Below are 55,250 nucleotides of genomic sequence, written 5' to 3'. Positions count from 1 at the left end.
GTGTCACAGGAACTCTGATAAATCACCCACCATCACCAGACTTTGTCTGCATGCACACCAGCGTTGTACAGAGAAACTGCTGTACGCCACAAAGGAAAATACTATTTTGATTATATTGATATTAATATACAGTTTTTTTTTTCTTTTTCATTTACCTTATATTCAATCAAAATATTTAATAATATATTTGAAGCAAGTCAGCCCAACCTGGCAAAGGAAAATACAACTTTTTTTTCTTTTTCTGAGGTATTTGAGAAGACTTTGCTGGCATCCTTTTACACACTTGTCATCAGCCAGATTCCATTGGAAGGGAATTATTGATGCCCATTTCGTCAGCATCAATAACACTTAATAGTGATGTCTTTCATCACGCTCCTCTCAGGATCTCAGCCCACTATCTTCACTATACCCAGCGCCCTTCACCAACACCTGAACTCTCAGAGAGTCTGTGTAAGATAAAAGGAAGGCTAAAACACCACATCAAAGTCTTCAGACTGCGGTTGTATCTGTGTGCCGCCCCCCCCCCCCCCCCCCCTTCCCTCCTCTGATCGGAACGATCGCGGTGAGTGAGGATGCGAGGATGCAGTGCTCAGTTGTACTGTATAAAACAGAAGGTCCTGATCAGATATCTGTCCTCATTACACTACACACTGTGTCTGTCTCTGAGTCTATTTTTAAACTGTGTACTGTTTCAGGGTCCGCTGCTGTCCTTGCAAATATTTATATGAAGTGTTCATTTCAGGCCAAAGGGAGATGAATCGCTATTTCTATTGACCTCGCCGGTGTGAAGTCTAAATCAACATTGTATAATGTGCGTGTGGGTGTGTGTGTGTGTGTGCACACGCTTGTGTAAATGACTTCAGCTATATGTCCGTGAGTTATTTGGTTCCGTCGTCCAGTCTGGATGGGAGCATGAAGAGGAACCTCCTGAGACCTGCTGCCTGTCGTATCCATCAGGCAGGTTATCACTCTGAGACACCTTAGAAACCACTGACTTATGCTCTCTGTGACAGTTTGGGTCAGAGAGCCAGGATGGTAACATGGAGACTGTAAAGTTCTTATCAACCTGTCTGTCAGCTTGTGGGAGGGCTGAGTCAGAGTGGAATAGAGCATATTTCAAAACATCTCGTAAACCCTGCTGAGGTATATTGCCTACAGTTTGAAAGCTTTAAGATTCTAGATCTATTTTATGGAATATACACCTTAACTGTCTCTACTTTGCCGACTGCTACTACACTGCCTCTACCTACCCTGTGTACTGCCTCCACACTGCCTATATCTACCCTGCATATTGCCTCTACCTACACTGTTTCCTGCCTCCACACTGCCTCTACCTACCCTGTGTACTGCCTCTACCTACACTGGTTCCTGCCTCCACACTGCCTCTACCTACCCTGTGTACTGCCTCTACCTACACTGGTTCCTGCCTCCACACTGCCTCTACCTACCCTGTGTACTGCCTCTACCTACACTGGTTCCTGCCTCCACACTGCCTCTACCTACCATGTGTACTGCCTCTACCTACACTGGTTCCTGCCTCCATGCTTCCTCTCTACTCCCTAGGGATGGGCCTTTTTTCTCTCAGGTTTAAATCAGTCCTTAAAGTGACTGTGACAGTGGAGACAGTGTTTTAGTTTGACTCTCCTCAGGGATACAGCCTTTAAACAAACATGGAAGAAAGAAGCATGTCTCTCTCTCTCTCTCTCTCTCTCTCTCTCTCTCTCTCTCTCTCTCTCTCTCTCTCTCTCTCTCTCTCTCTCTCTCTCTCTCTCCTCCCTGAACAGCTCTGCCCTTGGATGAGTCCAACCCTTACTCTAGACTGTTTATTCAGATATCCCAATCACGCCATCGGGTGGCCAAAGGGGACTGGGTCCAATTCTTTTTACATAGGATGATGGTTAGGATCGGTAGCCAGACAAATCAAGTGTTAATCCTGAGCCACCTTTTGTGCCTGTGCAATGTGACAATTCACTCAGTATGCAGTGCCCAAATTGAGCCAGTCCCTTGATGAATTACATAAACAAGAATTTAGGAAGTGCTGCTTTGAGGATCCTATTAGAAAGAGACGATTGAACAGATGACTTAGATATCTGCTTGGAAGAAAGGACTGATTCTTGTTCTGGGGAAGTTTATTCATCTCTTCAAAGCTTGATATGAAGTGAACTATGAGGACTTCAGAGGAGTATTTGCATGATAACCATTTAATCAAGGATGTAACTGAGATTAAAACAATTTCAAGACTCCAACTCTTGGGGGGTCTTGGCCGTGACAAGATGATATTATTAGTCTTATTTCACCTTTCCATGCTGCTATAGCATTTCGGACATGACCTTGTTTTCAGTCTTGTCCCGGAAAGAACTTTTCTGGATTTTTTCCCGCTTGTTTCAAGCTGTCTACATCCCTGACCTCCTGTCTGTCGGTTGGTCTCATCTTCCGACAGGAGAACCCCATTTTCAGATGGTTTGCAGGAGAGAAGGTTGACACTCTGAACCGAGCTGTTCCAGGTGAGAGCTGGGAAAGGAAAGGCTGATCGACTGTCACGATCCTGCGTCCTTCTCACATCAGATGCCCTCTGCTTCAGTCGCATCGCATTCAGGAAGGAGCTTGTCTCTGTGCTGTGAAATAGTATGCCGGTCAAAGTTTGTGTTGCTTTCACAAAGAATGAGTAAACTCATGTCAAGTAGTTGCATCCTATGTACTTAGATACAGGAGTGCTCAATTAGTGTTCAGTAATATATCCTTCCTCAACATGATTCATGTATTAGACAATTGGCACCACAAGCAACTGATGAAGATAGCTGACTTTTTTTTAATAAATGGGAAAGGCATGACTGTAGTATCATTAGAGGACAAGCTCACTATTAACAGTCCTACTCTGCGTCAGACGCAACGTTAATATGATTCAGCCAGCGTCTTCTCCCATTAAGCATGCGTATTTATGTGTCTTGCGAATGTTAAGTAGTTATATCTTATCCGAGCTTCCAGATGGAGTCTATCCAGCGCTCACGCAGTCTGTCTCTCTGTATGTCCTAACTGTGAAGATGACTTCTGGTTCCTAAAACAAACCAAGGTTAAACACCCTCTCTCCCTCTCTGCCTCTCTCTCAAACACACACACACACACACACAGACCTCCCTAAACATTCTTCTGCAGAGAAACACAGCTACGAGGGAAACCTTTTCTTATTTTTTTTATTTTTTTCCATTCGTTATTGTATAGTACATTTCCAGATAGACAGGATAGGAAGGGGAGAGAGAGAGGGGAAGACGTGCAGCAAGGAGCCTAGGCTGGAAACAAACCCAGGTCAAGGGAGTCAGGTGGCTGAGCGGTTATGGAATCGGGCTAGTAATCCGAAGGTTGCCAGTTCGATTCCCGGCCGTGCCAAATGACGTTGTGTCCTTGGGCAAGGCACTTCACCCTACTTGCCTCGGGGGGAATGTCCCTGTACTTACTGTAAGTCGCTCTGGATAAGAGCGTCTGCTAAAAGACTAAAATGTAAATGTAATGTAAATGTCTCTGTGGTACGACCTCAGCCTTTGGTGGCTTTCCTACGAGCCACCAAGAGGGAAACACACTCTACTGCAGAATCTCATCATCATAGCCAGGTGTTTATAAAACACTCACCAGCAGATCTATTCGACTTCAGGTCCTGATGTCCACCGTTGGTGGAGGTCTTTGTAGGTGGCATGAGGTATCTGAGACGAGGTGATTCGTTTGGCCTGGAGGCTTATGTGAGATCACAGTCCCTTCTGCTCATGGCTGAAGTACTCTACTGATGTCCTGGGCTCCTGTGAAACTCCCATCTCTCTAAACATTGGCTCCTAAAGCCACATTACATTCATCAAAGGGAGTTTCTTCCTCCAGGATTCTGTACAGTCTTGGTCTCCCGTATACTGGGACAAGGATAAACAGTGTTTAATGTAATATCAACGTTGTATCACACAGTGTAAATACGCCTGGCCAGAACTGTGTTGGTCGCTTAACATTACTGAGATAAGATAGGCATTCGTACACACTCAGACACACGCATATACACACACACTCGCGTAGAGACACACATATACACACGGACAAGAACACACACTTCCGACTTGTGCATTCGACTCAGGTGCAGCTATCAGGTAGATGGGGCTGTCGAGACTTCCTCAAACCAAGGTTGTGTCCTGTTAGTCCTCCACTTGTCAACCTGAGAACTCACATCTACACTAGGCAGACATTAGCATCGGGTCGGCCTGTATTTTTGGGCCCTGTTTAGAGTGTAATGTATGCTAAATAATCCTACAGCGTCAGCATTGTATTGTGTCGTGTCTCTCTAGTGAACATGAACAAGAGTGACTTCTGCTTAGATTATTTCCTTTTGGATCAATGAAGGGAAAGGAATTGAAAATGTCCTCACGATGTGACTGATAAACATGATCGACCTTCACCTAACCCTCCCCTGAGGGGTGTGGTGTGATGTGTGTGACCTTGTAAGAGAATGTTCATGATATATAGGTTCTAAAGCCCCGCCTTTCATTCTTTATGCATGTCTGGAGTCACATTTGTTTTAGTTTTTACTATTAAAAGTAACATTTTTCTAATTGTGCTCATCTCACAAGCGTTTGCGTGGAGAACATGATTGCTATTTTATCTAATTAGTTAAGGCTTAATTCATGGATCATTAGAAGATTACTTAAGATGTACCAAGAATACATACGTTGAATTATTGCATGTAGATAATGTACCCCTTAAAAAGCCCCCAAAAAGACGAAGAAAAATAAATTAATAAAAAAGGACATTTTTAAGATTGTTCCTCCATATCTGTCATTGGTAATAACTCATGAAGAAGCAGCCATGCCTGGTGTGCACACTCGTTGGTACTTGAATAGCAGGAAGCTATCAGAGCTTCCCACCTTTTTCTGTGGCAGGTCTAATAAGACCTCGCCCACCTTGTCGTTATCAGGCTACTCTCATCAGGATACCACCGCCCAGCGGAGCCTTCGCTTTAATAAAGGTATTTCAGTCTGGGAATGGTTCCACGAATGATGATTATATTTTATGGGTTGATAGCAGGTTCATGTTTTTTTCCTTCTCTCTTCAGCATGAAGACTTCTTTAATGAGCTTTCATAAAGTCTTGTTCCTCTGCCTGACCAGACTCAGCTATGTGGGGCAGGCAACACAGTAGGTCTATATAAGGCATGAACACACTCACAGGGATGGGAAGAGAAAATGCGCTTCTTCCGTTCCACAGCTGTTATCCAGTGGAGAAAGGGTAGCTGTTTGAGGTGAGCTTGATAAAGGCTATGGAGGGAGAGCTCACCGATGTTTATAAATATTATCTGGGAGAAATGGGAAATCATTTGTTCCAAGTTCCCCCGGGAGCTGTTTGGCATGATGATCTATTGGACGGTGTAAAGTTTGGTCTATGTTAACGAGAGTGGATGTGGAAACAATTGTTTCGCTTAGGCCTGCTGCCATCAGGCTAACTTTAAACCATGGCTATAGTATGAATAATGTACATAAATCTCTCTCTCTCTCTCTCTCTCTCTCTCTCTCTCTCTCTCTCTCCATCTCTCTCTCTTTTTTATTTATCTCTTTCTCTCTCTCTCTCTCTCTCTCTCTCTCTCTCTCTCTCTCTCTCTCTCTCTCTCTCTCTCTCTCTCTCTCTCTCTCTCTCTCTCTCTCTGTCTCTCTCTCTCTTTGTCTCTCTCTCTCTCTCTCTCTCTCTCTCTCTTTGTCTCTCTCTCTCTCTCTCTCTCTCTCTCTCTCTCTCTCTCTCTCAGACACCATGAACCAGTCAGAGAAGGAATGACACACACCAGTGGACACTGAAAGGCCCTCCACGGAAAGGTGACTTCCAGACTCTTCTCCTCCCCCAAACATTTGGTGAGTAAGTACAGAAAACTGCATATTTAGTGGGCCTCAGACTGTGAACACAGCCTGACATGATGAATGCTTTAGTGTCTGTTATTGGCGGCCAGGCATCAACCCAATTCCCTCTGAACACCATTTTCCTTAAACGGTAATGATCAGACACCTAGAAAAAAAGATATTTCTTAATTTAGAGCCCATCTTTATTAAAGGATGCAGCATTCAACAGTGTTGTAACTGAATAAGTACACGCACAGTATAAATAAGAGTATTTTGATTGGTGATTAAATGAACTAATGAGTATTTCTTTTTCCTCTCACTGTCGATAACTGTGTGTGTGTGTGTGGGCATTTGATCGATTGACATGATGAAGAGTGGATAGTCCTCTATGGATGTTGTTACTCAGCACGTGGGAAATCCCATGTATTGAGTGGCTGACATGGTTCATGATGTTTACATTCAATTCCAAGGGTTCAATGCCCATTTCGACTCTCCACCACAACATCCATCTGACTGTGTTTTATATAGAACTATCTTCTTCAGATAGATTATAGCCATTATTGGATTAATGCGTGCCTTGCTGCAGTTTAGCAAAGCATTTGGGTCTTCTATGATTTGTAGAAATTGTCTCTTATTCCAGGTGATTAAACCTCCTCAGACCGTGCCTTAATAACACTCTTACCACTCGTGACAAATTCATTCATTTGTTAATCAACCTTGACTTGAATCAAATTCAGGCCCTTGATTGTTAATTACGTCGGCCTGAGAAGTGACACCCTTCACACATTCATTATCAGTGGCTCTGTCTGAGCATCATAGTCTGTGCTCGTCTAAATAAATGAATAGTCCTCAAAGAATCATTATATGTTAGTGTGTAATGTGTTCTGTTTCATAGTTAGGATTCGATTTTTGCTGGAGGGGTCCTGAGCTAGTTTCACTATTGGAGGCAACGTTCTTCTCATAAACAAGATTGACATAATGATTGATAGACCAACGTCCTACCTCGGAACAAAGTCATTTTAAAAATACTGTGGTTTGAGGCAAAAACAAAACAATTCCAAAGTTTGCTTAGTCTATCAAGAGCAAGGCTCTTTTACACTGTAAATAGATTTTTGTTTTTGATTCACAGTTACGTCAGCCCCAAGTTTATTGGGATAGACTAAAATCTCTTGTCAGAGAAGAAAAATTGTTTCCGCTTTTTGGGTGTTCTAAGGTCCAACTGTTTTCGATGATTTGTGAGCTTTTGAAGTAGCTGAAAGTGATGAGCTTTGAATCTTTTTTGCTATCTCTGAAATTCTGTTGGCTTATCCGGACCAAGGCCTGTGATCTGGCTCTGTGTTATTATATTTATCTTAAGTTTGCATTTATGATTTGGGTTCTTATAAAACACAAGTCGAGCTTACTTTTACCGCACACACCGCACTGCAATATTTGTAATGTAAAGTGACTGTAGTGACAGCTCTATCATATAGTGCATTCCTCCCATTGTATCAGCTCTACCTCTATAGTTACATTCACAGCCCAGTCTGTCCTTTTATAAGGAAATCCGTAGGAGACTCTCTTTCTCTAGACAATTAGTCCATTAATTAGCACCTCCAACCTAAGTTTGACAACGGAGGTGTAGAGATGAAAGGTGAGGAGGAGGATAAGAACCTGAGTCACATGACCAGATACTGACAGGGCGGTGAGTGCCTGTGACGACTCTTTAACCCCTTGTGTTATCTTCGGGTCATTCTGACCCATCAGTCATTGTGACCCACCGTCGTATTGCGACAACTTCAACCGCATACAAAAACAAAGTGAAGCATTTTCTTTTAACCGTTGGGCTGTCTCAGACCCCCCACATTGCAAAGGTTAAAAGAAAATTATTTTTATTTGTTTTTGCATTAGGTAAAATTGGGTAAACACAACGATGGTTCGTTATGAACCTTTGGGTCATGTGACCCGAAGGCAGCACAAGGGTTAATTACCTGGTTGTAAACACCTCTGGTCCCCCCGTCGACCAGACAAAATGGTGAGACGTAATGCTGTGTTGTGTTGCAGGGGAAAAAGAGGTCGTAACACAGGAGATCTGACAGGATTGGGACGGGCGTAACCTATAGCGACTGCAGATGTTTACTATATGTTGATAGAGCTGCGTTGAGTGTTCTGTCTAGAATTCTAGAGGAGCTTATCTCTCTAGTTCTCCACTCCAATGTTATGTACAAGCCGTCACTTCCATGACTGGTAGCCAGATGAATGATGAAACAGGACACACACCCTGACAGACCAGCGCACCAGAGAGCAGGAGACAAAGGACCATGGGAAAACGACACACAAAACGGCGGGGCCGTAACAAATGGGCCTGATTATGAAAATACGTTTAGTATTCACATACTGTGAGCCTTATTCACTTCAATAAATTACAGGACAGGAAATACATTTCACATCAGTCATTTCAGCCTGTCCAGACTTCTGAAATGTGAACTTTCTACAGCGTTTTGCTTTCTGTGTTCTGTCTGAGGGACCCTGTCCGAAAATATATATTTTTTCTTATGATGTCTCTGCAAGAACGCACAGTTCCATTCTAGCTGCGTTAAAGAGTCCTAACTTATCTGTCTGCAACTTCTCTACGGTAATGGACTTTCTTTTCCTGCGGTTCTTTTAAATTCATAAACCTCTTGAACCAGTCAGCAGTGGCAGGGGCGAGGGACGCTTCAGTGGGAATGGCATTGTAGAGTGGCCTCTCTTCATGACTGAAATATTCAGATGTCTCCAGCAACTCCTCAGCAAGAACATTTCCCTAGAATTTCAATACAGACTCAAACTTTACAGTCTCAAACCATTCGCTGAATAGTAATCAGTGTTTTTACATTATGTCCTCTGTATTGTTTCCCTGTTTGAAGTCAGATTATCCCATGAACAGTCAAACAATGTGCAAGCACAGTTTCTTGCTTAGTCTTAGAAAACATGTTTGAGGGGCTTTCATGCTCTGATAATGCAGTCTTGTATTCACACAATACACATGAAGCTAGAATTCCTAAAACATGTCAGTACTTCATCTCTTTACAATAACTATAAAATCAATAAAACAATAAAATCATACAAATTCATGGGGGTACAAAAATGATTAATTCAGTATTCGTTTCAAAACTCCCACACAGATCCCAGGACCTAAGTTTACACTTGTCTTGGAAAGGATATAATAACTACATGAGGAAACTGTATACTTACATTTTTGTCCCCAACTGACTAAATACAATATATTTACTTGTTTTCTTTCCCTTGTGCTTGTCGGTAGATCTTCAAATCCCATGTCATTGTTGGCTTTGTGTCAGTACATGTACGTGTGTGTGTTTGTGTGTATGTTTGCGCTTGTGTGCGCTTTAGTGCATGATTAAGGATTACAGCTGTGCAGTGGGATCTAGTATGCATGGCACATGCATTATGCATCCCTGAGAACAATTCAAAACTGCATTAAGAACGACATTTGTAAGGTTATTACAAGAGGATCAGGAGAAGTTCATGAAAACAATCTCAACACAGGTTTCTACGGTATCACACGCTGAAAATTGGGTGCACGGGACATGTCACCAGTAGACAGGATGAAGGCAGCAATTTTTACTTTGAAGAAAATGAGACGGTAGGCTGGAAGATGCCTCTAAGCTTTTATGTAGACTCACACAGCATCAGGCTACAGGAGGTCACGTCTTTCTCAGAGGAGAACACAAGATAACATAAATGAGACCATTTCTGAAGAGCCCTCATGCACCACGCACGCACACACACACACACACACACACACACACACATGCACAATACACACACACTGTATATACTCCTGGATCATTCTTTGAGGAACAGACTTGAAATGCCTACATGCCTGTCACATTCCTGTTGGCCTCTGTCCTACTTGTGAGGATTGGTTTACTCAAAACCCCCTTTGAAACATTTCTCTCCGTCAAAGCTCAGAGCTTTATCAACATGACTGTGAGGTGAATTCCTTACGTCCAGATTATGACATTGGACTCATAACAAAATGTAATGACTGCTGGGTCAGACAACAAGGAAGGGAACATGCCTGGTCAAATAAAACACACTCACTATAAAAAACACACTCACTAATGTACAGTTAATATTGTTGATTTTAATACTCATTATTTCTGTTTATTGTAGAACAATACAGTAAGTACAGGAATATTGGATCACTTTCACTTTGCATTAGTCTGTTGTCTGATCTGAAATATAGCAGGCACAGTGCCAAACCTTAAGAGAATTGCCTTCATTCTATCTTTCCCTCGATATTTTCCTCTCTTTCTTTGTTGACTTCCCCATACACACCCCTGCTAACCCTTGCCAACCCTTGCCATCTATTATGTAAGGGGTGTCAGAAAGACAAAGGCCAACAACAGGCGTGATCCATAGTTTGTGATGTAGCTCGCTGATAGAACATGAAGGGGCAGGGGGTGCACAGTCAACTGCTGCTTTACTGTACTGAAAGACATGTTTATTTCCTTATGTTTCTGTTCCTGTATAACAACCTAGCCGGAGGAGTAGTATCATCATTTGTCCTCGTTTTCTGTTTCGCTAAATCATCTGTTGCCATCCAACCACCCTCTGATGCTAACTGATGCTACGTGTTTGACTTTGCAGTGTCTCAGATCAAGTGGATCTTCCATTTCAGGGGCCAGGTCTGAAGATTTGAATTGATGATTCTGGCTTTAATTAGTATAGCCTGTTTCAGTGATCTCAGCAATTCTTTACAGGCTATGCTAATCTGTGCCAGAACCAGCAATGCTTTTGGGATGGACAAATTCACCAGACTCTTGTACCTGTTATATGTAATATGTTATGTTAGTCCCTTATAATAAAAAAAAATGTCTGACTTTATTATCAGTAAATGGATATGTCTGTCATAAATCTATACATTTCACACTATGTAGCAGCTGTGCGTGCAACTTTCAGTATGTGTGTTTCTGAGCAGTGACATGTTCCTCACACATGGTCCTAGTAAATGTCAATCTCCTCATCAGTATCTTCCTTGCCCCAGCTGCGGCCAAAATCATTTCCTTACAAGTGGGCAGAAGGAATATCGTGCTTTCTCATTTCACTGCTGCCTTCCAGGACAGGGCATCAGAGTTGTGCAAGTATTGATTAGTGAACCTGGGCTGGCCAACTCATACTCTTGCTGCATTTTCAATTAACCTCCTGTATCAGGGGTGTCTGAATCCATGGTGACCTGTGGGCTGGTCATTTCACAGAGCAATGCCCTTTTAACAGAGTCATCATCTCCCTTATGCTCTGCTGCAAACTCTGGGATAATGGGGATCATGATTTAGCGCTCCCCTCGTGCTGGGTGAGACTAAGATATTTACACCCTTACGCAGCAAGCATGCTGGGAGCTCAAGTGAACAGGGAGGAGGGTAGGCAGAGGTTGTTGTCAAGCGATGTGTTTTACAATCCTCAGTGAAAGTAGCCATTACAGTATTGAGTTATTCACTTGACTTACTTTGACTTTGTACTAACCATCCTCCTGTTGTTATTGGGTATTAGTAAGAGATCAGAGTCTCACACGTCTTTTGTCATGTACTTTCTGACAATGTGGGAATAAATACATAACTATCCATTTAAAGTCAATACGATGTGACTGTCCAGGTGATACCTAGATGGACAGAGCTATGGACTAGTAGCCTGAGGATCTTCCTCACCACAGGTTGTAGCTCGATCTGTGTGAATACAGCTCATATGTCAGTTCTCTGCCTCTGATGCCGGTAGTATACAGTGCAGGCGGTCTGGGCATGGCATACTGGCACAGTCCTTGAGTGACAGGGGAAGGTGGCTAAATGGCAGCACTGTCTTCAGGGTGCTAGCATCAGTTCCCCTCGCCTCCCCACCGCCCACCACCCACCTAGGGACATAGGGCAAGAATATAAATTCACCTGCCTGGGTCCCAAGACTCCAGTTTGACACTAAAGGGGCAAACATTTCCATAATTGCTCCTGTCATTCAAAAACGGTAATGATTTCTTCAAAGCATGACCTTTTTGGCGGAAGTCCCTGTTGCTAGAGCAATATGAATGGTATTACTGATAACTCGTGGGTTGAGCAGCATCTTAGAACCCAGCCATCGAAGGCATTTACTCTATGTAGGATTTGGAAGGTCTTCTAATCCATCATGAAGAGGCTAGATGTTTCAACAGATGTCTCTGGCTTTCTAACTGGGACATAGTCACTGTGCGTGCGTCGATACCATTTGTGTGGCTGGCCTGAGTTTTAAAAATTCAGCTATTTAGAAGAGGGATCTTTTTGTCTTGCTGAAGACTATTGATTGTGTTATAGCCTTTCCCTCACATCAACTTAGCCCTAATAAACTTTATGTTCTCAATTATCTTTTCCCAGTCAAGCTTTTCTCCTCTTTGATCCTTTGTCTTCTAATCCCTCAATCAATGAAAGTAATGTCTAATCATTACAGATAATTAGATTGGCCTGACCATCAGGGGAATGACACATGAATTAATCGGTTCTGCTTAATTTCTTAGCGCGGTTGTCCTGCACACCGACCGTGTTCCATCCAAGTTTGATTCTCCATTTTATTTCCGGTGGTTTCATATTTGTCCAGAGTTATCTCGTTTTCCCTCAAGATACCACCTTTTTCCATTACCTGTAATCCACGCATGAGTGCAACCTCCTCGACCTCTCCAATGTGACTGCGTGGTTCATGAGGGCAGCCGTCTCTGCCTGTCATGGAGGAGAGAGCTGAGTCAAGCTCCGGAGCTCATGAGGTCAGCTCATTCTGCTGTGGGTCTAGTTATATTGTTAAAACCCAGAACACCAGGCCTCGCTCATTTACAGGAATTACTGATTGCTCTCAACCCGTGTGCTGGGGAAAGTAATAGGGCTGGGCAGAGCAGCTGTAGCGAAGCCTCGTGCTTTATAAGGAAGTGGACATGTGGCCTATCTCTCAGTTACTGTACTGATAAGGAACCAGGCATGGGTGTGAGTTTCACTACATCGTTGCCTGGAGGAGAAATAAACAAGCTAGCCGCGGTACAAATTCCTATTTTCATTTTTCATTTATAACGAAATCAAGTCTGTGTGAGGAGGCGATATGGAACCTTGCTAATTTGCCAGTGTGTCAGGGAAAATAAACAGAGAGCAGAGTGAAGTTACCTTCTTTTCAGATTTAACCCTTGCCTTGCTGCCGCTTGGCAAACAGGGGACGAAACTCAATTTCAAAAATCCATTTTATTTCTTCACCGGTCGCTCTAGGCTCCATCGTGGTCGAAACAGCTGAAGGTGGAATCGAGTTTTCGGGTGTTTGGTTTGGGTTCCATTTTACAGACTATCAACCACAGAGAAGTAGGTCTTGTGTAAAATGGTTTTCGTTAGTATTCCACACAGTTCTGTGGTCCCATCTGTTACTGGTAGCCTAATCATGTTTTATTAACTTGACACATGGAAAAAGTGTTGTTTTTTTCATACATTTTCTAAATATTGTATCACGTAAATAGAAATGTATACTAAATTAAAAATAAATATAATGAAATATTTTGTAATATTCCTGCTGGAAGACCTGTAATGTCTTTGCTCTCTAGTAATGCCTTCAAGGCAAAATACCCATTATTTACGCATCCTTGTTACCAGGGTTGGGCCTGTTAGGGTGAGGAAGAGGGAGGGCGTAGACGGGGGCTACATTCTTATAGAGTATCCGGCCAAGTGGACCAATAGGATTTTAATGAGGCCTTACATTACAGACTGTTTTCTTGTTCATTTCTCAGCGTTCAGGCTCCGTTGCCTCGTGTCCATCAACTCAGCCAACCCGACACAGGCGTGATTTGTGTGGTGCAATAACACCAATGGTCATTTCCTCTGTGACATACAGGAGCCAGGAATCCCACCCAACAAGGCAATTAATGATCCTTCGTTGGTTTTGCCCTTTCGCATTTGAGGAGAAATATTCTGCTTGGGATTACTATTCTCATGGTATTCCTTAATTAATCTAGATTTTTTTCTCCCTCTACCTCACACTAATTGTAGATTATAATGTTACTTATAGATTAAATGTGAGATATAAACCCTTAATCCTAGCTGAAATGTAAGAAAGTCTATATTAAATCTATTTGCAGCAGTCAAGGATTTTATTAAAAGGGATTACTGTCTCTTTTTAACACCTCACTTCTAAAAGTTAGCTTGCATTACAGTACTGCTGAGCAACCTGCATATTCATGAGAGATTCAGTTGAAGTCTTTTAAAGATTCAATAATAACTCCTTTCCCTGTGGGTATAATGTACAAGTCCCATAATGCGCACATTTAGAAAGTGTCATTTAAAAAGTAAGGACTTATACTATTCCTGGAATAGTGTTTTCCCAGGAGAGGTAGAGTCACATCATCTGAAGTCTTCTCCTATAGATCCCCCCCCCCCCCCCCCCCCTCTGGAACCTTGAGTGAAGGCACTGGGTTAAGAAAGAGAAGGATCATTATCGTCTGTGTCTGACTCTTCACCTACTTATTTCTCCCTCTGCTTCTCTCTGCCTCCATCTCTCATTCCTCTCTCTCTCTCTCTCTCTCTCTCTCTCTCTCTCTCTCTCTCTCTCTCTCTCTCTCTCTCTCTCTCTCTCTCTCTCTCTCTCTCTCTCTCTCTGCCTCCATCTCTCATTCCTCTCTCTCTCTCTCTCTCTCTCTCTCTCTCTCTCTCTCTGCCTCCATCTCTCATTCTCTCTCTCTCTCTCTCTCTCTCTCTCTCCCTCTCTCTCTCTCTGCCTCCATCTCTCATTCCTCTCTCTCTCTCTCTCTCTCTCTCTCTCTCCCTCTCTCTCTCTCTGCCTCCATCTCTCATTCCTCTATCTCTATATATACAGTATGTATATATCCCCCTCATTCCCATTGTCCTCAGTCCCTCCCTGCTGTCCTGGTATTGTATGTTTGATAGGAGCAGAAATAACTCCCAGGGTTAGCAGACAGCCTAGGAATCCCACCATCAGCGTTACAGTACCTGGGCCTTTCAGTGTTGGTCAGATAGTGTGGCACCAGGCATCCTGCCAGACGCTGGGTGCCAGAGAGAGGAGTGGAGAGGCGCACACTTGGGTGTACAGTAGCGTAGAGCAGCACAGAGCGTATCAATAGCATAGAGGTTACAGGCGCAGGTTGGCTAGAAAAACTGATGAGACCGCTAACTGTTGTTCCAAGGTCACTGTTGGTTAAATATAGAAATCACCCTCTGTCTTTTAGTACAGATCTGACCATGACCAGGTTTTTGGTCATAGCGCATGTGTAGGTCTTTGTTGTAAAGTGCTGCACTGGACACTATTGACCACACAAAGTTTTTTTGTTTGTTATATATATTTTTTTTTCCTTTTCCCATCCGACATTGTCAATGACACTTGCCAACGCATTCGCAAAACACACACCAGAAAACTAAAGAACCCTAATCAATTTGGTTTACTATCCACGAGACAAGCATATGGCCCACAAGGAAAGGGATTGCATTTCCACACACGTTTCAGGACACGGTCGATTGAATTGAAATGCATCTGTGTGTACGAACCTACAATTCCTGCTTCTCATTTTTAAGTCGTCGTTTCCCAGCACACTTCTCCCTGATCTGCACCTGCTCTTAATCAAGTGAGGACATTACACCATCCACATCAGAGCAATTACTGTAGATAACGGTTGTCCTCTGAAACTGGCTCTCTGTCAACAGTGTGCCATCCTCTCACATTATTTCCCCGCCAACCCACAACAGAGCCCCTCCTGCCAAACACTCTTGTGACACCAAGAAGGCAGATGAAGAAGAATAAGGATCCTTTTATTAATCTCAATTAGTGGATCACTCTCTCACACACACACACACACACACACACACACATACACACATGTGCAGGGAGCAACAGAACACACACACATGCGCATACTCAGGGAGAAATTTACCTCAGCATAAAACCCATTAGCTGTGCCCGGGGGCCAAGTCCAAGTGCTCACCCATGTCCTGGCCAGGGACATGGGCAGGAGAGAGGTCTGTTCTGCATGCTTTTTAAATGAATATATGGATGACAATCGAGTCATTATTGTTTGATGGTGTTGCCTGTGAAGAAAGCGTGAGGCCAGATTAGCATCCAGCTGATCTAATCAAGTGCTTCACTGAAACTGTTTAACTGAACGAAATGCACAACCTCCACCAGCCTTTTCCTCTCTCTCTCTCTCTCTCTCTCTCTCTCTCTCTCTCTCTCTCTCTCTCTCTCTCTCTCTCTCTCTCTCTCTCTCTCTCTCTCTCTCTCTCTCTCTCTCTCTCTCTCTCTCTCTCTCTTTCTTTCTTTCTTTCTTTCTTCTTTCTTTCTTTCTTTCTTTCTTTCTCTCTTTCCCTCTCAGCTACTCGAGGGAAGAATAAACAACAACAATGTAGGCAGTAGAGTTGAGGTCTTTCACTGCAGAAGGCAGGGGAGAGAGGGAAGGAGAGAGAGTGAGTGAGAGAGAGACGGACAGACTGAGCAGAAGACGGAAATGTAGCTATGAATGTTTCTGACTGAGTACAGTAGAGTAGTGTTGACACGCAGTGTGCGGTCTGCCTGTCTCCTCCACAGACAACAGGGAAAACACTTAACACCTTAATCAATACACTCCTTGACAACTCCTGGAATATATTCTGACAATCCAAAGCAGAAAGACAGATTGCAGGCCCCTGACTAGCTAACTAGATGGTAGGTGCATTGGTACATAGTTGGTTGCCTGGGTACAGGGAAATCATAAAGTTTTTCACGATTGTGTTAACTGTTGCTCAGGTAACAGTAACACAGCCACAATTGCAGTTCTGACAGCTTTATAATACCTTATATGTACAGATCTGACCTCAAAATAGCCGGGGATTAAATGTGTCGTGAATACAGTGTCAGAACACCTGACTTGATTTTAGTGTTGAGGAAAGAAAAAGGTAAACTGATTAAAAAACGTATTTTCCTGATGTCCTCAGATTCCCGGGGTTGGAAATGAGGCTTGTGCCGCTGCATGAACAATTGAAGGTTCCCGGTCATAAATGTCTAACATGGCTATATCTCACGAGGCGAGGATCAGGGGCTGGAAAACGCTTACTTGATTCTGTTGCCTCACCTCCCACAGTGCCGCTAGTATTTCAAGCCAACATGAAAGACAATCTCAAGCCTTCATCAGCGCCTTCTGTGTGTCCTGGCTTCCCTGATCTCTGAGGTAACGGGGGGGGGAACAGTCTGGAGGAATCAATAACAAAAACAACATGATTTTAGTTTTGCAGCTTGAAAGGAATTGAGCCATCAGCCTTGCAAGCGATTTTATTCTTCCGTGTACAATTTTGCATCACATATATGACCATGGTGCTCTGTCTCTTTCTTCCGATGGTAATAACTACCCTTTACAGGGTTTTACTGTAATAAAGAAAAGCTTTCAAAGGCTACAGGAGGGTTTGAATCAAATCTAAGACAGCATTATTCTGATGACTTGAGGTCTGGTGCCCAGAATATGAGTCCCATTCTGCATTTCAATGAAGACCATCCCGTTTAGACTTTGCAAGCTAACAGAAATGCGCTCCCTGTATTCTGGTTCAATGTCATAGTGACTCTCCCTGGTTTCTTTCTGTGCCAGTTTGTTTCTAGTGATTGTCAGAGCTGGACAGGTGTTGTCATGGTTTCCGTTTTCATGAATGTGTTAACAAGGTGTGAATGCTTGATTCCGTTGCGTTGGTGAGTTGGTACAGTATGTCCAGTCCACGGTCCTCTCAGCTTAGGGGAAACCCTGTCAGCAGAGAGCGACCCGCACGGTCAATGCTGTTATTTTTATTGACAAGCCTTGATCTTGATAGATTGCTGATGTGCTTGAAGCTGAAAGGCTGTCACCTTGTATTTGCATCCTGGCTCTTACCTGCTCCATAGCACCTCTCTGTAAACATCTCACACAGCGAACCACAACGTCATTTGAACTGTTGAATAAAAGGTTGTGACAACTGACAGGTGATTTTAGCCCGCTGACAAGCGATTATTATAAAATATTAATAGCGGAGAGATTAGACTAAAGTGCAAGAGTGTGTTGATATTGTATTTATACACCTATTTGATCTGGATGATCTGACTGCTCACATTTAATTGGATCATTCGCTCATGCGTGTCAATGATCAAAATAAGTTGTTTATCGTTTTGAAGGGTGAATGTGACAGGGAAACCAATAGCCTGTATTTAGAGTCTGAGCCCTGGGCCTCTCAAACACGTTGTGGAGCTTTGTAGATGCAACAAAGAAAGCTTTGAGAAAGTACTTAATTCAAAATAAGTCCTCATGGTTAGCGGTAGTCGTATCTGTCCAGACTCCATAATGTGATGGATTTCTGCGGTCATTTTCCAGTTGCAGTACTTGATTAAACATCCTAAATATTTTGCTAAACTAGACTGAGACTTCCGTTCTGTATCAAGTGATTCATGTCGCTAATCATAACAAACACACCTTACAGTACAATAACTGAAAGTGAGATGAAGGAAGACAGCCACAGATTAGATGTGTGTGGTTTATTGGTTCTGCTCTCCCCTGACGGCACCAAATACATTGTTTTACAGATTAATGACTAAAATAGCCGTCGTTATAGAGTGCCAGGTGTTAGTTTCGTTCAGTGTACGTTTTCATGGAGACAGATCACTATGACAATCACAGTGAGGGTCTGAGACTGATAAGAGTAGCCTAAAATATGTTTTGGGTGTTCTTGGCCGGATATACGGTCGTTTCCTTATCAATAGATGCCCTTTATTGATCCTGTTCATTGCTGCCGTGGAGACGAGTGCTATTGTAGACACGCACAGCGGACCAAATGTCTTTGTAACCCTCCGATGAACTTGAGATTTCGCTTCCCGGTCCACATGGATTAGTTCATCAGATGCTGCTCACACACCTCTCCAAACATAGCAGACATTCCTTAATGAGAGAGAGAGAGAGAGAGAGAGAGAGAGAGAGAGAGAGAGAGAGAGAGAGAAGAGAGAGAGAGAGAGAGAGAGAGAGAGAGAGAGAGAGAGAGAGAGAGAGAGAGAGAGAGAGAGAGAGAGAGAGAGAGAGAGAGAGAGAGAGAGAGAAGAGAGAGAGAGAGAGAGAGAGAGAGAGAAGAGAGAGAGAGAGAGAGAGAGAGAGAGAGAGAGAGAGAGAGAGAGAAAAGAACGAAGACTGCAATTAACTCTTGCTCTTTAACTTCTCATTTGGGTGTGCGTGTTGTTGTATGTCAAGGATGTTCCAGGCTGGAGAGGTGGACAGTGTGGTGCAGCCAGGTGGAACCGGCTGTAATTAGATCATTGAGAGGAATGATGGACATCCACAGCAGGCATCCAGGGGCAATCACGCACTATTTACCCAGGAGTGAGGATGCTTCCCTTGGCTCTGCAGATACCTTCCTACCCCTTTTTTAATCTCTCTCTCTGTCTCTCTCTCTCTCTCACACTCACTCTCTCTCTTTCTGTTTATCTCTATCTCTCTCTCTTTCTTTGATTGTGCCACATGGTAATTGACTTTGACACTTATTGGGAGGCCTGGCTTCTGGCATAGACTGCAGTGCAGTATTTTCTCTTTCAAAAACATGCATTTTTATATCTTAACCAACAGCCTAGCTATCCATCATCACGCATTAGGTTTGTGTGTCTCCGGGGTAACGGGGATTTATTATCAGTTGAAATCACCCTACTGCTGATGTTATAGTTCTTTGGAAAATAATACATTGCTCACAAACACAGTTACACACACACAAATAAAGATAAGTAAGCAATAAGTGAGATCTTGCACTCCAGGCATAATAAGACAGTGACTATTTTTATTGAGACTGTGAATTAGGAATATTGAGACTGTTTGTTAGGCCAGTTAATAAGGCTTAAGTAACTGAGAGTGGTCCCTTGAATACCAGTCTGGGACTTCTACAGACTATTTGGTTCAATCCATCTGTAGACCATAAAATTCCTGTTTACTAGTCGAGGATACACTATTGTATATTGCATCTGTGTTTCATCATTTCAAATACGTTATCATTTTCTCTGCTGATTACTCTGCAGGGTCAATTCATCCCTTTTTTCCATCGGCTCCATTTCCCATTTCACTCGTAAATGTAGTTAGTGTTGTCTTCAGCCCCCGGACCAAGTTCAAAGCTTTGTTTTATTCAAATCAATTCAGTCTCAATTTCAGATCCAGAGGGGGTCAAACTCAAATGGTCGTCACTTTCTCTTTGAGTTGTCTGCTCCAAAATGGAGGAATCCACCGCTCGATCACAGGTCTTTATGTGAACGCCAGTGGAAAAAGTCTGTCATCTCTGTCAGGGTTTTGTAGTTGATTGCAAATGAACCAAGATGGTTCATATGTGATAGCACCTTAGACAATGATGGTATAATACTGTGCTTGGTTTAGCTGTTCTGTCTTTGTGGAAGAGCTGTCAGCACTGATGTCTGATGTTGCCTGGACAGATCAGTTCATTTGGTAAAGGGCAAATCCTTACTCTTTTACCACACGTTTTTATCAGTTTCTTCGCTTCTTTAAAAAAAACTGTATTAAGCAGCAAAACGGGGATCTCAGTCAATATTACGTTTGACTCCATTGCTTCACAATGCCACTTCCAATGTCTTTCAAATACCTGCATGGCGAGTGGATGGATTATAGATTTACCACGCTGCCACGCTCTTCCTGTGACTTGGTGCACACATTAATGACACTCAAGTCTTGGGGGGGTCGTCTGTCAACAAGCGTTCAGTCCAACCCCACTGGGGCCTTCAATGAATCAGCAATCCAGAAAGCATTGGAAAAAGTGTGTGTGTGTGTGTGTGCATGGGGGAAGGGTTTCTCAGGTCCTTAAAGTGATAACATTACATTTGGGTGTGTTACCACGGTACATTTAGTCATTTAGCAGACGCTCTTATCCAGAGCGACTTACAGTAAGTACAGGGACATTCCCCCCGAGGCAAGTAGGGTGAAGTGCCTTGCCCAAGGACACAACGTCAGTTTGCATGACCGGGAATCGAACTGGCAACCTTCGGATTACTAGCCCAATTCCCTCACCGCTCAGCCACCTGACTCCCATGATAACAGTTTATCCAGGACATGGAGGTTGCCCAGAGGCAGTCATCATTCTGTAGCCTAAGCCAACAATTTTCCTCTTTGAAGCCACAAAGAAGAAGAATTTCAGACGTGAATACACATTTGATTTATATGTTGTGCTTTGCTGAGCTGAACAAGCCTGATGCCCATTAAGTTCAATTAGAATTTATCAGGCGGAGCACTCAGCCTGCTTATTGCAGGGAGCAAGGCATTTTACCCACCAGCCAGTGGAACGAGAAGATGTTTTGGACTGAGTCTGAGACTATGGATATTATTCATGAAGAGATGTTTAAAATGCTAAACGCAATGTCTCCTTTTCATTTCGCTGCTGTTGCAGAACTTAAATCTGGTGTGTGTGTGTGTGTGTTGCTTGACTAGGAGCGACTGAATGAAAATTAGGAATGCACTTTCATTCTGTCTCAGTCTCATAAGGATTTGTTTACCGGGACTCTCTTTATGTAGGTGTGCTTTCAGTGAGGAGCAACACACGGAGTCTGGGACGTGTCTGAGAGCTTTCGTTGAATTCATGCCGATTTTACGAAAACACTAGAAGAAAGGAAGTCAGGGTTAATAAGAAACCACCCGAATATGAGATGTATAAATTCTTGCTTCAAGCTTAAACAGTACACCATCGGCTTACAGTTGTTAGGAAGTGCTCAGCAGAGGTGACTGTTTTGCGTCTTCGTGCTTTCTTCTCCAGTCTAGTCTGGTAGCTGTGGGGTGAATCTATTAAAGAAGTTGGGCTGAATTATTAATTTGGTACCATAAATAGTCCCGAACACTGCTATTGACCGAGGAGAAAGGCAAACCTCCCGACAACCAATCATCTTTCACATGCTTTTTTGGAATCCATCTCTTCGCCCCCTCCTGCTTCGACACAAGTACGGATGGATTTAAGTGGAGCTCTTCCTGACAAGGACCGTGGCTCGCTAATGCAGCATTGACCAGCAGTGACTGCGAGATCTTCCTGCACCCCTGCAGAGGACTATTTATTTCTCATGCAGCCTGTTTAAGCCTTATCAATTACCAGGTTGCAGTCCGTGTCACCATTAACTGACCTGTAGTTTGTTGTGCCTCATAAACCAAGCCCATGCAGGACGGATTGATAAATATCAGTCACTTCCTTCCCCCCAAGGACTTTATGTACTTAATGCTTCTTGATTTACCATTTTGGAAGGGTCTCACATGTACTTGGATTGTCAGTGTGGGATTTGTAGTTGGGTGTCCAGACAAGGGTTACCTTTATTTAACAGTCCTGTCCAGCCCACACCCATATAATCTAATCTCCCTGGCTGGTAGTAAAATGTATAGAGACCTGATTTAACTGACTCATAATATAGTTCCACTAGCAATACTGATGATTAAGTCAGGAATTTTACTTAATTTAAGTTCCATAATGCAAATCATTGATGTCATCACAGATGGGGGCGGGGGGGGGGGGGGTGTAGGACTTTTGGGGGTTTTGGAGTTCTTAAAATAAACCAAAATCTAAAATGCTGGGAAAGCTAACCATGGGAGTCAGGTGGCTGAGCGGTTAGGGAATCGGGCTAGTAATCTGAAGGTTGCCAGTTCGATTCCCGGCAGTGAAAAATGACGTTGTGTCCTTGGACAAGGCGCTTCACCCTATTTGCCTCAGGGGGAATGTCCCTGTACTTACTGTAAGTCGCTCTGTATAAGAGCGTCTGCTAAATGTAAATGTCTGGCTGCGAGTCCAGATTCTGTTGAGTTTTAAATCATCATCAACTGTGGCGTTACTTGTTTTTGTGTCCCATCGTTCAAGCAGGCCAGTTCTTACAAGGACGATGTCTCCTGCTATCACTGACATCATGGTTGACAGAGTCTTTCTGTTTGACATCCCTGGTTCGCAAAATGGATTTGGGAGGAACTGCAAGTCTCGTCTGGAGTGCCCTGGGAACAGGTTTAATGTCAGTTCGTCTGCTTGTCTCTGAAAAGAGGTTTAGTGTTGGATAAAGGACTGAAGGATCTCATAACCTGTCTGGAGGAACTCTAAGAACCCTGTTACCGTGTAAGTGTCAAAACTCACTCAGCGACAGCTACAGTACGTTAAAACTTCCCAGGTAAAACCTTGGGTCCATCACATTAAGTATAACCGGATAAATAGACTTATCAGATAATCCTCAAAAGGAATATGAACTGTATTCAAATCTTAAAATCAGTCTTTGCTCATTTTTAAAGCCTAACAATAAAAAAACAATCCTTCTATTCTCAATCTTGGGTGTGACTATATGATTCTAGGTTGGCTGAACAGCTTTAACTTATGTTTGCCAAGTCGCCTTAGGTAAATAAAACGTCAACACAATAAACTTTTGTTATAAATCACATGGACTATGCAAACATGGGAGTGGATGTTTATATAAAATGTCCAAAGATCTTGGATATGGAATCAGGGAGTCAGGGAGTCAGGTGGCTGAGCGGTTAGGGAGTCGGGCTAGTAATCTGAAGGTTGCCAGTTCGATTCCCGGCCAGGCAAAATTGACTTTGTGTCCTTGGGCAAGGCACTTCACCCTACTTGCCCCGGGGGGAATGTCCCTACTGTAAGTCGCTCTGGATAAGAGCGTCTGCTAAATGACTAAATGTAATGTAATGTAAATGTAATGTAAAAGAAGTTCAAATGAAAAGAGAGGGATTTGGTGGTTTCCTGTTGCTTCCGCGTTCTGTTTATCGATGGCTCGCTTATTAGCATTGAGTTAGCAAACCGCTAGTTCTCTTCTCTTCACTCTATATACTTTGGCATTATTTTTTGCACACAAGAAGCTAATAATGTTGTCTGTCTTTGTATCATTCCGTGCAATTGACTAAAGTCTGCTGACATTTCCTCTGATCTGGTGAGCAAACCAGGGGAGATCAGGAAGGTTCAGGCAGAGAGAGTAATCATGCCCTTTCTCGATTTTCCTGTTCTTTTATTGTTATGACTCTCAGGTATTGATCCCCTCTCCAAAATGTTGCAGGCAGTTTCCCGTTCTCCTCGGATGAAATAAGGTTGTCCAAGTTCCACCAAACAATCTTTGAGATAAACCTACTGTAGGGGAAAATACACAATACGTACTGTGATTATTTTGTGACTTTAAGGTGAAGGATTTGGAATTACAGTAGTGGGTTAGCGACACAAAAATGATTAGGATTTTATGTAATCCTAAAAATTTTCTGCCTGCCATCATAGCTTCATGAGCCAGACCCCTGCTCAGTTGAAGAAGGTTAAAGCAATTTAACACAACATTACAACTGTTGTTTTGATTGTTGTTGATACGCTTCTACATCTGATTGGACACAGAAGTATTCATTACCACCAAGGTCAATTAGGGGAAGTCTGATGACTCATTATCAACCTTATGGTTGTTGTTTGTTGCTGATTTCAGATGCTGTGTTCAGAAATTACAAAGACCACACAAAATATTGTCTACTATCTTCAACTTGATAAATTACTTTAGAGACACCAGCTTTCATATTATTTCCTGATAACATACGGATTGTGATGGTCTGTTTTGTATCTGCATTGGAGACGTGTTTCAAATGTCTGCAACAAATTCCATGGCCTTCGTTGTGGATAAATTAATCAAACGTGAATATTGTTGCCAAAGGAATTGTAAGAAGTAGAAATATTGCACAGCGGTGAATCAACCAGGTGTTGGAAAAATTGAAGATGTAACACATTTATCCTGTATAAGAATGATTCTGTGTTCAGTATTCCTTGGGTGCAAAGAGAGGCCTAACCCCAAATCTGAACTCTGGGTAAACATACAGGACCCTTATCTTGGAGCTGAGGACTTAGAAGAAGGGGGTTGGTTTGGTTGTTTTAAGGAGATACTTTGTGACAAGGACTATAGGTGGAGACGCAAGGTCTGGTGACCATTTGTTGACACCTATGTGAAGGAGTTTACGACCCCAGGACCGGAGATCCTGTTGTTGTGTTTCAATCAGGGTTGATGTCATAAACACGCACACACGTAAACACGCACGCACACACGCATGCCAGGTCTATGCAAGGAGCCAATGAAGAAGAGCCATGGGACATTTGCATGCCTTTGTCTTACCCAATGACTGTAAAGAGCGGGGCTGCTTAAATAGGTAGCTAGCGCAACATGCTAGCAGACAAACTTTGTAGCACAATGGCGTGTGATGTTTTTGTCTCCTTGTGGGCCGGCCGCAAGCAATAAAGCTTTCTTAAACTTGTTCACCGACTGACTGTGCAATGCTTGATAGATTAATATTCTTGACACCAGGAGATCAGAAGGCCTCCCTGGATGACTGGCTCTATTGGGGAAGAATATCCTAGAGAACATGTCATCTCTGTGATTGGCATGGCCGCCACAACCCAAAGCCATCACATCCGACGGTCATGGATGACAAATTGGTGTGAAGCATTTTTCATTCGCCGGCGACCCAGGTAGGGTTCACTCTGGGACACCAGGAAGTGAAGGATAGGGATCTAATGCTGTCCCTCTCTCTCCAGTCCACCTGGAAATGTGTCCCCTCTCTCTCTCCCTCTCTCTCTTTCTCACTGTCTCTCTCTCTTTCTCACTATCTCCCCCTCTCTCTCTCTCTTTCTCTCTCACTGTCTTCCCCCCCTCTCTCTTTCTCTCTCTCTTCCCCCCCTCTCTCTCTCCCCCCCCCCTCTCTCTCTTCCCCCCCTCTCTCTCTTTCTCTCTCTCTTCCCCCCCTCTCTCTCTCTCTCTGTCTCTCTCTCTTCCCCCCCCTCTCTCTCTCTGTCTCTCTCTCTTCCCCCCCTCTCTCTCTTTCTCTCTCTCTCTCTCTCTCTTGCACTCTCACAGTCACTTACTCCCTACACTTACTGAATCAGTGCTCTACCATGAATAAGAAGAAAACATAATCTTGGAACTAGCCATCAGAAACATTCACAGAGATGTAAATAACAGATCTAAATGTAGATCTGTTATTGTGTACATGTTCACATGTATAAGTTCTGAGGCGTCTGCAATGTCCTGCTGCTCCTGTTTCAACGTGTGAGCGGGCTCCTTGTTTACCCCCTGATCCTGCAATTGAGTGATATACCCTTTCCGAAAGGCTGTTTAGATGAGTTTAAGGGCCGTAGAGTCCTCCTTCATCGGTATGACGTTGAAAACCAGTGACCTAAGAGGGGCTCTTAAGAGGAAAATGGTTGTGTTGATTAATTTAAGGAGTGAGTTATTTTTGGACTAGAGGTGTGGTATGACTGAGAAACAGGAGACACAGGGAGATCAGACAGCTGTCCCTGGTGCTGACCGCTAGTTGGTGTAATATAATGTTTGAAGGGAAATAAGGGAAGCTCTTCTTTTTAATCCATGATAATCATAATCCTAATCTGAATCAAATTTAATCGGCAAGTAGTTTACGCAACAAGGAATTTACTTTGGTGGGCAGGTGCATACGTAAATGTATAGTAAACGTAAACAGATATTAAAAGTGGTCCTTAAATATATATAAAAGTAAGAAATTTAACAAATTTACAACAAAATACTGACAATACTGTGCAATATAAATGGAGATGTTGCCAGAATAATTATTGAACTGTACAAGGACCCTAATGCATTCTTACTTAAGCACCTTACAATATATGCTCTCTTGACTTCAAATCCATGTTTTACTCTGATGCTATTATGAGAGCCTCTGAAATACATTCATTCAACCAGAGCACTTACTTTGCGCTGGGAGACGAAAATACATTGATTTTTATGGTCGAACCCCAGCGGATGACCTGGAGTCTGCATCTGCTCTCTGTAGCTTGTTACAGTATGTACTCCTTCACATCTATTAGCACACCACGGCATTCCACAGATCGGAGGGGTTTAAAGCGTGTTCCTCATTCTGGCGCCACGCTGTCAGTCCTCAAGAGCAGCCATCACTCTCCATCCTCATAATGTCCTCCGTAGCAGAAGATCCCAGAGGCCAGATGAAACTCCTCATCACTTACATCAGCCAGCCTAAAGCAGCAGAGATAGTCTGCTTCAAAGCTCACATAGCTCACTGGAGAATTTAGCAAAGTGCTGTTATGTAGGATTCTAAAACAGTGGGTTAGTCTGTTTGAGGGGTTGTGTACCGGTGCAGAGTTTCTAAAACAAAAATGGGATTACACCACAAAATGTGATGTTACTTCATTCTACCAGTGATATCTCCTTTCTTTTCATGTCCTCTGCTCTGCTGTCTGCCTCTTCCTGTTCTGCTGGTCATATAGTGACAGGCCAGTAAAACAAGACCCCCGGCTGAAAGAGATAAATAGCCATCTGTTAGCAGGACCGATCCATCACTCGTCTGTCGCCATTAGCATTTAAGGTCCATTAACTAGTGAGAATCAAGTGAAATATACAGTTGTAGGCAATGTAGTAGCACTTGCAGTGCTGCTTGACTGGCAGGCGATTGAACGTGTTTTAGTTTTATTGCTTTCAATCCCCTGCATAGATGCCCACTTTGGTGGCGTCCACCACAGTTTGGACTAAAGCATGAAATTGAAGTACTGGGCTTTCGAAATGGATCTTTACCCTGGGTGGTAATCCAGCCCAAAAAGCTCTGTCTCTCTTTCTCTCTCTCTCTTTCTCTCTCTATCTCTCTCTCATCCTCCTATAGATTCCCTCTCCCTAGTTCCTTCGTCTTTGTAAGTGAGCTTCTATAGCGTATCAGCCACACTGGGTGTTTCTCTGAAACAGCCTCCAAGCAAACTGTGACCTCAGCATGAGCTTATGTTGTCGTGGCATGAGTTTGCATATGTTTTGAACGTTAAAAACAACACTACAAATCAAGTACACTCTGAAAGAGGATGGGTATTAATATTTTAGTCGGCGAACAAACATAACACCCAGAGAGATGAAAAAGAGAATGATAAAGAGGAAGAAAAAAACACTGTTGACTGTTTGTTGAAGATAGTCATGTTGGAGGGATGCAGCTCTTTCAAGGACACTCAACAGCCAGAGACTTGGTTTTATGGAACATAGTGATCTCAGAAGTTGGGACTCTTTGCCAAAACATAGCTGACTTTCTCCTGAGGCGATTTACACAATGCGCCCGTCATTGTAATGGAGAATATCTATGCTGTCACCAGTGTGTATACACTACAACATACCTCAGAATTAGAATCAGGGCTATTCCTCAATGGCACCAATTGGACTCTAGTGTAAGTAGCCAGGGAATGCGATGGATGTGTGTGTGCGCTAGTAAGTGTGTGCCAGTGTCTGTCTGTGCACTAGTGTGTATGTGTGTATGAATGACGTAGGCATATTGGATCAGGTTCATTTAGAGAGACTTCGAGGAGGATAATGAGAGTGTGATTCCCAGGTACAAAAGACAGATGTGACCAGTGGGCCTCTGCAGAAAAGGTAGCAAACACACACATCTATATATGGCTGTGTTGTCTGGGAGCAGGCTGTCACAAGGGCATCACAAGGGTGGCATCACAGACAGTCGACTGACGGCATGGTCTGCTCTGCGAGAAAGTGCCTTCACTCTCTAACTACAGCAACAATTAGCGAAACATCAAAATACCTTAAATATTCCTAAAGAGATGTTTGCACTGTAATTCAGTCAGGTAGTCAGGGGCCTCCTCTCTTTGTCTAATGCGACAGTGATAAATGGATTATTTTACTGGCCACCTTTCTTTGTCTAATGCAAAAGTGATGGATGTCTTGTGATCCTCAAGGCTTCCTAGCATCGAGCCTGTTAACACTATTTGAGCAAGGTGATCGATGGCGTGTGTCTGTGTGTTTGTTCTCCTGTGCTTGAACGTGGGTGTAAACAAACCCCTTCCTTTGTTCCTGCGTGAGTGTCTGTTTTGATTCTTATAAACAGCACATATATTTATGTGTAGAGCATGCGAGGAAGGGAAGAGATACAGCCCTTTCAGACTCGGGCATGGAGTCCGTCACCTGACAGAGACAGGAGCCCCTGGACCGCCCCCCCCTGCGGAGAGGGGCCCCCGTACTGTCCTCCTCCCCTCTTGTAAACACAACAGCGCCTTGTTGAGACGACGTACACTTCCCACTGTGGAAGCGTGACATTCCCCACGGCTCGCACCGTATCCCTCCACCTCGTGACATTCCCCACGGCTCGCACCGTATCCCTCCACCCTCCCGTTCACGTTTAAAGGGCCCCTCTGTGTGCCAAGGGCTGTTTAGATTGGAGTGTGTCTGTGTTTTCACTCTCTCTCTCTCCCTCTCTTTGCTTTCTCCCCCTCTCTCTCACTTTCTCTCTCTCTCCAGCCTCTGTTCAATAGGCGACTTGCCACACTGCCTTTTAAGGGTTGATTGCAATAGTGTATTCCCAGAACGGAAACGCGCGTGTGTGTGTGTTCGTATGCTCGGGTCACAGCTTTATGGAGGCTGAAGTGTGAGGGGTTTGAACTGAACACAGACACGGAGGTGTGTAGAGTCTTGGCACATGATTGTGTTTCACTGGATAGAGTGAAGGAGAGTGACGAGGAATGGTGGTGCAGAAAATACAAGAGCCAAGAACATTCATCTGGTGTTTAAAAAAGCTTGTCTTGATCACAGGGTGCTAATTTCAATGCAAACTGAGGTAACTGATACTGATAGCAACAGTGGTAAATTCCTGACAGGGCTTTAGCTTATTCTTGTCACGTACTGTAGTTAAATGTAGAAAAGTATGTCACTGTCATTCTGAAGTGGCTAGACCTTTCTGTTTGATATATCCCCCGGACTTGGCTCACATGTAGTCACGCACACACACACACACACGTGTCAAGGGGAGTAGAGGCTTGTTTCAGAGGCTGTCAGAAGCGGAGAAAGACCCTCCTCAGAGGCCACGATACGTAAAATCCCATGATCCTTTGGCAGCTGTCAGAAGTGAAACAACATCCTTTCCCTCACCCCCTCCCCTGGGGATACAGGGCTGTGGTAAACTCACTGTAACCAATGCTTCCAATGGTCAGAGATAGGAGTTAGAGAGTGCTTTCTAAACTTTTGCCAGGACAATGATTTCCTTACTGACAGAAAAGCTAGCACGCAAAATATCGCTGGTTTTAAATGTGAAACCACTGGAAAGTGAAATGATGAGGAAAAATACCTTTGAACTTGCAATAGTTTGCTCCCTGCTGTCCTTCAGATCCATATCTCACTGTCTTGGAGAACAAGATCTGATATACAAGCACCCTTGGCATAGAGAATCACTAAACTCATAATAACTCATTTCCTGCTATCACTATTTTATCGCAATTTTATCTCATTGAGCTCCAGTTGACTCCAGTGCTGACTGTTTATACACCAGGAAGCCAATGTAAGCATTCCAGAGAGACATTGTTGAAGACAATATCGTTCCTAAAGATGCCTCAATAAAAAGTGCTCTCCCTCAATACCCATGGTCATGAGAGGGAGCAAATAGGGTTAGGCCTCTAATTACAGAAGGCTGTTTCCTGGTATTAAAGCTCAACCAGGGTAGGACCCATGGCTGGGATTACTGTATACCAAATTCAGCCTTCCAATATAGATTGCGTTTTGCGAAGGCACATTACACAAGACAAATACACCAATATCAACTTGACCTCCACTTTAAAGCATTCTGAGAACTCACCAATTAAAAGGCTGTCTTTACTATCTGAAATGTTAAGATACTACCAGTTTTTGTCTTATTATTTGGCAGGGGCGTACTCACACCGGTTTAATCAGAGGCTGTTTCTAAGAAGAGCCATCTCAACAGAGGACAGGTCATACAAAGGCATTCGGTTTGCTCGCGTAACGTAAACCTCGTGGGCCGAATCCAGTCGTTACCAGGTGTCTGTTACACTGGAGGTGCGGGTCGATGAGACGCGATCAATGACTAAACAGACAACACCGTAGCTTTCTTGAGATCTCGTTTCGCCCTTACGTTTTTCGTGCCGGCCGAATTGACATACGATTCATTAGCGGTCATGGTGATACGATGAGCCCAGGACATCATGACATCATGGGCTTCTCTGTGGGCACAGCCAAACAGCCTGCTCCGAACCGGAGATACGATTTTCTCTGGCTGTGATCCTGCAAGCATTAACAGGCCACTCTGTAGAAACAGAAGGGGTTTTGGAGTACCTGTGGAGGTTTTCCCAGTACCATTAATGCTCGTTCCAGTTGGGAGGATTGGCTTGTTGGATGTATTCTCCGTTAGCTACATTATATTAGCATGGCCCGTAGTCAATACCAAACAGACACTCCCAGCAGTGTGGGTATCCTGGAGCAGCATCAGCAATCCAATATTACTGTGTGACATTTACACACGTAATGAGGAAGTTGAAGTGATGGCTTGAGAGTGGCCTGCCATTACCTCTCGCTTCCCCACTCTCGAGTGTCGATTCCCGGGGCTCGCTACTGATCAAAAAATAGAAATGAGAAATATCGGTCCGGGCGTTTTTTCTTGGCAGATCCCTGGATCTAGACAGCCAGGGATTGATGTGTCTCAACCCGCTATGACAAATACCTCGAAATGTCAAAGAACAGGTTGCGTCGAGATGCAGAAAACGAGAATCGATCCCCCGTGTCCCTGAAAGTCTGTGCCTGGAGGTAGTTGCCGTAGCATCCTCCTGGCACTGGCTTGGTTTATGGTAGGCTACAGCAGTAGGGGGGAGAGAAAATAACGATCAGGCTTCAGGTCAACAACCCTAGCCAGACTTCCTTTTTTGTGTAAGGATCTGTGTAAACTTAAACTATAAAGACCTATTCTCTTAAATTATTCCAAGGTTCAGGTGACATATGGTCTCCTGTCTGACTCCCGGTGCCATGGTTTGTTTTGTTAAGTGTCACCCCTACCCAGATACATCTGGGGGAGAAGGGAACCGTGACATTTGGTTGCTGTCTCTCGGGGCCATGCTCTCATTTCAAACCCTGCTGTGAGGCTTCCAGTGCTCCGCCTCCGCGAGCCCTCGAGCAACATCGTCACCGTGCGCTCAACGCTCTGTTGTTGTTGGTGGTTGTTTGTACTTTTCTAATGAGAGAAGTTGCACATGAAAGCCAACAATCTCACTTGTTCTCAATCGGCTATCTTCACAGAGGCACATGTTCTCCCTCAGAACCGTCGCCAATTTAGGAATGTTTAGTCGTCATTAGTGACACTTTTTTAACGCGCTTAGATGAAATTTGTTTGTAAAGCATTTTAAAAGTGCCCTGTTTTTAGAGAAGCAGTTTGTTAGCACAGAGAAGGGGGACTTACTTATGGTGGTAGGGGTATTGTGGATTATTTGTTCGCTGTAACTTTTGTTTCAATACCACCTTTTACTCTTGAGGAAGGCTTTGTCTCATTACAACCAAGCAGCTGCCAGCTTTGAACACATCAGTCTTTGAAGAAGTATGTGTGTGTGTATGTGGTGTGTGTGTGTGTGTATGTGGTGTGTGTGTGTGTGTGTGTGTGTATGTGGTGTGTGTGTGTGTGTGTGTATGTGGTGTGTGTGTGTGTATGTGGTGTGTGTGTGTGTGTATGTGGTGTGTGTGTGTGTATGTGGTGTGTGTGTGTGTGTGTGTGTTCAGTGCCACAGGTCTAGCAGAAGCCCACTACCCTCCGGTCCTTGTCACAGATGGGTGCGTTGCATGAGTCTCAGAGGCCCCTCGGGTCCTTCAGTAGCGGTGCAGCCGCAGGGCTTCTGTCAGGCCACAGGTGTGAGGATCCATCTTCAAACGTTCTCTCCAGGGTGGCGTCGGGGGTCAGCTGCCAGGGGGGGGGCAGGTGTTCCTGGGTGTTCCCACCGTGCCACGTCGATTCCGCTGCTTCGCCAGGTCCAGACTCTGACCTGCGGTAGCACCCTTCAGAGGCTGACCAATCACACCAGGACTTAAGATACATTCTCGACACATGCTGGATGTTTTTTCCAGTTTTTGGAGAGTTGGTGTTGGCAGTGAGTGCCAGCAAGTGTTTCAGGTGAGGGTTAGAGGATGGCAGCTACTCATCGTCGGTTGTGCCAGGCGAGCTCAGTCAAGCACAGCTCCCTGAGCCAGAGGGTGTTTTGGTCGATATCTGAATGACTTATGAATGATCACTATCAGTGTCTGGACTAGGAAGTTTCATGACAGTGGGGCTTCTTATGATGAAACCGGTTCACATTCAAACAGCAGACCTCCACCCCCTCACTCCCTGCCTCCCTCACCCCATGGTTCTGTCACAGACAATAGCACTGGAGCATTCCATACTGAAAGTTTATTCATAGTTCCGTTTCAGCTTACCGCGTGCCAAGATTAGAAACCCTTTTCCATCTCTCTCCTGCAGCGCAGGCCCAAACCAATAACTAATTAGCCAGCGCCATTAGCCAACATCCTGGGGAACCTGTGTATTCAACACAGCAAGATGAACCAGCGGAGAATCTCAGCCAAGATCTGGGAGTGCTCTCACCCTGACCGGCCATCCTCTCCTCTCTTGCTCCCTGCAAGCCCGTACTTGGTTTGCCTGTGTAGGATCGGCACCCAGACATTGTTGTGTGAGAGTGTGAGAGTACATGTGATGAAGTGCAGAGGGCCCTGCAAGGCGAGCTAATAACGACGTTCTCACTTGGATTCAGTCCTTGGCATTGAGTTCTGACACCGTGTCGAGTTCGGCTTCTTTCTTTCTTTCTCTCCCTTTATCTTGCTTTATCTCTCTCTCTTTTCTCTTCCTCTCCCCTCTCTCTTTTCTCTTTCCTCTCTCTCTCTCTCTTTTCTCTTCCTCTCCCCTCTCTCTTTCTTTTCTATTTCCTCTTCCTCTCTTTCTCTTTTCTCTTCCTCTCCCCTCTCTCTCTTTTTCTATTCCTCTCCCCTCTCTCTCTCTATTTTCTCTTCCTCTCTTTCTCTTTTCTATTCCTCTCCCCTCTCTCTCTCTTTTCTCTCCCTCTCACTTCTCCCAAATTATCATATGGTGTTACAGCTACAGCTTGGAGAAAGTTTGTGGGTAAAAAAAAGAAGCTGTCAGAAAAGTTTACTTGTGTTTTGTTCTGTCTCAGACAAGCACACACACACCCTAACACACACACACACACACACACACACCCTAACACACACACGTAGCTACAGCCATGGTTTCCTTGGGCAAAGTCCAGAAGCTCTCCCTCCATGTCCCCTATCAGGGAGATTAACAGACTGGCCGTGAATGGCAGATGCTGTCCTGTGTGTTTCTCTGAGGTACAGTCAGTGCTGAATCTGAATAAAGGCCATCACCTGCATGCTAAGTCATCCCGGCAGGCTGACAGCAGGAACATCCAGACACACATCTCCAAATGCTGTTTACAGCATTAACGTAATTGTCTGTTTAAAGATGCACGTCTCGCTCTCTGCCTGTGCTTCTGCATGCATTGTAGGATGACACTTTGCGCTGCGTTGCTGCCCGGGGCAATTTGGTAGGTGTCAAAACAGCAAGACATTTCTGAAATGTTTTTTATTATGTTTTGGTGGAATTCAATTTTGATGCTTTATAAATGTGTCACAATGCATTAGTGTCTATTATGGTGAACTGGCAGTGTATTTACACAGAAAAGATTCCAGACAAATGTACTTGTACAAAGTGTCCACAAGCAGTATACTTTTAACAGAAAAGTTAACTTTGCATCTGGTCGACTTGATTTGAAATAATTATGCCTCCAGCCCCACCTACTGGAGATATTGTCAAACAGCAATAGATAGATACTAAACTTTCTCTCGCTCTCTTGCTCTCTCTCTCTCTCTCTCTCTCTCTCTCTCTCTCTCTCTCTCTCTCTCTCTCTCTCTCTCTATCTCTCTCTCTCTCTCTCTCTCTCTCTCTCTCTCTCTCTCTCTCTCCATCCCTCCCTCTCTCTCTCTCTCTCTCTCTCTCTCTCTCTCTCTCTCTCTCTCTCTCTCTCTCTCTCTCTCTCTCTCTCTCTCTCTCTCTCTCTCTGTCCCTTCATCCAGAATATGCCAGGGCTTTATGATGAGCTCCAACAGTACAGACCCTGGCCTCTATGTGACCCCTAGCGCCCCGGGAACCCCAGCCTACCCACAATCCAACGCTCTCCTCCGAGTCTCCTGGCCGGAGCTGAGCAGCGGGGATGACAACCACTCCTCCTTCGACCTCACCGGCTCTTTTAACGGGACAGCGGGGGTGAACGACCCCCTGGGGGGCCACTCGGTGTGGCAGGTGGTCCTCATCGTGCTCCTCACCGGGCTCCTGTCTCTGGTCACCATCATCGGGAACATCCTGGTGGTGGTCTCCTTCAAGGTCAACCGCCAGCTCAAGACGGTGAACAACTACTTCCTCCTGAGCTTGGCGGTAGCCGACCTCATCATCGGAGTCGTCTCCATGAACCTGTACACGGCGTACATCGTCATGGGAACGTGGGCGATGGGCAACTGGGCCTGTGACTTGTGGCTCGCCATCGACTACGTCGCCAGCAACGCCTCCGTCATGAACCTGCTGGTGATCAGCTTCGACCGCTACTTCTCAATCACCAGGCCCCTGACTTACCGGGCCAAACGCACCACCAGACGAGCCTGCCTCATGATCGGCCTGGCCTGGTTCGTGTCCCTGGTCCTGTGGGCCCCGGCGATCCTGTTCTGGCAGGATTTTGTGGGCGAGAGGACTGTTCCGCCCGACAAGTGCTACATCCAGTTCCTGTCGGAGCCCATCATCACTTTCTGCACGGCCATAGCTGCCTTCTACCTGCCCGTCACCATCATGAGCGTGCTCTACTGGCGCATCTACCAGGAGACGCAGAACCGCTCCCAGGAGCTGGTGGGGCTGCAGGGGGCTGGGACCCGGGGCGGGGGCGTAGGGGGCGGGGTGGATAAGGCCCGCTTTGTGCTTCACCAGACCGGGAGCTCCAGGAGCTGCAGCAGCTACGAGCTGACCCGGTCGTCCCAGAGGAAGAGCTCTGGGCGGGGGCTGGCGTCTCGCTTCCACTGCTGGCCTGTGATGCGGTCCTGGAGGCCCGGGGGTGGAGGCCAGCCTGGGGAGGCCGACCCGGAACACAGCAGCAGTGACAGCTGGAACAACAACGAGGCGGGGGTGTCCATGGACCACTCGGGGTCGTCCGAGGACGAGGAGGGGAACGGGAGAGCCGTGATTCCTCAGAGCCATGCCATCTTCTCCATCGTCCTCAACCTGCCGGGGATGAAGGCGGCGGTGAACTCCCAGCTGACGTCCTGCGAGGATCTGGACGCCGCGTCGGAGGAGGAGCCCCTGAGGGCGTTGGAGGACAACCACGACCGCCTCTCCACCACCACCACCGTCACCACCACTCCCGACGGGGGCAGCGCAGACAACAGCTTCACCAACCGCATCGCCAAGATCCAGTCCATGCCCTCCATCCAGGCCGCCAAAGTCGGGCCTTTCGCAGGCCACTCCCCCAATGCCTCCACCATCACCAAATCCACTTCGGCGCCCATTTCCCTGAAAGAGGCGGCCTTGGCCAAGCGTTTTGCCTCGAGGGCTCGGACTCAGATCACCAAACGCAAGCGCATGTCTTTGGTGAAGGAGAAGAAAGCCGCCCAGACGCTCAGCGCCATCCTGCTGGCCTTCATCATCACCTGGACGCCCTACAATATCATGGTGCTGGTCAACACTTTCTCTGCCGGCTGTATCCCCGAGGCCTTGTGGGCGCTGGGCTACTGGCTGTGCTACGTCAACAGCACCGTCAACCCCATGTGCTACGCTCTCTGCAACAAGACCTTCCGCACCACCTTCAAGATGATCCTGCTCTGTCACTGGGACAAGCGCAAGCGCAGGAAGCAGCTGTTCCAGCAGAGGCAGTCGGTGGTGTTCCACAGGAGGATTCCCAGAGACTCCACGTAGAAGGACGGTTCCACGGACTGTAGATCCGACAGCTCCTGAGAGGAACACCGCGAAATTCTGGCCTGTGAGGCGGGGACCCCCCCCCCGCGGCTTTCAGAGGAGGCCATGCTCGTCAGGGGATGTTTGACCCCTCGCTGAGGAACCGAGGCCAGGTGGAACGTTCCTAGCGTTCTATAGCGAGAACCGGAGAGATGACCTCCAGTGTTCTCTGCCACAAGGGCAGCTGTGTTTTCTAAATGACTGAAGTGAAAGTTAATTGAAAAAGGCTTTAAACGCATTGAGGTAATTTTAAAAGTGCAATTGACAACCAAGGGAGATAATGCGTCTGTAATGGAATTGAGGTTTGACATTTCTTACCGTTATCTGTCTCAGTGGTACAGTACATCAGTGAAGTAAACTTGGCCCACAGGTTATAATATAGCATTGAAAGCCAAGACCAAAAGGTTGTTGGTGTCATTAGTCTACATTGTATTGATTTTACTGTATGCTGACTGTTGGTTATCTAAGCTTGATATCCTTTTCTTTGGATCTTGTGTACATTGCTTTTGTACTTGAATATAGCTTTCCTGTGTCAACAAAAATATTGAGAATTTGAAGCTGTGTCACTTTTTGCAGGTATTGGTTATATTTGTGTAATTGGTTGTTCTACGGTAACCTGGAAAACCAGCCTAATTTCACAAAGTTCAATTACAAGGTACAGTAAGCACAGCGGCCAGTCTAGTTTACCTGGCTGGTCTACGGATATTACTTAATAGGTTTTGAGCCAGTCTGAGAACTGAGTTGAGAATAAACTGTAGCTCTTCAAAGAGGTGTTCTTATGTTCAATGTGATTGTTGTGGTTTACATGGTGAAGACAATAAGTGCATCAAGAAATTCAGATGTTGTGTATCTGAGGTTTTATGTAATATGTGCAGTATAAGTAATCATATACTGATAGTGATTTATTGGGAAACGTTTTGTCGAACTTGATACAAAATGATTGTACACTACAGTTCCAAGGTCCATCAGTATAATTTGTTCTCTGTTTATAATGACTGGATTCAGTAAAACGCTTATGCCATTATGTCTCATTTTCTGTCAACACTAAATATACATACTTTACATCTCCTTTGAGACTGGTCGCAATATAAAATCTCCCAGTATTTCATATAGCAACGCAACAGCATCCCCTGTTGGATAAAGAGAAAACTACACTTAAATAAATAAATCCTGATAAGAAAATGAAAACAGTCCAATAGGTTAAATTATATGAATGTTCTGATGTTATAAAAAATACAGATGCATCAAACCTCCGATGCATACTGAAACCCTTTTTTGTGAATGTTTTGACATTTTCTGCATACTTACTAAAGCAAGCCAGAAGCAAATATTGAAACACACCTTGTGCTGCGCCAGCCAGAGACACCGAATGAGAGGATTCTGCCTTTTTCTTTTCTTTCTGTTTTTATTGCTTTTCAATACAATGTGAGCAGTGTTATTACTTTGTTGATCCACTCAAGATTTTCTTTCTGTTTTTACATTTGAAACTACCTAAAATGATATCAAATTTCTAGATAATTTTTTGTTTTTGTTACAATTTAAATTTTCCATGTTAAAGTCAATAAACAAACCAACAAACGGAAAACTTCCAGCTTCATATTACATGTCAGATGTTACTTAGAATTTGACGGCTGATTTTGACGTTAGTTGAGGTGCTTTCCTGTATATGGCATTATGCCAATAATGCATTTCTCCAGGTAGCATAGTAATTTTTTACTCCCAGTCCTGCATAATCAAAATATCCCCCAAAATACTATCACCGAGTCCACATGATCACATTATAGAACAAGTTGTACCAGAGGGGTAGCCACGGTAGGCACAGGCCTACCCAATTTGTTCTAAGGCCTGCCTAAAAACGAAAATATCTCCGAAAAAGTATGCACCGGGTGCACATCGCAAAGTAAATGAGTAAAAAAACTGAAAATATGCAAATCAATATTCTAGGCCTACCCACAAAGATTATTCTGACTACGCCCCTGAGTTGTACAGGTCGGATAATACTATACACCGTTAGCCATCAACATGGATGTTAATGCGGTTAGCCTGTCATAGAGGGCCTGTGTGTGGGTCAGGGTGTTCCTGATAACAGCAGGATGTTGTGGAGTCAGGCAGCCCGAGGGGTAAGTAGGCAGACATGGAGCAGGCATGTGATGGTGACTTCTTCATGTGACCCTGGAAGAGGAACAGCTCATTGGAGATGACAAACACTGGTTCATTGTGTTTTCACTGGAGAGAACCCACTGCACAGGGAAGCTAACTTCGGTTTAGGAACCGCTCCCTCACATTGACATTGGCCTGCGCCCGTTGCTGATATCACTGCTATTCCCAGTTCCAGGTGAGTTTGTGGGAACTTTCAATAAGGCAGAGTGTAAGTCTTTGAAAATTGCTTTATTCGTCTGTATCAGCATGTTATACCTGGTAAAAGCTTGGTGTCCTTGAGTGTCGAGAAAGGCGCCTTTAAATAAAATGTATTATTATTATTATTATTAGAAAGCTGTATGCTTTCTTTCTAATTATTTAATTATTGCCGGAGATTCAATACATTTGTACTGCATTTAAACTGGACAGTGGTATGACTGGTGGCCTTCTATGTTGTGACTGATTAGTCTCACTGCCCGGTGAGACCCAACGTTGATGACAGAGTGGCAGATGTCCGTTTATTCAGGATTGACAGCTGTCAGGATTTATTCTGAATCGCATCAGATTTACTGTACAGGTCTGAACAGGGACAACCCCCATGCTATTAATAAACATGCCATGAAGGATTACCAGATTTACATCCCTCAGTATGAAGACAAGGCCATGCATGGTTCAGGGCTTATATATATTTTACTTTTGATGAAATGTCTCCATGGAATAACCAGGATTATTGTAAAACAAGTTTATGATTCATCACAAGGAATACAGTCCTTGTGGTGTCTATAGGCGTACTGCTATGAATTTATATTTAGAACTTTCTTAGACATAACTGAAAACCTAGTTACTTCTCTGGCCAAAGTCATGTCTAAACATACTTAAAAGTACATAGCATCTGAACAGTCCTCTGGTCTTTCTCTGTCTTAACTTAAAAGTATCCAGGCAGTCGTCCTTGTGATGCGTCAGGATGCAGACCATTCAGACAGTGGAGACACAGGTGCCTTTCCTCAAGGAAAGCTTTTTCACCTCCACCTTCATGGACAGGAGGAAGAGCAGCGTGACTAACCTCCTCCGGAGGCAGCAGCAGCACTCCCTCCTGCATCACCAACAGCAGCAACAGCAGCTGGCGCTCCGGCAACAGCAACAACAGAAGCAAAAGCATCCACTTCCTGCTTTTGAGGGAGACACCGGGAAGGGGGAGGAGCCTCGCATTGAGCACGCCCGTCTGAGTCGCTCAGCCAGCAGCCCGTTATGTAACACCGCCGAGCGAGCAGATGGAGGGAGGAGGGAGGGACACAGAGCGAGAGAGAAACCGGAGGAGGGTGAGGGAGAGGGAGCGTGTCCCAGCCTCCCCTCAGCAGCAGCATCATCCTCACAGCTGCCTCCGACGCCGGTGAGCAGGCAGGGATTAGAGAGCTCCGCGAGGCGCCGAGCCAGCCAGGCAGCATCCCAGGGAGAGAGCGAGGCCAGGCCCCAGCAGCATGGCCTGATCGCTAAGGGGGTGCGTCTGCTCAAGAACATGGGGAACCAGGAGGCCAAGCAGAGGAAGGCGGCAGGGGGGGGAGGGGGGGAGGCCTCCCACGAGGTGAGGGCCGAGGACAGAGAACCGGATGCCTCCAAGAAGCCGAAGAAGACCCAGAGCAAAACGAGCAAAGGTGGAGGCGACGGGGGAAAGAAGAAATCCAAATCGGAGTCTAAAAGCTCCGTGTTCTCCTCCATGAGGATCCGGAAAAGTCTGTCCAAGACCAAGGGGATGTCCAAGGAGGACATGCTGGATGGGAGCAGAGGGGCTAGGGTGGAGGAGGTGGGGGTGACGACCACCATGGACGCCAGTCTCTCAGCGGACGAGCTGGGGATGATGTCTGACAGTGAGCCCGACCAGGGTGGTCTCTCCGGGGGAGATGTGATGGACGAGGAGGGCGGGAGAACCAGCTCAGGGTCAGACGGCGACCTGTACAGCTTCCACTCCGCTGCAGCTGAGCATGAAGACCTGCTGTCAGACATCCGGCAGGCCATCAAGGAGCAGCAGGGGGCCAGTGACGGGGTCCTGGACGGAATCCAAGACCACTTAACCGAGGGGACACCTCCTACTGAGGATGCCAAACCCACACGCCCCGACAGCACTGACCAACAGACGCTCAGAGCCAGTCTCACCCCAGGAAGTACTGACATACCTGCTTGCGCGAACGCGACAGTAAAAGACCTCAGTGTTCAGCGTATACAATCAGACGTGGGCCGAGGCGTCCCACGTGAGGCAGGGGGGAGGGAGTCTGAGCCCGACCCAGATGATGAGCTGGATGTGGGGTCCTCCGGCGGGAGCGGGTCCCCGTCCTGGGCCCCGGACCTGGAAGACAGGAGCAGCGACAGCCTCCTCCCCAAGACCACCAGCACCTGCAGCTTCCCAGACACCACGGCCACTTCCTGCTCCTACGAGAGCGCCGAGGAGCCCCAGGACGAGCCGGAGAGCCCGGTCCGGTCCGCCCAGTTGACCCGGAGCCTGAGTGGGGGAGGGGTCGTCGGGGCTCCCGAGGAGGAACGGGGGCTCGTCGCGGGGGTCAGGTGCATCAGGTTGCCGGCCGCGGCGGGCTCGCACAAAAGCGTGAGCAGCGTGGATCTGTCTTCGGAGAGGGGGGATGAGGAACAGGATGTCAGCGGGAGGGACTTCCTGTCCCTCAGTAGGAGGAAGAGCAGCATGTCCGTGTGTCAGCTGACCTCGGACGGCGAGCAGGTGGCACGACCCAAGAGACGGACCTCTGGCGTCTCTACCGTCAAACTCTACCCCCCCATCCACCCCTCCTACGTCAAGACCACCACCCGGCAGCTCACCTCCCCCACCAGCTCCCCCAACCAGAGCCCTATGATCCCCCGGCGGATGGACTCCGGCCCTGGGTCCGGGTACGGAGCCTCGAGGGCCCAGGGCTGGAGGGGGACCAGGCAGAGGTCTTGCAGCATCGCAGGGCCTCTCAGTCACTCTACCGACTGGACCCAGGAGCTGGACTGTCTGAGTGCCAGGCAGGAAGCTGGAGGGGACCTCCAGGAGCAGGAGAACATAGAGAGAGGGTTACCAGGGGCCAGCTGGAGTACGGGTCACAGACGACCCACCTCAGGTGTCCTCTCTCCCCCCCCAGGACCATGTGACGTCTTCTCAGGTGAGTGGATGAAAAAAAAAATCTTATCCTCCTGGCTTTTAAAGAACAATGCTGGTAGTGAGGTCTAGTCTGAGCATGGAAACAGTTTGGTTAGGTCACGGTTCAGGCCTATTGAAGCTGGGAATCCCCTGGAGTCCTATTATGAGTCAAGTCTGTTTGTCTCCCTGCCCTACATAAACCAGGGATTAGGTACTCATGCAAGGATTGTAGCACTGTAGTACCATCACATGCCAAATCAATCTATCATTCAATAACACTGTGTTTGAATATAAACAACATTACACCACTCAGAATGTCATTTTTTCAATGATTCTCAGTATCGACCAAACATGTTAGCTGTAAAGCAGAGCTGGTTAACTTCTTATTTATCCAGCACACCTGGTTAACTAAAGGAGCTCTCCTGTGTGAATGGCCTCAGCTGTTCTGCTCCTGTGCTCTCTTAGGAGAGTGCTGACTGTCAACATTATCACTCAGGTGTGGTGTTAATAGACACACACACACACACACACAAATACACATACATACATTCATGTAATATAAACCATTAAATATAGTGCCCATTTGAATGAATTCCGCTGTGATTTCAACATGTGATTTCCCTCTGTGATATTGAGGCTCCTGCTGCATCATCAGGCTGGCCGTCCTGTCGGCTCGGGTGTTCCTCACATCGTAGCTCTCAATCTGATCTGCATTGATCTGCTTCTCAGCAGCCATTATCCAGGGTTACATCGGGGCCCAGGGTAAAGAGCCAATGAGAGGGAGAGCGAGAGAGAGAGATTAAGAGAGAGAGAGAGATTAAGAGAGAGAGAGAGATTAAGAGAGGGAGAGCGAGAGAGAGATGAAAAAAGGGACAGAGATTGGAAGAGAGAGAGAGAGAGAGAGAGAGAGAGAGAGAGAGAGAGAGAGAGAGAGAGAGAGAGAGAGAGAGAGAGAGAGAGAGAGAGAGAGAGAGAGAGAGAGAGAGAGAGAGAGAGAGAGAGAGAGAGAGAGAGAGAGAGAGAGAGAGAGGATGTACTTATTGCTGTGACAAAATTGGACGTCTGTAAAGGAGGAAATCACTTCTGGATGTGCTTGTTGGATGTGGACTTCCACGTTGGGCCTGAGATGGATGAACTCACCAAATGGCCTGATATGTTTGCCAGTCCCTTTACATATTTAGCCATCTGTCTATCTGTGTCTGACTGTCTCTGTTTGTCTGTATGTCTCTGTCTATCTCTGTCTGGCTGTCGCTGTCTGTATGTCTCTGTCTGTCTATCTCTGTCTGACTGTGTCTGTTTGTCTGTATGTCTCTGTCTGTCTATCTCTGTCTGACTGGCTCTGTTTGGCTGTATGTCTCTGTCTGTCTGTCTATCTCTGTCTGGCTGGCTGCCTTTCTGTCTGTCTGCAAAAGTCTGAATGTCTGAAGGGAGGATTATCACTGTGATTTCTTTCCTAATCCCTCCCCTCACCCTCACCACTTTCTCTCTCTCTCTCTCTCTCTCTCTCTCTCTCTCTCTCTCTCTCTCTCTCTCTCTCTCTCTCTCTCTCTCTCTCTCTCTCTCTCTCTCTCTCTCTCTCTCTCTCTCTCTCTCTCTCTCTCTCTCTCTCTCTCTCCCTGATATACACACACAGCACCTCTATATGATCACTGCCCTTCTCCCACAACCTCTCTCATGTCATCCTTCCATGATCACGACAGGGAAGCTGTACACTGTTGTTAAACTGACACTGAGGTTAAATCACTGTATTTTCAGAGAGCACTTTGTTATCAAACTCTTTATGTAGCTATAAAAAAAAATGTATCTGTTCTCTGGCTAAAATAAAGCACTCGATTTCTCCGGGGCGTTTGTGGCTATCGATCTGTCACACGTCCCCCTAGATATTTATGGCCTCCAAATAAATCATAGATCGGAAAATTGGATTTGAAATCTTATGAACAATCCAACAGCCTTGGTAAAGAACAGTAGCTGTTTACTGGTGCTCATCATTTTAATTATGTGCGTGATGCACCTAGTTTTACTTTGGCGCTTTGGTGTAATTAACACATCGAACTTCTGTTTCATGCCAGATTCTGATGAGGGCTGCTTGCTAGCTTGTAGGTGTTTAATTAACACTTCTGAATCGTGATTAACACCTTTCTCTACGGCCGTTTCATATGTTAAAATCTGACGTATGTGTCTCACTTTTGCACTTTGACTCTCTACAGCAAATGTTTTGCCTGTGGCTCAAATTCATCTCACAGTGTGAATCTAGGGTAAGTCTAGGGACAGCACTATTGCAGTGGTGAAGAACAGTGTGTGACCTCTGAAAGCAGAGGTACACTTGAAAGGGATACAACATTTTATTTGCTTTGTCAATAATTTAAGTGTCATTTTACAGTAAAGGGAAACACAGAAGTCTAAATATCACACTGTCTCACTCTTTCACTCTCTCTCTCGCTTTCTCTCTCCCTCTCTATCTGTCTCTCTCCTCCCCAAGGCCGCACCCTGTTGGAGAGGTTGTGTCAGCAGAAGGTAGAAAGCTCATTGGAGGAGGCAGAGGGTTTGTGTTCCAGTCTGCTAGCTCTAGGACTCCTACAGCCCCTCAGTGACAGCTTCAGAGAACGCCATGGAGACCAACGCCATGGAGACCAACGCCATGGAGACGCTACCTTCCCGGCCTCGGCCAGCTTCAACGTAAGGCCCGAACATCCCACCGGCTGTGTCTCACCCGAACACGAGGTTTCAAATATATAAACCTGGATCTCTAGAGATACCAAGTCGGTGATACTTCACTGAGAATAGTTCACGCTGGGAAGGCTAAAGATGGATGATGGGCTTGTGCAACACACTTGATGGATCGTATTATGAAATGATGTGATCTTCATCGATTGTGTAAGCTGTTTCCATCCTCCATATCTGCTTCCATATGAGAGAAATAAATTTCATAAAAGGGGTGTTTCATCATGTGGAGATGAGATGAATGCATGTGGTCAGCCCAACCATATGAAAGCTGATTTCATGAATGTTTAAATCTTTTTTTCCGCTAATGCTCCGCTAAGACATAATCTTGTGTGCCTGAATGTCAGTGTGTGTGGGCGTGCATGTGCATGTATGTAATCAAATTTCTGCTACAGTTCAGCAAGATTATTTCATAACATATTCCCTGCTACTGAATTTAGCAAGCTAAATTGGTTAAATACTGAAATACTTGAGACAAAGATTTCAGAAATTGAAACACTCTTTCTTTTTATCACTTCACATTTAGTATGTATGCTGTTTGTGTGTTCTAGCTACAGCAATCTCCGTAGTTGAAAATGAAACACTGTATCAAAAGGCAGGGTATTGTCATGTCCTCTACAGTCTGCACCTCCCCCTTCAGATGACACACACCCACACACATGCACACACACACATGCTGTCACAAACACTCAACCATCTCAAGCACACAGACAAACCAAACAAAAATGCCCCTTTGAGTGCACATACTCAAACAAGCACACAGACACACAGTCACACATTCTCACACATCAATGAGCAATGATTTCATTCATACAGGATACTGTCAAAGATACATACAAACACATTCAGAAACACACACACGTTTTGACAAAAAGGTTCTCTGTGACACTGGGACAAATAAGGACACGCACACACACACACACACATACACACACATCTGCTTGCGTAGACCATCTGGTGACCGTGTTGCGTAAGAGCTCCACGTGCCCAGGGCCCGGGCTGCTCCTCCCCAGCAGAAGGCTCACTCTGCCTGGGTTGGTCAGAGCATAACTCCCCCTTACAGTGTACCTGGGCTGGAGGCTGCACCCAGAGCTGTGCATTATTCAGCATGACCAGAGACAACCTTATTTTGAGTCCACAGACAAAACAGCTTCCCTTTCTTTATTTCAACCCTGCCCCCTTCTCCATCATTCTCTCTCTCTCTCTCTCTCTCTCTCTCTCTCACTCGATCTCCCTTCCCGTCCCCATTTTCTTTCTTTTATCTCTCTCTTTCTTTGTCCTGCCACCCTGCACTAACATGTGTGCACTCTCCTCTTTTTCGATCACGCCATCCTCACTCTCTCCCACATTCTTTTATGGATCAGTGTGCCCACTGAGCGGGCTACCCTGTCTCCTCTCAGCCTGGTTCTGAGGCATCTACTGGAACTGCAGTCATGTGTGTAGTGGTTCCTGGGCTGTGATGATTGTGTCTAGCAGCCTTCTCCCTGTTTATCCCCGTCACAGGAGAATGGGGGAATTCAATTCCGTTCTCTCATGGTGCCATAAAATGAACACAACCCGACTCTTTCTCAGAGGATTTGTGAATAATCTCAGCGGGGGGGAATCGTGCTGAGGAGGTTTTATACTCAGCGTGATGTTGTTAAGCTGGGAGGGCTGTGACACGGTTCACTTTGTGTCTCTGTTTGTCTGAGTGTCCTGGCACTGCGGCGAGCTACGGTTCTGGTGTTGTTCTGGTATTCACTGCTTGGTGAAAGCACAGCCTGCTGTCAGAAACAAATTACCTCTTTGCTCTGAAGTGTGTGAAAACACCCACTCACGCACGCTCGCGTGCACGCAAACGCAGATACACAAACGCACAGCGTTCTGTCTCGAGATGCTTTGTGGTCCTTACAGAAATGGCTTTGTGGTCCTTACAGAAATGGCTTTGTATTGACGTAACCCTCTGTGTCACATCAAAGCCGTTTTCAATTGGAACTCATTTTCATACGCTGCACTACTGTTGAAGCGTTTTGTTGTTGCATCATTTGAGGGCATAGGATGGTGCATTTTTAAGTCTGCTTGCCACAGGGGAGCTATTAACAGCTACAGTTTCCCCGGGAAATCATTTGTTTGGTTGATGTGAAACAAGCGTTCAAGCGTTACAGTATCACAATGGGAGACATTCCCAATAGAGGATTTTTTGTTGTGTTTCTCTCAAAGCAGTTGTGTTAACTTTTTGCCTTAGAGCATTTACCTCAAGTTAAACCTCACAATAGGGACTGTTGTGTTCATAGGACACACAAATTGCCTTACATGACTGGAAGGGAGTGAACTGTCATCATTAGCTGAACTCGTTACCAGAATAGACAGACTTCTGTTCTATCTATTTTAGTGGACATAATGTACTGAGTCTTGTTTAGCAAGAGATTATCTATTGATTCATTCCTTGAGGAGAAGTCAAATCTGATTAAACATAAATGGATTGCCTGTCTTACTGTCAGCTATTCAGGTCCAGCCAGGTCTGTAGATACGATAAGAGATTTGTTTTGTAGCCTGAGGTCCCCCCTGTGAGGAAGAGCACCGATGCGTAGCCATCCAGCAGGAGGAAATTCCATCTGACCGCCCTCTCAACCTCCTTCTCTATCTCAGGTGGAGCAGCTGTACACCTGGGCATCATTCAGCCCTCTGCCTCACCTCTGTGGAGCTCACGAGGGCCACTTGCCGAGTCATGTCCAGGCTTCATGGCGTCCGACCCAGCACACTGGTGAGGACAGCAATGGGGGGTGGACCTGGGAGACTGTTTGACTTAACCTCTGTTTGTTCACTATAGCCACATATTTCCATCAAATGTAATCAACTTTATGAATATGAGTATTCACAGTGGTCGTATATGTGTTCTGATTTATAGGTCCCCCAAGACCATATGGAATACAATCTGAGGTACATGTTTGTTGTGACTTTGCTTGATTGCAATAACTCTTCTCTCCACTAGGAGTCAGACTTGGATTTCACTTCTCTTTAACATCGACTCCAAGTCTAGACCAATAGGGACCTACTCAATCCACCAGCCATTCCTGACCATCACAGCAACCACAAATCTACGAATTTTGCATGTCAATTCTTGCCCCTCCCCTTGTGACCTACATGAAGCCCAGTTAGAATGACAGAGCCAGCGTGTGGAGTCAGGGACCTGGGGTCTAGACAGGTGGTCGTCCATGACCCAGCTGTCCCTCATGCCTCCCTGACCAACCCTGGTCAGATGTGGCCGGTCACAGTCACACAGCCATGTTGTGGCATGTCACACCTCTATAGGGCTCAAATCCTCTCCTGCCAGATACAGTAATGAGGCATCTCAAACACAGAAAAAGGATGTTGTCGCCTCTCCCAGAATGTGAGGGACGACCACACAATGCATTCGTGCCTTTATGTGTTTGGTCAGAATCCAACACACTGTCTGCATAGTTGAAAAACGATTCAAGCACACTTCATCTGTGACTAGGTTTAGTGACTGCTGTGGTCAGATTAGTGTTGAGGTCTGTGTTTGTGCCCGGACAGGCTGAGGCGGTTGTGAAGCCAGCAGAGCCCTGGCAGGAAGGAGACACCATGGTGCCCCAGCTGGAGCAGACCATAGAGGACCTGAGGGTCCAGATCGCAGCCCTGGAGCACCAGCAGGGCGCCGTACAGAAGCTTGCCCAGGAAGGGCAGGACGCTGTGGGCCTGGGGAGAGGTGGAGCGGGGAGGAAGGGTCTGGAGGTGTCCGTACAGACTTCCCCCGTGGAGGAAGGCTTTAGGTTCAAAGTGCCTTTCAGAGAGGGGACTTCCATGGCCTCGTCTGCCTCTGTCTCAGCCCTGGCCTCCTCTGCTCCCAGCCTGGGACCTGGACCAGGGTTCGTCTGCACCTGCCAGCTGAAGCAAAGCGGGACCCGGCCTCCCCCCCCGCCCCCGCCTCCCCCCCCTCCACCTCCGCTACCCGGGGGAGAGCCTTGCCCTCCCCCATCACCTCCCCCCCTGCCGGGCGGAGCTCCGCCCCCTCCCCCTCCCCCACCCCTCCCTGGACAGGGCCCTTGCCCCCCACCTCCGCCCCCACCCCCGCCTGGCTTTGGACCTCCACCCCCCCCTCCTCCTCCAGGAATGGGCCCTCCCCCTCCCCCTCCCCCACCCCTCCCTGGACAGGGCCCTTGCCCCCCACCTCCGCCCCCACCCCCGCCTGGCTTTGGACCTCCACCCCCCCCTCCTCCTCCAGGAATGGGTCCTCCGCCTCCCCCTCCACCCCCAGGCTTTGGCCCCCCACCTCCAGCTGGAGGTCCTGTCCTCTCCATGGTCCAGGACTCGGGTCCCCTGAAGGCCTCCATCGAGCCCCCTAAACCCATGAAGCCCCTGTACTGGACCAGGATTCAGCTGGATGCTAAAAAGTATGTTGACGTTGAAAGAGTTCCCTGCATGTGTATGTCCCAGTGGGCTAGGGAGTCACGCTGTACTGTATGGAGCATGAATGGGGGAAATTAACCTGGAGCTTTCCTTACTAGACGAGAGAGGGTTGTTCTCTGATAAAGATCAGTTGTGTTCACCATAGGAAAGCCATTGGGATGCTAACTGGGTGTAAAACGAGAGAAAGTTAGGGAGTGAGCCATTAGTCTTATTTAAACCAGGTGCTCTGCTGGTGAACGTCACTGTAGTCCTAGTAGGCTTCTTAGTGAATTCATCTAACACTGGTGTACAGTACATAGACAGTCACAGACGTCACATTACTATAACATGTTCAGTTTACTGACAAGTCACAGGGGGAACCATTTTCCTCAGGCCTTCAGGGAAATCTGTTCCCCCAGGGAAATCTGTTCCCCCTGTGTTCTCAGTGTAAAAGGCTGATAGATGAAACTTGTTATACGTAATGATCACAGTAGCATAAATCACCAGCATCACTGTATTGCTTTTATAAATGGGAAGAATGTAATATACAGGGGGGGGGGGACCACTTTCCTCAGGCCTCCAGGGATCTACAGTATTACTGGTTTCATTCTGCTTTGACTACAATGACTACAAATGCAATAATGTGATCTTACAGTCACACAGTATTCTGTATGCCCTGTGTGTCCTGTATCGTGTACTGTGTGGGTCGGTGGGAGGTGGTGGTGGTAATTACCAGATATCTTCCCTCTCTTCCCGAGGGAGTCGAGTGGCTCTCTGGTGTGGGAGAAGATCGAAGAGCCTTCGGTGGACTTTAATGAGTTTGTGGAGCTGTTCTCCAAGAGCGCCGTCAAGGAGAAGAAGAAGCCCATTTCCGACACCATCTCCAAGTCCAAGGCCAAACAGGTGTGTGTGTATGTGTTTCGTGAGTGTGTCCCAGGTTGTGCAGAGTGTGTGTGCCTGTTGTACAACACGAGTCCCGTACAGCACGTGCTTGTGAGGTGCTTGTCAGTAGCCCTGGTCCTCTCCCCCGTCTAGACCTCTCTCCATCCCTGTGGCTCCGTGCTCGTGGGTGACAAGAGGAAGCGCTGAGGCCAGACACTGATAATGTACCGTGAGCCCTGGTTCCTCCCTGGCTCCCATGCCCATCCACAAGCCCCTCCAGGGCAGGCCTGCTGTGGTGGCAGTGGAGCCAGGGCAGGGAGCCAGGGACTCGCGTGCGCTTATTGAACCCACCGCCCCCCCCCCTTCCGTCTCTCAGACGGGGGTCTGTGGAAGGCGCTTCAAGTGACCTTGTTCCTGTTGCGGTTCCTCCTCTGATGTCAGATTATGGAGGGTTGGGGAGGGGGCGAAATCAGTCAGTGACTGAGGAAAGAGCAGTGCTGAGAAAGCGACTTCCTGTGTAGTGTCTGTCAGAGCCCAGGCTCGTGACAGGGTCTGAAGTGTCGAGGATGGGAATGGTTGTTTGTTGAAGCGGGTGTGTTGACTTATTCCCTCCCAATGTCAGACAAACCGAGAAAAGAGTGTTGGGATTTAGCCTGGCACACAATCTCCTTCAACAGATCACGTCAACAGATATTGTTTTGTTATCATGTTTTCTGTGTTCTGGTTGTGCAGAGAACAACTCTGTCCCCAGGGTAAGTCTCTCATATGTGATGCAGATACTGCTGAACTCCAGTTTTGTCTTTGTGGGATCCATGAAAATCTGCGTTGGCCAATGTTGAAAACAAAGTACTTTGAGAATGATTGACTCATATAATTGGGAGGAAGCGTAAATAAAAGATTAAAGGGTGAGTGACGTAGCTTTAAAGAACTTTTCGGAGCCGAAGATTCAGATGTCACAGATGGCATGCATGAGTACTCCATTGTGAGTGAGATTTAGTGAATCTGTCTTAACTTATTCAAACCCAAAGTCAACTAAGTTGCGTAAAATCTTTATTTACTGTAAATTAGATATGATCATGTACAGTAGGAATGGTACAGTTAGTGGAAAGGACAATAATTGTTTGTATTTCTTAAACTGTTAAAAATCAGTGTTTGAAATATTGGAAATATTATTATATTAATAATATAATGATAGCTTTGACAACCTGTGTCTTCAGTGACAAACCAGTGCATTGAAACCATATTAAGAGACATACAGTATAATCATTTAAGAGAAAGAGTGGTTTGTCATGCTGTTCACAGTATACTTACAGGGCCCTAGTATGTTTGCCTACTGGCTAGTGTCTCTGTATAAAGTGTATTATCAATGCCAGGGGTTGAAGGCAGTGAATTTAATGTTTTGTACATAAGTCGGGATGTCTCAAAGATCTCTGAGTTTTAAATTGACCCATCTGAAAGATGATGGAGGTGAACAATTGGAGAAAAAGCATTAGGTTGTCAATCATTTTAATCCAACCAGAAAGGATTACAATTTGCATGATGTCTGTGGGCGAATTGGGTGGAGCTCTCTTCCATGGAACGAAAAGGTAAACATTGGAGAGATGTTCAGTTTTGTGCCTCTCCCTCTCTCTCTCCTGCTCTCTCTCTCTCCATCTCTCTCCATTTTTCCTTCTCTCTCTGTCTCTCCCAGGTTGTGAAACTGTTGAACAACAAGCGTTCCCAGGCAGTGGGGATCCTAATGTCCAGTATTCATCTGGACATGAAGGACATCCAGAACGGTGAGTGCTGCCTCACTTCTGTTTTCCTTCTGCGGCGCCAAGTCCTTTACAGCGGGAGACGTGTGCTCTCTACCCTACTCCGTTTAGCGAGCTGAAAAGTGAACCGTTTAGGTCTCAGCGCCGACCATCAACCCCGGGTCAAGGCCCAATTAAACCTGACAGTGTCGGGCAGAGATTTCCTCCGTCTCACACAAGGCGAGGGCGTGGCTCCTGTAATAGACTCTCTGGAACTCCTCTTTTGGACAGAGCTGTTTGTTCAGAAGAACGTTCCAGAAGTAAATATTCATCCCTGAGTCTTGGTTTGCAAAGGTTTGTCAGAAAATCAACGGGTTATAAATTTATCAACCAACTCATGTTTGTTTGGAATGCAATGTCTGACTTCAAGACAAAGTGCCACAAACGAACTCTTCCACACATCCTCTCATCCTCTCTTCCACCTCTCCTCCTTCACATCCTTCAGTTATAACTCTTATCTTTTAGTTTCTTACTTCTATCGCTCTATCTGTTGTCACCCTTTAGTCTAAACGCCCTGGCAACGGCGGAACCCCTCCAGACATTAATGAGGATGGATTATCTACCTTGTTATAGTCTTCTGATTGCTCCCTCGTTCACTCTACACCCCTTGTCTAAACACGCGGGTGAGATCCTCGTTGGGGAGGGCTCGCCTGTCTATCCGTCCCCTCGGCCCCCTCTCTCAGGCGGGATGGAGGAGGACCGACGTGCTCATCAGCGCACTCGTTCGCCACCCATGTTAAGACGTCCTTTCAGCGTGCGCCATAATCAGCGTTGATTGGAAAGAAAGGTTCATCACAGAGGCCCGAGACAGGAGAACAGTTTAAACAGGGCTCCTCGTGACCATCGCAGGCCCGTGTTACAACATTTATATGGTGCTGATCCATGAGGATTCCTGCTGGACTAGAGCAGAATGAATCCCCCACAGTCGACCACATCTGAGGAGAGAGAGAGAGGCAGAACAATGCTCTTCGTCTAAGCCCCGGATTGTGTTTTATGACTCTTACATTGTTTCACAAGGAGCCATGTTGTTTATTAGTTGTTGTTGCTGCCATTTCCTCGTCTGTCTGGCTGCCACTCGCATGTTTTGTAAGACATGTCAGTGCGGCGTGACCTTTTGTGAGGTCGTAGTGTCGCAGCCAATCAGAAGCCAGGCCTGGCGCCTACCTGCCTGGGGTACGGTACATGCTGGAGGGTGGGGCCGGGTTTGGCCGCCTAAAAGCGATGATACGGACCGCTCCCCTTCTCAGCTAAACCCCAGGTCCAACGGACATTATAAACAGAACCATTCAAGCTACATAGAGAGGAGAAAAGAGAGAGAGAAAGGGGAGGAGAGGAGAAGTGATGCAAGATGGAGGGGAGACAAGCGGAGAAGAGAGGAAAGGGTGTGGGGGGAAAGAGGGGAAAAAGAGATAGAAAAGGAGTGAGAGGGGGAAGGAAGAGAGTTGTGTATCAAGTTTTTGTGTGTATGGGGAGGGTGTTGCTACTTGGATCACCTTTGGGATGGTCGTCGTGACGATCAGAAGCTGTTCATAAAGGACTGAGAGGCCGAGAGAGGCTCACATGGAGACTGACAAAAAGCTAATCGCAATCTCTACAAATCTGCAATATGTCATTTTCTTCTTCATTGTGACAGTATCCAAATACAGCGGCAGCATCATTCCTATTAACCTCAACCAGTCTTTCACATGGCCAGTCAGTCAGCTTGGCTTGGAAAGCATGCATGAATGGTAGATTACAGAGTAAATACCTTGTCTGTGTTTCTAGTGTGGTTGGTCTGGCCAAACCACCAGTTAAAGAGCCAGTTCTGTTCTTCGTTGCATTTTCCCAGACCGGTCCTGTCTGTGTGTCTGTCTGTCTATTTATCCGTCTGTTGGTCTCCAAAGCCAAAAGAAAATTGCTTTGTGAGCATAGCTTGCAACACTCCAGTAGGTTTTGAATATTAACATAGAAAATCGTGTTTGTGTTCCATTGAATACAGTACAATGATTTTGCACAATGCCTCTGTCTCACTATGAACCATCTCGGTCTATCTAGTCTTTCACCTCTTCAAACCCACCTTGTCGACTGTTGGCCAGTTCAGTCCTCTACCCGTCAGCCGCTTCGCAACAGTGGAGCAGTCTTAACAAAGCAGTCAAATGTGGGCTCACACACTACACAAGTTTCACACCGTGAAATGTGAATACTAAGCACGGCTAGGCTGCTGGTGCTGAACCCAACACCTCAGATAAAATAGTGGAGACCCCCAGGCTCTGTTTGTCTTTAAACATTTACTTTCAAAGGATTAATGCTCACGGGCGCCAGGTTCACCAGCCGCCGAGACGGAAAGGCGACAGCAGGAATTCAAACACGGCACTTTCTACCTTGAGGGAACTCAGACAGCCCATGTTTATGCTGCCGTTCGGTAGTTTGATGCTCCCACAGCACAGGCTGCTGAAAGTGTGTGTGTGTTGTGGTGTGAGCTATAATATAACTGAAAGTGCCAAGTGTGTATGCGTGCTTGTGTGATATGTTGTGAGCTATACTGTAACTTTCGTAAAGATATATTCATAGCTTCCATCATCTGCATTAAGTTAGTGGAGTTGTAAAGCATGGATGTTCCCATCGTCGTAACTGTTCATCATACTCCTGCGTCTGGCCTTGGTCACGGAGAAACTTGACTTCAGTGTTGTTGTTATTCTTGTCATCGCTTGTTAAGACTACGACCACATCAGAACAGAACGCTGTCGCCATGTACAGTAGTGTGTCTAATATGGACTTGGCAGGGATGTATATGAGTATTTAGAGCCACCCTGTCTTTCTGTTTCATCTCTCCAGCTATCCTGAACATGGACAACACTGTGGTGGATCTGGAGACCTTGCAGGCTCTGTACGAAAACGTAAGTGTGACGTCTGGTGACTGACTAGACTAACCCCTACCCTTCCCCTGAGACGTGGAAGCCATGATGACGAACATGACCGATTATTTACTGGCACAAAGAGCTCCCATGATCCTAAGTTATGTTATATTCATAAACCGCAAACACTTCACTGATATCATGCAGAAATTATTGCGCAAACGTTTGAGCAATAGTTGTGTCAGCCATCAACTTTAAGAGACAGATTGGTGTGTGGGTTTTTGACCCACCACCCCACCCCCACCCCATTTCCTGTTTGCGGTTTGCTGTGAAACCACCATTATGGAGCTATTTGCTCAAGACATTGAATGATTAACGATTTAGCGCCAACCCCACACACTGTAGCTATTCTGAACAACAGAATCAAACTGAGCATCATAGTGAAATCTAAGTAACAAGTGAGTAGCTGCTTTATCAGCGACTAGCTAACAGTATCACTCAGCAGTTATTCATTTGTTTTATCTGGCTCTGTGGTGACTACTAAACACAAACTTCACCTCCCATCAATCAAATTCACCTTCCTTGGAACACAAGAAGTAAGGAGCCCTTTCCATAAACAGTCGCCAAATTTCCAGTCATTAATTAAAAGTCATAAAACTGTTTCCAGTCTATGTTGCCTGATGATTAGCTTGTGGACGTTAGCTCCATCGTGTGTTCTGTGAAAATGCCTCAGTCTTTGGAC

The 55,250-nt window shown here is 45.9% G+C and overlaps 2 protein-coding genes across 3 annotated transcripts; both read left to right on the top strand.

Moving 5' to 3' along the window:
• Positions 1-4,936: 4,936 nt before the first annotated feature.
• On the top strand, positions 4,937-38,121 carry chrm3a (cholinergic receptor, muscarinic 3a). 2 transcript variants are annotated; one of them, XM_062464284.1, is made up of 4 exons: positions 4,937-4,993; positions 5,081-5,161; positions 5,764-5,866; positions 34,712-38,121. In XM_062464284.1, exon 4 carries the CDS (start codon positions 34,728-34,730, stop codon positions 36,588-36,590), a length of 1,863 nt encoding a protein of 620 aa, XP_062320268.1. In that variant the 5' UTR covers positions 4,937-4,993; positions 5,081-5,161; positions 5,764-5,866; positions 34,712-34,727; the 3' UTR covers positions 36,591-38,121. The 2 variants fall into 2 exon arrangements, with proteins under 2 accessions (XP_062320268.1, XP_062320269.1); XM_062464285.1 differs by lacking the exons at positions 4,937-4,993; positions 5,081-5,161; positions 5,764-5,866 and adding an exon at positions 16,959-17,027.
• A 1,583-nt stretch (positions 38,122-39,704) lies between these two features.
• fmn2a (formin 2a) lies at positions 39,705-54,622 on the top strand. The gene is made up of 9 exons (XM_062464662.1): positions 39,705-40,972; positions 41,006-41,914; positions 44,372-44,568; positions 47,242-47,356; positions 47,501-47,532; positions 48,148-49,004; positions 49,758-49,902; positions 51,572-51,659; positions 54,489-54,622. Exons 1-9 carry the CDS (start codon positions 39,733-39,735, stop codon positions 54,572-54,574), a joined length of 3,669 nt encoding a protein of 1,222 aa, XP_062320646.1. The 5' UTR covers positions 39,705-39,732; the 3' UTR covers positions 54,575-54,622.
• The last annotated feature ends 628 nt before the right edge of the window (positions 54,623-55,250 follow it).

This window comes from Osmerus eperlanus, chromosome 6, assembly GCF_963692335.1.
Source record: "Osmerus eperlanus chromosome 6, fOsmEpe2.1, whole genome shotgun sequence".
Classification (NCBI taxonomy): Eukaryota; Metazoa; Chordata; class Actinopteri; order Osmeriformes; family Osmeridae; genus Osmerus; species Osmerus eperlanus.
Note: the sequence above shows the minus strand (reverse complement) of the source record. Positions and strands in the feature narration are given on the sequence as shown.

Excerpts from the sequence above, each read along its gene's own strand:
- fmn2a (XM_062464662.1), top strand. The coding sequence starts at position 39,733 with ATGCAGACCATTCAGACAGTGGAGACACAGGTGCCTTTCCTCAAGGAA. Across the intron at positions 49,903-51,571 it reads CCAAGTCCAAGGCCAAACAG|GTTGTGAAACTGTTGAACAA; the intron begins GTGTGTGTGTAT and ends TGTCTCTCCCAG. Across the intron at positions 51,660-54,488 it reads CATGAAGGACATCCAGAACG|CTATCCTGAACATGGACAAC; the intron begins GTGAGTGCTGCC and ends TCATCTCTCCAG.
- chrm3a (XM_062464284.1), top strand. The coding sequence starts at position 34,728 with ATGATGAGCTCCAACAGTACAGACCCTGGCCTCTATGTGACCCCTAGC.